The sequence below is a fragment of the Callospermophilus lateralis genome, chromosome 7, assembly GCF_048772815.1.
Source record: "Callospermophilus lateralis isolate mCalLat2 chromosome 7, mCalLat2.hap1, whole genome shotgun sequence".
In the NCBI taxonomy this organism is placed as follows: Eukaryota; Metazoa; Chordata; class Mammalia; order Rodentia; family Sciuridae; genus Callospermophilus; species Callospermophilus lateralis.
This window is the reverse complement of record NC_135311.1, coordinates 96,278,811-96,350,899: the sequence shown is the minus strand read 5'-3', so window position 1 is coordinate 96,350,899 and position 72,089 is coordinate 96,278,811. Positions and strand designations below refer to the sequence as shown.

The following is a 72,089-nucleotide window of genomic DNA, read 5'->3' as shown; positions in this document are numbered from 1 at the left end:
GATATATGACCTACTCGAACTGAATCAGGAAGACATAGAAAATTTAAACAGATTAATTCAAGCAATGAAATTGGAGATACCAACAAAAGCCTAACAATAAAGTAAAGCCCAGGACCAGATGGATCCTCAGGAAATTTCTACCAGAACTTCAAAGAAGAACTAACACCAACCCTCCTCAAATTATTCCATGAAACAGAAAAGGAGGGATCCCTTCCAATTTCATTCTATGAAGCTAATATCATCCTCATACCAAAACCAGAGACACACCAAGAAAAGAAAACTTCAGACCAATATTCCTGAAGAAACTAAATACAAACTTTTAAAATAAAATACTGGCAAATTACATACAAAAACACATTTAAAAGATAGTGCACCATGATCAAGTGGGTTTCATCCCAGGGATGCAAGCTTGGTTCAACATATGAAAAACAATAAATGTAATTTCACATAAATAAACTTAAAAACAAGAATCACATGATTCTCTCAATAGATGTTTTTTAAAAAATGGACAAAATACAGCATCCATTCATGTCTAAAACACTGGAAAATCTAGAGATAGTATGAACATACCTCAACATTGTAATGCTACATAAGTTAGACCCAAGGCCAATATTATTCTAAATGGAGAAAAACTGAAAGCATTCCCTCTAAAAACTGGAAAAAGTCAGAGATGCCCTCTTTCACCACTTCTATTCAACGTAGATCTTGAAACACTAGCCAGAGCAATTAGGCAAAAGAAATTAAAGGGATATGAATAGGAAAAGAAGAACTCAAACTATCTCTATTTGCCAATGACATGATGCTATATTTAGAAGACCCAGAAAACTTCTAAAACTCATAAATGAATTTAGCAAAGTAGCATGATGTAAAATCAACATCCATAAATCAATTGTGTTCCTATATACCAATGATGAATCAGCTGAAAGAGAAATTAGGAAAACTACCCCACTCACAATAGCTTCAAAAAAAAAAAAAAAAAAAAAAAAAACCTTGGGAATTTATCTAATAAAAAAAAAAAGAATAAAAAGAGGGAACTTTCTCTACCTGATCAAAAAACTGTAGCATACTCAGGATGACATAGTGAAGGTATTTCCCTGAATCAAAATAGGAGAGCAACCTGTATAATGAAAACTATAGAACTCTAAAGAAAGAAATTGAAAAATATCTTAGAAGATAGATAGAAAGATCTCCCATGTTCTTCAATAGGCAGAATTGATATTGTCAAAACGGTGATACTATCAAAAGTGCTATACAGATTTAATGCAATTTCTAATAAAACTCCTATGACATCCATAGAAATATAAAAAGCAGTAGTGAGATTCTTGTGGAAAAATAAGACAACCAGAATAGCCATGGCACTCCTTAGCAAGAAAAGTGAAGCAGGAGACATCGCAATTGCAGAACTTAAATTGTATTACAAAGCTATAATAACAAAAGCAGCATGGTACTGGCACAAAAACAGACATGAATACCAGTGGAACAGAATAGACAGCACAGAGACAAACCCACATAAATCAGTTATCTCATAGTAAACAAAGGCAACATAAACATACAGTGAAGAAAAGATAGAGTCTACAACAAACGGTGCTAAGAAAACTGGAAATCCTTATATAGCAGAGTGAAATTTACCCCCTATCTCTCAGCCTGCACAAAACTCAGTTCTTACGTGGGTCAAGGATCTAGGAATTAGATCAGAGACCCTGCACCTACTAGAAGAAAAAGTAGGCCCAAATCACCCTTATGTTGGCTTAGGAATTGAATTCCCCAAAAAGACTCCTAAAGCACAAGAAGTAAAATCAAGAATCAAAAAAAGGGATTGTATCAAACTAAAAAGCTTATTCTCAGCAAAGGAAAAAAATCAAGAATGTGAACATGAAAAGAGAGCCTATAGAGTGGGAGAAAACCTTTGCCACCTGCACCTCAGATAGAGCATTAATCTCCAGGATATATAAAGAACTCCAAACACTTAATACCAAAAAACCCAAATAACCCAATCAATAAATTGGCAAAGGAACTGAATAGACACTTCACAGAAGAAATACAAATGGTCAACAAATATGTGAAAAAATGTTCAATGTCTCTAGCAAATTTAATGCAAATTAAAACTACATTGATATTTCATCTCACTCCAGTCAGAATGGCAATTATCAGAATATAAGTAACAATTAAATGTTGGCAAGGATGTAGGGGAAAAGGTACACTCCTACATTGCTTGTGTGACTGCAAATTGGTGCAACCACTCTGGAAAGCAGTATGGAGATTTCTCAGTAAACTTGGAAACCACCATTTGACCTAGATATCCCACTTCTCAGTATATACCCAAAGGACTTAAAGTCAGCCTACTTGTGACACAGCCACATCAATGTTCTTAGCATCTCAATTCACAATAGCTAAGCCATGGAACCAACTTAGGTCCTCCTCACTAGATGAATGGATAAAGAAAATGTGGTACACATACACAACTCAGTTATAAAGAAGAATGAAATTAAGGTATTTGCTGGTAAATGGATGGAATTGGAGGCTGTCATGCTAAGTGAAATAAGCCAACCCCCCCCAAAAAAAAAACAAAGGTCAAATGTTCTCTCTGATACACAGATGCTGACTCACAATAGGTGAGGGGGGGTAGAAGTGGAGGTTCACCAGATCAGACAGCGGGGAATGGAGGAAATGAAGAGGGGATGGAGATGGGAAAGACAGTAGAATGAAATGGAAATAACTTTCCTGTGTTCATATATGAATACATGACCGGTGTAACTCCACGTCAATCATGTACAACCACAAGAATGGGAAGTTATACTCCAGGTATGTATGATATGTCATAATACATTCTACTGTCATGTATAACTAAAAAGAACAAATAAAAAAATCTACACCATTAAATATACAATCCATAGGCTTTTGTTATCTTCATAATATTCTACTACCTAGGCATTTATTTAACTTTCAAAAAAAATCTATAAATGGGATGGGATGGTACCAAACTAAGTACCTTCTTCACAGCAAAGGAGTCAAGAGATGAAGAGAGACCCTATAGAATGGGAGAAAAATCTTTAACACCTGCACCTCAGATTAAGCATTAATCTCCAGGATATATAAAGAACTAAAAAAATCTTAAGGCCAAAAAAAAAAAATATCTCAATCAATAAATGAGCAAAGGAACTAAACAGGTATCTCACAGAAAAAGAAATATGAGTGGTCAACAATGGATGAAAAAAATGTTCAATGTCTCTATCAATTAAAGAAATGCAAATTAAAACTACACTGAGAGTTCATCTCACCCCAGTCAGAATGGCAATAATCAAGAATACAAGCAACAATAAATGATGGTGATATTGGGGGGAAAGGTACACTCACATAGCTGGTGTGACTGCAAATTGGTGCAACCACTCAGGAAAACAATATGGAGATTTCTCAAATAACTAGGAATGGAACCACCATTTGACCCAGTTATCTCACTCCTCACTGTATCTGCAAAGGTGTTAAAATCAGCATACTGCAGTGTTGCAGCCACATCAATGCTCAGAGCAGCTCAACTCACAATAGTTAAGTTACAGATTCAACCTAGGTGCTCTTAGATGAATTGAAAAATAAAATGTGGAATATGCACAATGGAATATTACTCAGCCATAAGAAAGAATGATTTTATGACATTTGCTGGCAAATGAATGAGTATGGAGATTATCATGCTAAATGAAATAAGTCAACCCCAAAAATCAAAGATTGAATGTTCTCTCTGATATGTGGATACTAACACACAAATGGTGGGAGGAGGGGAAGAATAGATGTTCATGGATTAGACAGAGGAGAACGAAGGGAAGGGAGGAAAATAGGAATAGGAAATACAGTGGGATGAATTGGACATAACTTTTTTGTGTTCTTATACGAATATACCACAGTGAATCTTTACATCATGTTCAACCACAAGAATGGTATCATTATTAGAATAAGGCATAGTCCATGTATGTATAATATGTCAAATGCACTCTGTCATGTATATCTAAAACTAAAAACTTTAAAAATACAAAGGAAAAAAAGACCACCCTCCACAGATAACATAATGAGACCCTGTCTCAAAAAATAAGAGCTGGGGATGCAGCTCAGTTGTAAACCTCCCCTGGGTTCAAACCCCAGCACCAAAAAATAATAAAAAGAAAATATTTCTTTTATCCAGTGTTGCTGCTATATTAATTTCATTCCATTGTGTTTTTACTTCTTTCTTCCTCAGGATTTTGAAATTTTCTCCTTTTCTTTACTATTCTTTTCAAAATTACATGTCAGTTTATAAGGGTTTTGTTGTTCAGATTTTTTTTTCTTACTAGGTTATACTGCAATCTATAAATTCTTTTGATCTGAAAAGGCTTATTTTTTTCTTCATTCTGAAGAATATTCTTTTTATTTCCTCAAACATTTTATGTCCTCTATCAATTTTCTACATTTATGTTGACATAGAATTCATATGCGATAATATTCAGATATTTTAATGGATAGTTCCATGAATTGTTTACATTGTTTGTTCATCATCAACCAACAGTTTGTTTATATATTCATTAACTGAAGTCGTTTCTGATTTTTGCCATTTATAAATATAAGCTCTCTAAACATTTTCACAAAGAAAAAATTCAAATCACTTTTATAGTTATTAAAATGAAACATTAAAGATTATAATTAATAACTTTATTAGTAATTAGTAACATTTTAATGACTACTAATTTATATTTCCACCAACACTGTACAAGTGTTCCTTTTTCTCCATATTTTCACCAGCACTTGTTAACCTTAGTCTTTTTAGTAATGGCTATTCTTACTAGGGTGAGGTGATAGCTCATTGTGGATTTGTTTTTCATTTCCCTGATGAAAATTATGTCAAGTATTTTTTTTGCACGTACCTGTTGGCCATTTGTATATCATCATTTAATAAATCATTATTTAGATCTACTGCCTATTTCTTAATCAAAATATATGGGTTTTTTGCTATTGAGTTTTTGGAGTTCTTTATAAAATCTGGATATCAGCCCATGGTCAGATGTATAGTTTGCAAATATGTCTTCCATTCTGTATGCTGCTTTTACTCTGTTGTTTCCTTTGCTAAATAGAAGCTCTTTAGTTCTATGTAATCCCTTTTGTCTGTTTTTGGGTTTTATTTCCTGTGTAGAGGGGGTCTTTTTAAAAAAATCCTTGTCCATTCCAATGTCCAGAAACATTTCTCCATGTCTTCTTCCAGTAATCTCATAGTTTTAGGTTTTGCATTTAAATCTTTAATCCATTTTGTGTCAGTTGATTTTTGTAAAAAAAAAAAAAAAAAAAAAAAATTAAGAGCCCTCTTGACCTTTATGGACAATGGTAATGTTGAAATACATTTTCTGAAAATGTCACTGAATTGGGATATTAATCAGATTTTTTCAAACCTAATATTTTTACAGCAATGAAATTATTCATGGGCTTGTGTAATCATAGTAGTCATTCTGCAGCTTGCTTGAGGCCATTCAGAGAATAGCAGCCACAAGAGAACAAAAAGGATCATCTCCAACTAAAGACAAAGACTCTACAATCAGAAGATGCCCTTTAGGGACCATCAGCCACATTCTCTCCCTCACCCACCTTCCTTGGCTAAGCACTGTGCTTCTAGAGCACTCCACAAAGAGCTTACACAGGTGTGATCATAGGGTGCTGAAGTGCAGCCCCCTTTGTAACACACCTGCTCATCCACACTCCAAATGTGACAGTAGTAAAGCTAGTGTTGACAGTCATACCGCAACCCATTTAGTCTAGCCCTGAACATGCCATGGGTTCAGAATCAGAGTACAACTGGAGGCAATATTTAGGTATTCATATCAAGTTAGCAAAATGCTAAATAAAACTCATTCTATATTGCCAAATCATCAAATGCAGTTTGATAAACCAAAAATCTAAAGATATATGTGAAATAACAGTTCTAAATGAATGAATGAGCAGGACATCAAAAATAACAAAATTTAATTATGATTGTACATGCCTGACTATTTGTTAGTTGATGTTAGTAATAAGTGAAGGCATATATAATTTACAAATTGCTATAAACAAATTCCACAAAATTTACTTTTTGTTTCTTCATTTTGACCATCTTTACTTATGTTATTATAAGTAAGTTATAATACTTTTGTTTCTTTAATAGTAATGATGAATTACACAATCATTTCTGAGTCATTGTGGAATTTATATGTATTCTAATTTAAGGAAAACTCACTCTTTAGAGGCAGAAATAACTGTAATTATCAATTAAGATTATTACAGTAAGAATTATATTTAGAAAGATCTTTGTATTTTATATATAATAGTCAAACACTATAAGAGTTATATATGATAAATTAACTATCAAGAAAAATTTACAAACTTTATTTTATTGTATAAGTTATTACTTATAGTTTTCCCCATTTAAAAATAATATTCAAATATATGCAGTAAGATTAACAAGCAATATCACCCTTCATACATATTGCTTCTGCCTATATCCAAATTTAAGAGTAATATGACTAAAATAAATTAATTTCAATTAAATTCATCTGTAACTATTGTAAATACTTCATAAATTGATATATCTCTGGAATCACATTAGAAGACAGAAGCAAGAAAAGAGATGCATTGGAAAATGATTTTTTTACTGAATTACAGTAAAAAAGCCTCCTACAAATAAAGATTTGGTAATTTAACTAACTTGCCTCTTCTTTTACTTTTTTGCTTCTGCTATTCAAATATCCCCCACTTTCTGAAGTGGATACTAGGTAATATTGGTGATGACATAAATTATGAAATGTAATGCAAATATTGAGGATATATAGTAAGAGACATTTAAACATTTTTCCTTAAGGTCTAAAAGCTTTTAGTTATGAGAACAGATGCTTTTTGCAAATGTCTCAGCCCTGAACACTAGATCCTGAGAGACAGAGGTGCCCATGTGTTCTGGAACAAAGCTGTCTTTTTGTGTTTATGATATGGTTCTCCAATGCAAAGCCCAGAGCAAGAATACTCATGGCCTGGATATAACAGTGGTATAATTCACGGAACCTCAGGGTGGAACAATATTAAGAAACAAGGCACTTTGTCGGGAGGATTGCATAAAGAAGAATGTAGCCAAAGGTAAAATAAGAGGGTGGAAGGTGTGTGTCTTTGCACATACAAGTATGGAGTAAGTTTTCATTTCTCCTTACTTGGGAAATGTGGGAGAGTGAGATCAGCAAGATGACTCCACCATCCCTCATCCAACCTGACTGAAAAACAACACAGGGCAAAAAGTGTTTTTGAGAACTATAGAAATCAACTAGGGAGTTACAATATCCCAAACAATGTCAAATACAAGAATAATAGTACCTTAAAATTTGTATACTGGACACAAAGGAACATACATTTGGCTCCAGCTACTCAGGAGGCTGAGACAAAAAGATCACAAGTTCAAGGAAAACCTAGACAACATAGCAAGATGCTATCTAAGAAAGAAGGAAGGAAAGAAGGAAGAAAAGCCATTCCATCTCAACCATGCCAGTTCCTTCCCCAAGTCAGCACATCTTTGTGGGGGGAAGCCCAACTTACAGCTTCTTTCTTGGGAGATAAGAGTAGAATATATGACCAGAGTCCTGTCTTTTGAGGGGCTACCTGAGAAGCTGAGTTCTATCTCATCTAATACAAAGTGCTCTTAGGGAATCGGTCTACTGTGGATGTTTAGGGGCTGCTGAGATCAAAAGTAAGTTCAGCAGCTTTCAGCAGTGCCAGAGAATTTATAATAGCTCAGGCAGAAACCAGCACAGTCTGTCTTAATTTGGAGTAAAGGCCCAGTGGATCTGAGGAGGGCAAGAGATGAGTGGAACGTGTCAAACATCCCAGCTGTTCAGAGAGCTTCCAGAGGGACTGGTTTTCTGGCTTACCTGACTCAGAGCACTGATAAGAAACTGACACACCCAGGGCCACAGAAAATAAAAGACAGCTTAATTATTAATGGTAGCACTATAGAATTTGTAACACTGAAAAATGACACTAGAGGGAGTAAGAGGCTACAAACTCTGAAAAGTAAACCATCAAACTGCTTTAATTGGGAGATGCCATATATAAGCCCAGAGAAGAAGCATCCCCAAAAAAGTGTTTGAGAGGGCCCAGAACTTTAACTAAGATAATTGGTGAAAATCTTTTGATGGACAAATCCAGTGTGAGAAGAATAAGAGAAATGGCTTTTTTTCCAATGCACAACTCCAAACACAAAGTTGCAAGACACATAAAGAAATGGGAAAACATGGCTCAATTATAGGAACAAAATAAATACCCAGAAGCTGACTAAAAAGAAATGGATATATATGAATTACTGACAAGGAATTCAAAATAATTGTGATAAAGATCTTTAATCAGCTCAGGAAAATAATAAACCAACAGAGTGAGAATATCAAGGAAGTGGTAGAAAAGTTTTTAAATATCCACAGAAATGTTAGAGCTAAAGAGCACAATAATAGTACTAGAGATTCACTAGAAGTGTTCAATAGTAGACTTGATCAACCAAAAGAATCAGTGAACTCAAAGATAGCTCAGATGGGCAACAATAAAAATGAACAAAGCTGAGCTCAGTGGTGCATGCCTGTAATCCCAGTGGCTCAGAGGCTAAGAGAAGAAGATCACAAGTTCAAGGCAACCCTCAGCAACTTAATGAGGCCCTAAACAACTTAGTGAGAGCCTATTTCACAATAAAAAGAAATGGGAATGTATCTCAGCGGTAAAATGCCCCTGGGTTAAATCCCAAGCACAAAATGGAAAACAGTGAGAGAAGCCTAGGAAATCCCATCAAGCAGACTAACATAAGTATTTGCATGAGTTCAAGAAAGAGAAGAGAAAGAAAGAAGAAAGAAAGGTTGTCTAAATAAATGGTGGCCTAAACTTCCAAATCTCTGGAAGAAAACAGACATCCAGATTCAGGAAACCCAAAGGATCATGAATGAAATGAATATAAAGACATAAACACTGAAGGAAAGGCAAAAGAGAATTTTGAAAGCAGCCAGAGAGAAGTGACTTATCACATACAAGGGAGAACTCCTAAGACTATCAATGGATTTCTCAGCAGAACTCTTGAGAGCCAGATGGACATGGGATGATATATTCAAAGTGCTGAAGTAACAAAACTGCCAACCAAGAATACTACATCTGGAAAAAGTCTCCTTCATTATATTTACTTTTAGTAATAAAAGTGCTTTTCCAGATATACAAAAACTGAAGAGTTCATCACCAATATACTTGTTTTATAAGAAATGATAAAAAGGGTCCTGAAATTAAACCATGCTAGACAGTAACATGGAAATACATGAAAGTATAAAGCCCAAGAATAAAAGTATAGATACAAATATGGACTACTACAGTGCTGTAATGGTGGTGCATGAATCACTTTTACTTATGGCATTAGAGCTAAAAGGCAAAAGAAAAATAATTATACTCTAAAGATACACTAATGGATATACACAATATGAAAACATTATTTGTGATATTAATAACAAGATATAGGGTGAAAGTAAAAAGTAGAATTATTGTAAAAAGTAGAATTAGTATAAAGTAGAAAACTATTGGTTTTAAATCTAATTATTGAAAATAAGTTATTCTCAGCTTGTAATCAGTTGTTATGAATATAAGATGCTTTGTGTAAGAGCCATGGTAACCAAAAGAAAATACCTACAGAAAATAGACAAAGGAAAATTAGAAAGGAATAAAAACAGTCACTACAAAAGAAATCATGAAAATATAAAGAGTAAGAGAAGGGGTATTCCAAACAGCTGTAAGATATCAGATAGAAGATAATGAATAAAATGATAATCAAAAGTATTTCTCCATACTGCTTTCCATATTGGCTGCAGTATAGAGATTTCTTGGAAAATTGGGAATGGAACCATCATTTGACCCAGGTATCCTTCTCCTCAGTGTATACCCAAAGGACTTAAAAACAGCATACTACAGGGACACAGTCACATCAATGTTTATAGCAGCACAACTCACAATAACTAAATTGTGGAACCATTCTAGATGCCCTTCAATAGATGAATGGATTTTTAAAATGTGGCATATATACACAATAAAATATTACTCAGCAATAAAAGAGAATAAAATCATGGCATTTGCAGGTAAATGGATGAAGTTAGAGAAGATGATGCTAAGTGAAGTTAGCCAATCCCCAAAACCAAATACCAAATGTTTTCTCTGATATAAGGAGGCTGATTCATAATGGGGTAGGGAGAGGGAGCATGGGAGGAATAGATGAACTTTAAATAGGGCAGAGGGGTGGGAGAGGAAGGGAGGGGGAAGGAGGTCAGAAATGATGGTGGAATGTGATGAAAATTATTATCCAAATTACATGTATGAAGACATGATTGGTGTGAATATACTTTGTATACAACCAGAGATATGAAAAAATTGTGCTTTATATGTGTAATAAGAATTGTAATGCATTCTGCTGTCATATATAAATTAAAAAATTAATTTAAAAAAGTATTTCTCTATCAGTAATTATTTCAAGTGCAAATGGATTCAATCCCCAATCACAAAACACAAAATGACTGAAGAGATTTTAAAAATTAAGATACAACTATATGTTACCTATAAGAGACTCACTATAGATTTAAAAACAGGCATATCCTGAGAGTAAAATATGGGGAAAATATTTCTTGCAAATGGAAACCAAAAGAGAGCAGGGTAGCTAAACTCACATCAGAAAAAATGCACATTAAATTGCCAAAAATTGACACAAAGAGATGAAGAAAAATATTACATAATAATTAAAGGGGTCAATTTACAGGAATACATAGCAATTATAAATATGTAATTTACACACCTAACACATCAGGGTACACAAATGTCTGAAACAAACATTGAAAGAAATGAAGGTATAAATATTAAGTATCGCATTAATCATAGGAGTTTACAAATACTCCATTTTCATAAATTGGTAGAACATCCATTAAAAAAGTAATAAGAATAGTAGAGCAACACTATAGACCAGAAAATCTAAATAGACATATAAAAACTTTTCCACCCAACAGCAGCACCACTCACACATTCCCATATGTACATGGAGCTTTACATGTTAGGGCACAAAGCAAGTCTTAACTAATTTAAGGTTGAAATCATATACCAAGTGTCTTTTCAAACCACAATAAAATGAAACTAAAACTCAATATCAGAAGGAAATTCTCAAATATGTGGAATTAAACAACACAATTTTATACAACTAGTGGGCCAAAGAATAAATCAAAAGGTAAATTAGCAAATATCTTAACACTAATGAAAACAAAAACACAACATACAAGAGTTTATATGATTCAGCAAATAGATTCTAAGAAGAAACATCATAGTAAATGCCCATATTAAAAAAAAAGAAAAGAAAAAAGAAAGAAAGAGCTCAAATAAATAATCTAACTTTATACATTGAGGAACTAAAAATAAGAGTAAACTGAGTATACAGCAGAATGAATAATAAAGATTAAAGCAGAAATAAATAAAATATACAACAGGAAAATAATAGAAACAATTATTGAAACAATTGATTTTTTCATTGCATATATATGTTGTGTAATTTTTATTGTTGGTAAGAATCATTTTTTGAAAAGATCACCAAAAATAACAAAATTTTAGCTCATGCTATGGTTTAGTTTTGAATTTTACCCCCAAAGCTCTGTGTTGAAGACTTGGTTCCCAGAACAGCAATGTTCAGAGATGGGGCTTTTAGGAAATAATTGAGTCCTGAGAGCTCAGAACTCATCAGTGGATTAATCCACTAATGGATTGATAATTTGATGGCATTTTTGGAAGGTGGTAGATACTGTAGGTCCCAGTTGGAGGAAGTAGGTCACTAAGGGCATGCCTGCAGAGGTGTATCTTGTCCCTGATCTTACTCTTTCCCCACTCAAAACACGCACACCTATCTCTCTCTCTCTCTCTCTCTCTCTCTCTCTCTCTCTCTCTCTCTCTTTCCTCTACCTCTCCTTTATGATATCCTGCCTGACCTTGGGCCCTGAGGAATAGAGTCAGCCATCTATGGACAGAGATCTCAAAACTGTGAGCCTCAAAATAAACTTTTCCTCCTCTAATTGTTATTGCCAGTTCTTTTAGTTACAGTGGTGCAAAAGCTGACTAAAACATATGATCATCTCAATAGAAGCAGAAAAATCAACTGACAAGATTTAACACCCACTTATAATAAAACACTATAAAAAAAACTATGAATAAAAGGAAATTATGTCACTCCAATAAAGGCCATATATGGCAAGCCCATAGCTGACAATGATTTAAAAAAATGAAAATTTTTCCTTGAAATTCAAGAGGAAGGCAAAGACACACACTCTCAGAACTTCTATTCAACACAATACTGAAGTCCTAGCCAGAGCAATTAGTCAAGAAAAGGAAATCAGAGGCATCCAAATTAGAAAAGAAGTAACATTATCTCCATTCATAGACAACATAATCTTATATATTAAACACCATAGAGTCCACACACATACAAATAGCTGTTAGAACTAATAACTTTAGCAAATTTTCAAGATAGAGAATCAACATTTAAAAATTGGTTTCTTTTATCATAAGAACAGAAATGTGCTACTGAAACAGAACAGAAAGCCCCAGGGGAAAAATATTCAGACATACATGACCAAATAATCTTCTACAAAAGTGCTGAGAGTGCACAATGGTAAAAGAATGGTCTCTTTAATAATTGGTACTGGGAAAACTGGATATTCATATGTGAAAAGAATGAAGGAGGATCCTTATTTTACACTATATACAAAAATCAATTTAAGTTAGCTTAAAGACTTAAATGTGAGACCTGAAACTATAAAATTCCTGAAAGAAAATATAAGGGGAAATCTCCATATCATTGATCTTGGCAATGTTTTCTTGACTATAATACCAAAGGAACAGGAACTAAAAGCAAAAATAAACATGTAGTGCTACATTGAACCGTAAAGTTTCTACACAGCAAATGAAGCAATTAACAGATGAAGCCAATCATACAAATGGGAGGAAATATTTGAAAATGATATATCTGATAAAAGTTGAGTATTCAAAATGGATAAGGAAATCCTACAACTCAACAACAAAAAAATAAATAACCTGGTTGAAAAATAAGCTAAGTATTTAAACTGATGTTTCTCCAAAGAAGATACCCAAGTAACCAACAGGTAGATGAAAAAAATAGTCAACAACATTGATCATCAGGGAAATGTAAATCCAACCACAATGAGATACCACCTCACACTGGAAAACAACAAGTGCTAGAAAGGATATGGAGAAATTGCAGGTATAAATATAAAATGGTGTATGTAGCAGTTGTGGAATGTGGAAGGTTCCTCAAAAGCTTGAAAATAGACCTATCATAAGATCCAACTATCTTACCTCAAGGTATTCATCCAAAATAATTGAAATTAGGATCCCCAAGAAATACCTGTACTCCTCTGTTAATTGCAGAGGAGTCAATGTTCATTATTCATAAGTCATTATTCACAAGAATCAAGAGCTGGAAACAACCTAAATTTCCATTGATGAGTGAGTGAGTCAAGATTATATGGCATCTCCACCTTGTGGAATATTATTCAGCAATTTTAAAAAAGATGAGCCATGAAGACCCTATGGCAAGTAAAAAAAAAATCACACAAGAACGAATACTGCATAATTCTACTTACATATGCTAGTCAAACTCTGAAAAGCAACAGGTAGACTGGTTGTTGCTAGGGACTAGAGGAGGAAGAAATGGGCAGCTGCTGACCACTGGATGTGGAGTTTTAGTCACACAAAATGAAAAAGTCCTAGAGCTCTACCATATAATGATGGTTTAAAATACTGTACCATGAACTTAAAATGTTATAAGGTCAGTATCATATTTTTCAATATCACAATAAAAAATAAACTTACAAAATTTTAGAGGGATACTAATATCAACTACCCTTTAGAAGCACATGGCGAGTTAGTGGCATGGACCTGGTTAGCATCCACGTGTCCTGGTTCCCAGCTTGGTATTCATTGCAACTCATAAGGCATCTTTTGCCCAACTTGAGAAATACCCAGCTAATCACAACAGGCAGCTCAGATAAAGGTACAGGTGATGGGAGGGGAAGGGAGGGGAAGTGAAGACTTATCACCAGTCTACACACACTTCCAAGTTCAAGAGTGTTTTAGTGTCTATTTGTTTCCATTACAGAAATAATATCCATTTGTTAAAGGAACTATTGAAATTGAAATTACATAGAAACAGAAAAAGAAGAAAAGTGTATACTCCTATCCATTACATACACAACCATTAATACTTGAATGTGTTTTCTTTTTGTCTTTTAATGAGTAGGTTGTTGGGTTTTCACTGAACCATGTTAATTCTTAATGTCCAATTTTGTATCATGCTTTTTTCACAATATTACAGCATAAGCATTTCCCATCCGTAGAGAGCATTTTCTTTCATGGCTACATAATGTGCTTTGATATCATTGTGCCACACAATACAACATTTCCAATTCTTTTCCCCACTTCAAATGGCTTTAAATGAACATATATCTATTTATACAATATTTCATAGTAGCAGAGGTGGAATTATGAAATTAAATAACTTGGAGATGTTGAAGACTTTGACACATAGTATCAATTCACTGTAATATTTTATTAATGTGCAATTACAAAAAATTCTGGACGTAGAAATAGAGGTAAAATCAGAGGTCAGCCAATTCCAAAAGCCCCAAATGTGGAATGTTTTCTCTGATATAAGGATGCTGATTCATAATGGGGTTTGGGTGGGGAGAGCATGGGAGGATTAGATGAACTCTAGATAGGGCAAAGGACTGGAAGGGGAAAGGGAAGGGCATGGGGGTAGAAAAAACTGTGGAATGAGATAATAATGGTAATATTAATATTAATTTCCCTAAGTACATGTATAAAGACACAAATGGTATAACTATGTTTTGTGTACAACCAGAGATATGAAAATTGTGTTCTATATGTGTAATATGAATTGTAATACATTCTGCTGTCATATATAACAAAATAGAATACAAAATAAATTTTAAAAAATTTTTTTAAAAAGAAATAGAAGTAAAAATAACAATAATGTTTGCCATTATTTCCTTGAGACCTAGAGGCAGACAGCTACTGAATGTTCTGATACATTTACATCTTTTTAATATTTACAAAATATACATGTATATATTAGGGTTCTCTAAAGGAATAGAATCAATAAGAGGTATAATTATAAAAAGGATACTTATTAGGTTGGCTTATGTGACCAGAAGCTGGATAGTCCACAATGGCCGTTTGCAGGCTGGAGAGCTGGAAGAACCAGTAGCTGCACAGTCCAAGAGGCTGAAGCCCCAGAACAAGAGGGATCGATGGTGCAACTCTAATCCAAGACCAAAGACTTCTGGGGAATCTCTGGCAGAGTCTACTTTGGAGGAGTGAAGAAGCAAGAGTCCGATACCCTCAGATGATCACAGCAGCAATCAAGAACCCATTCAAGAAGAATCGTTGCTTCCTTGTTGTTCCAACTTTTATTCCATCCAAGCCATGGACAGTGCTGCCCATACTTAGGGAGAGTCTCCATTTCAGTTATCCCACATGCCAATCATTCCTAGACACACCCTTATCCATACACCCATATGCCTCTTAATCCTTGGCATCTCTTAATCCAATCAAGTTGAAAATTTCAAATTAACCATTAAAATGTAATTATCAAATTAATAACATCATATATGCATATGTAATAGTTTGGTTGTTGGTGGAATCATTTGTGAGCACATTCTTGCAAACCAAACAGATCTGATCAATCACAACATGCTGTCCCAGGAATGCAGACCAACATCCTCCATCTGTACACACCCAGTGCATCTCTCTAATACCCCAATCGAAAATAATGGATGACACACGAGACCACCTTTATAGGACAATGCTCAAGAAGGTATCTTAGTTGTACCTGTCATGGGGCTCTTCTGAGAAATTCACTCAGGGAGTTGCAACAGCATTTTCCTGTTTGATACCAGTGTAGAGCTTGTTTCAGACTAATATTCCAATATGCCAACTACCCAGGATCAGTGTGAACTCTGCATTGGGGATTTCTGGTTCTCCTCAGATATGTGCAAAAACAGAGTGGTTGAAACAGAAACTTTGACATCAGACTGTCCCAGCTCAAGTCATGCTCTATCTCCTACTAGCTGACGTGGGTTAAGTTACATAACCTCTCTGAGCCTCTGTACTGAATGACAATAGTAGCTACCTCTTAGGTTTGAAGTGATGATCAAATGAGACAATTCCTGCAAACTACACAGCATTGTGTCACTGCAGGCAATCAATCAAGTTCAGCTATAATTATTATTTTGAGGAGTTCTGGCAACAGCTTTCTACTCTCACTCTCACAAATATAATTTTCTTTTTACCTATTGATCTATTAACAGAAATTCCCAAAGCAGACATTATGACAATGATTACAGAAGTTCAAAATGGTATCATATTTATATTATCACTTATTAATCACACAAAGCAGTGAAATTATCATTAACTATTTTGATTAATAAATTTAGGTCAGGACTTACTATTCCCAGGAGCTTTATAGGAAATATCCTCTTCAATCTTCACAAGCCTGCAAAATACTATTATTATCATTTGCAAATAAGGAAATCAACACAGTATAAGAAATTCTCCAAAGGTCACAGAGCTCAAAGCCGATGAACCAGAGTTGCAATCAAGCTTGTTGCACTCCATGCCCTGAGCCCTGTGTTCTAGGCCAGGGCTCATAAAACCTTCTTCTATAAAGTGCTAGATGGTAAGCATTTCAGGCTCCTGAAGCCATAGGGTTCCCATCATACTTGTTTCTCTGCTGCCGTAGCACAGAAGCAGTTGTAGACAATATATAAAATGAGCACAACTATGTCACCTAAACTCCATTATGAAACCCTGAAATCTGAATTTCATATAATAGTTAAGTCTCACAATATATTATTCTTCTTTCCATTTTTTACTAACCATTTGGGAAGGTGAAAACCACTCTTAGCCCATGGGCCATGCAGAAAGAAAATGGCGGACCATACATCCATTCCCAGAGAGAAAAAATGGTGAGGAACTGTGAGGCTCTCCAGTCTCATGAAGCAGTGTTCAGGAGAACCAAGCTACTGACTCCCTTCAGGTCTTTTCCATGCTCCTCTTTTGGCCTCCAACATTCTGACAATCATTCCCCTCCCAATACCTGCCCTAACCCTTGTCATCCTTCAAGCCAAACCTCGCTATTACTTTTAGCAGAAAATGCATAACCCACCAGTAACAACATCTCTCTGCTAAGTTTGAGGGCATTTTCTGTTCTCCCTTAATGCCCCATATTTTCCCAACACAGGGACTACACAGTGAATTGGAGTGGCTTGGTTATCTGCTCCAAGGACAAGAGCCTTGAAGTTCTGATTATAATTGCACAGCTTAGTAATTAGTACAGTGTACAGAACATAAGAGGAACTCAATAAAAATGGGAAGGAAGAATAAAAGGGAGGAATGGAAGTAGGAAAGGAGAGAGAGAGAGACAAATCAAAGTTAACTGAAAGTATGTGCTCTGAATGGGATGTGGAGAGGCAGAGAGAGTCAAGGGAGAAGCTCACACCTGGCCAATAGAACAGAAATGAAAGGAAAATCACCCAAAATGGATATGGAAACCCTGTTCCTCATGAGGGGCAGTCTGCGATCCCCTGCAAAACTGATTGTGCAATGTGTTGGGACAGGGAAGAACAAACAGAAACAAATTTCCATCAAGGTTCAGGAAAAATGATTGTCTAGAGGATCTGGGTGCCTGTAGGATTCACAGCCATTCATATCATGTGCACTACCAGTGAAATGAAAAATGGACCTCAGCTCAAAACTTCAGATGGTGTTAGGGTCTGTAAACAAGTCAGGATGGAGCCTGATTCCGGGGTCACTCCCCAGGGCCATCTGGGGCTGCCTGGGATGCTACAGCCCGCAGAAGATGCTACCGGTGTCCCTGATGTTTGGTCATTTTCAATGCCAATAACTAAGCTACAATGGTTCTCCCACACCTGGAGGCTGATAAATAATGAGCACCATTAAGGCTTATTTCAAATGTAAAAAAACCTTGAGATAATGTACTAAATTGTTCAGAAGGTTGTTTTCTTAGCGCCTGCTGGAATACTACAGGATTTTCTTTAACATCAGTGCCGAAGTTCCTGCCTTCATCCCAGTGCCGGTGAGGACGAGGATGGAAGAATTTTCAGTGTTGCTGAAAACCGGACAAAACTTCGGGTAAGAAATGGATGAGACTTCGGAGCTGTTGCTGTTTCTGCTGCTACAGCTTAGGCTAGCTGCCTGCAGAACTTACCTGGACTGTGATTTAAGCTAGCTGCCTGCAGAACTTACCTGGACTGTGATTTACCTGGACTGTGAGTTAATCTATTGAGACACTGCTTTACCTGGACTGAGACAACAAACTGTAATCTACAACAAATTGTAACTTGGTATCTTTGCTAATGGTGTCATTGCTGGTATAATTTTTCCAAGGGCTTCTTGCATGGAGCCATCAATTGGCTTGGTATTGTGGCATTTTGTATCCTCCCCTTCTGCTTGTAGCAGATTGTTTGTGGTGTTTGTGTAAAAACCACTATGGTCGTTATTTACATTCAAAAAAAGGGGGAAATGTTAGGGTCTGTAAACAAGTCAGGATGGCGCCTGGCATTTTGCCAGAGGGAGTGGTTTGTGAAGTAAAGCCAGCGAGCCATTAAGTGTGGAGATTCCTTATTGGTTGACTGCTGTATCTAGTTTATGTTAATTAAGATAAGCTGTGTGGAATGTATATATACCCCTCCTGTCCTACAATAAAGGGCTCCCACTCCTGCTGTATCAATGTACACAAGTTGCTCACCACCCACCGGTTAGTTTGCCCAGCCAGCCGGGCTGCAGCAAGATGGCTTCTTTCTTCAATGTTATAGAAAGATAAAAGAATCTAATGGAGGACACAAATAAAAAGAAATTGAAGAGCTGGGGAGCAGAGGAGGAGGGAGGATACACTAAAGCCTTCTTCCAACTCCTTACCAAACACTTTCCCTTTTAAGCAATCATGGGGGGGTTGGTAAATGAATGGAACTGGAGAATATTATGCTAAGCAAAATAAGCCAGTCCCAAAGAACCAAAGGCCAAATGTTTTGTCTGATATATGGATGCTAATTTACAATAAGCAGGGGTGGGGGTGGGGAAGGGAGATACAGTGGTATTTTGGAATAAAGAGAAGGGGGTAAAAGGAGGGGAGGGGGCATAGGGTAGGAATGATAGTAGAATAAATTGGAAATGATTACCCTATGTGCACATATGATTACATGGCCTATGCAAATCTACATCATGCACAACCAGATGAATGAGAAGTTATATTCCTTTTACATATGATGTGTCAAAATGCATTCTACTGTCATGTACAACTAATTAGAACAAATAAAAAATTTAAAAAAAAAAGAAAGAAACCATGAGGACTTGAATTTACCCTCCAAAGTATATCTTTGAAGTAAAGAATTTAATCATGGCCTACCATGAATGCTTCAGAGTTGGGGGTTTCTTTTGTGTGTGTGTGTTTTTCCTTGACCAGGTGCTCTATGGTAGAGATGAAAACATCTGGAATATAAGAAACAACAATTTTCACTCACCTGCTGACTTTCCTGCCCACCCCCGCACCCACCCACTCCTGTTCTCCACAGATGCAATGTCCCAGGAATGTGCCAGCACGTGTTTCCACCAAGACTCTTTAGAGGCTCAGAGACTTGACTGCCTGTGTCTAGACCCACTCCAAATGCACCTTTCATTTATTCACTGAACTTCAGTATTTGCCATAAAAGGCACCTGTCACTGGGCAACTCGAGGAACCAGGAAATGCCCAGCATTGTCCTCAATGCCTTGTCTACCTTTTTCTGCTCCCTGTTGTTTCTGAAGAAGGAGGGATACTCCCAGATCTACCAGATATATTTTGTCAAAATGCCGTTCAAAAACATGTAGAGCCATGGACTATGTAACCCAGGGTTAAGGAACTTGTTGACTCCTCTGGATGTGAGTGGGTCCTGTGGTATCCAGATGCTCTCCCAGCTACTGGGAATCCTCTGGGTTTGGTCTCTGTTTGTTGCCTAGTGTGGCATTTTCCTTTTCCCTGGGACAGCTCTTATTCAATGGCTGCTTAGTCACTGCAGGAATACCATGTCCTGGCATCCTTCCCCCTAATTCAGGATAATTCTGCAAGGACACTCAGCTTCCAGTTCCCTGTGGGATTCATTGAGCCTGGGTTAGGACTGAACTGATTAACTCCTCCCCTGCCTAGGCCTTCCTGCATTTCCCTGTAGAAGTGGATCCAGCCACCCCAATAAACTTGCATGCCTCCATAAGCCTCACACAAGTCCCAAACTTTGCTTTCAGGAAACCTATGTGGGACACTGCTTTTCTATCTATTCAATAAAGGATCTCTGCTAATAACCTCCAGTAATGTCCATAAACACGAGCAAGCATGATAACACTGCCAGGCATATAATACCAGTAGAAGCAACAGCATTGGTAGGAGCTCATGTGCATCTGAATGCAGTTCAGGACACAGTTCTTCAAACACTATGAAACCACCAGTGCAGAGTCCAACAGAGTCACTGACAACTACCACCTCTGGATTGGAGCCCTGTACCTGACATGAACTTGCTCGATGACTCCAAGTAATTGTTTCCGCTGGGCCTCATTTTCTTAACCTGCAAAATAAGAGACTCGGTCTTTTTTCTCCCCCCTCCTCACTTGAAATGAATGGTATGTATGTGATCTCTGCTTTGAGAAAACAAGTCCATTTTTGCAAAAATCATTCTCTCATTCACCATGAACCCAAAACATTGATTAGGCACCTCATTATTCCTGACTCTATGCAGCGTCCTCAGCTGGCCTTGTCCTCGAGACACCTGAGATATAAGGCTACTGACACAAGCAGGGAGTCACAGCCTAGGCAGCCTTCCTAGATTCAGTGTACCTCTCCTCCACAAAAGAGAAACCTGTCATGATTTATAAGTCAGCAAGTATTGGGGGGAAAACTAGAAAAAACCACCATACATGGAGAGCTGCCAGGTGTCTGTGAGGGACCTTTATCCTTTTACATGCTAGGTTATAGGTTATAGAACTCTCATAACCATCCCTCACCATCCCCGTTCTGCAGAGAAGCCTACAGAGGACCTGTGACAACACAGAATCAGGCAACACATTCTTGGAAGTACAAAGGGTACCCCACTCTGGTCTGTCACTCTGCCACATATGTATTTGCTCCTGCATCCATTTCCTCAATGAGAGCTACAAGGTCCCTGAAAGTGGACCCCGTGTCTTTTTTTCTCTGAGCACCTAATAGTGATCACCTATTACTAAATACATGCTTTAGGAATATAATTAATCAAGGTCTTCTCTTGTCATTTCTATCACATTGTTTCACAATCAGCCTTGCTTCTTCACCTCCAAATTTTTCTAAAAATGATCAGTCTTGAAACAGGCAGAAGATCAACACCAAATAAAAAAGATATAGTTGAACACCGACCCCCCCCCCAACTTATACAACAGCTCCAGCCACATGGATCCTTTGACATAGAATAGCTAGCTAGCAAGCCTCCACTCTGGCCATGTCTATGAGACTGGTTCTCCTGGGCCAGCAGAGCGCAAGGGCTCCCATTGATTATTCCTAAAAATCCATGATCATTTCGAAAGTGGTTCATTTATTTAAAGGCAGTTTAAATACCTCCTTCTTATCATTTTTAACCAGGGTCACAAAAGGCATCCTAAAGATATTTGAACATTCAATTAGACTAAATGAGGCCAAAGTATATGCTGCTGCCTCAGAGGTTATCATGCTTAATAAAACATGCTTTATAAACCCCATAAAGGCTGTAACTCACTTTACAAGCAGCCTTCCCCACAACTTTAACAAAAGATGTCTGAATGTTGTGTGTGTGTGTGTGTGTATGTGTGTGTGTTTTGTGAGTGCATGTGTGTTTTAAAGTCCTGTTCCATAAGGATTATAGCTCCCCTGCTGTTTGGAAAAGATCATTTCACTTGTAACACTAATAACTTGAGCAGGGGAGAAGCTGGCCTGGTGAATGGAATGCACTCCGCTGCACATCTTGGCTCAGCTAGAAATCGGAAACAGATGGTCCTTGCGGCTGGTTTCCCACTCGAGCCCGCTCACTGCCAGCCTGTGGTCTTCAGTGGGCTGCTGCTGGCAGTCTGTGACTTGAACATAGTAGGACAGTGGCAAAAGAAATCAAATCTTTTCCAATGAGCAGCAAGTTATAATGAAATTTGACAGATCTGACATTCTATACCTAACATCTAGTTAGAATATATTAACCTTTTCGTTTTCTTAAGCGCCTCGCATAGAAGTTGTGAATATACTTATTAGAGGGTTGTGCTGTGTGTGTTTTCTTTTTTTTTTTTTTTTTTTCTTTTTTAACGAGGGGCAGAGGGTTTAGTCCAATCTCGGGTGGCAGCCGGCTAACAGAAAATGTAGAGAGAAAGTCAAAGAATTTTCAAATGGAAGCAAGGCACAAGAACCGCTACCAAGGAGAAAACTCATTCTGTGCAGGATATGGCAGGTGAGTTTCTCCTGAAAACATTATCAATATTTCTCTCAAGAAAAAAAATATATACACAATCAAGAATCTGAGCAATCTCTGGGCATCTCATTAAAATGGATGTGACTGTCTGGACCCCCCTGGCATTCGACAATTTCACCCTTTTCAGCCATAGGGTGAGGAAAGCATGCCAGGTGACTTGGTGCACCTGTTTATTTAAGTCACCACAGTCTCACCTGGTGATGATGTGTACCTGTGCAGAGGACTAGATTTCTTTCATGCAAAAAAGAATAAATATTCCACCAAAGAGCTTGACACTTCACTTGTGGACTTCCTACGATTCTTCCCCTCACCCCAGGGCTGACATGTGAGTTCACGCTCATTAGAAGGGTGAGACAGTGATGTCCTGAATGCCATTAGGATTTTCCACCTGACTACAGTTAGAGGAAGATCTAGGTGTTAACAGTAGATAATCCCTATCCAGTACAGGATTTTTTTTTTTTAATCTCAGGTACTCATTACCCTAAACTGGACTCCTCTATAGCCTCAGCAACAGGGTACATTTCTAATTTCGTCGTCACTTCTAACATTCTGATTATTCAAAGCTGTTGAGCCCAACATTGAACTATACAAAAGAAATACAAAATATCTTCTGAGAGCTAGCTGTAGCTGTGGTTGGAAGAGGAAAGGCATGGGATTTTTCTTCTCCTCCTCCTCCTCCTCCTCCTCCTCCTCCTCCTCCTCCTCCTCCTCCTTCTTCTTCTTCTTCTTCTTCTTCTTTTTTTTAATCAAGCAGATGCAGGGCTGAATCTATGCTCTTCTTGGTTGGTGTAGATCTTTAGGCTCCTGCCCTTTGAACCCTGACCTGCCAATTGAAAATAATAATCGCCACCTCCTGGAGATGTTGTGAAAGTTCCGGGGTACATCATACCTTAAATCACCTTTAAAGAAGGTGCATAGCAGGCGCTCAATCCTGTTATTGCCCTCCTTTCTTGATTTAGCAGACAACACCAGAGAAGTGAAGCTCTGGATTCATGTTTCCTAGGCATGGGCTTCCTTCCACCTCTAACTCTGGAACCCTAAACAAGTCACTTCACCTCCTGGAGTCTGTTTTCCTGTTTGTAAAATGAGGCTAATAATAGATCCTACCTCATAGGAACCTACCTGGAAAAAATTACATAAAGCTCTTGGAACAGTGCCTGCCCAAGAGGAAGCACTCAATCAATAAACATCAGCTGTTAACTGTATGCTGCATTCAAAATCAAGTTGCTCTTCTAGAGTTTCACATTTTCAAGGGTCCTGGAAACAAAACTTAAAAAGGAGGGAAAAAAATTTAATTGCCTGCACTGCAAAAATTGCTATTTAATGGATGGATGAATAAAAGACATATGTTCATCAAAGACAGGTAGTGATACAGCCAGTCTCTATGAAGCACCAGTGGATGATACAGATAAGGAGGCAGTAGGAAGTCAAAGGAGCCAGAGGTCCCTGTGGACTGGGAGCATTAAGTTGGGAAGGTAGATGATATACTAGAAGGGCAACAGCTTGAGCCAGCATTAAAGAAAAGTCTGGGAACGTGTGAGAAGAACGCAATCGAATTCACCTTGACTAAATGTTCTGTGACTGTTTACTAGCTTTCGCAAACCACTGAGGGAGCCCCCTACTACTTCCCCAACACTTGAATCTTATAGTTAATCAGATGAGTAAGACATGGCCCCTGCCCTCAAGAATCTCAAGGGCCAGAAGGGAAGACAGAGGCCTCTGTTCAAGAGGGGTCTAATAAAAACAAAACATCAATAACAATATGATATCTTTGATTAAACACTCATTACCTGTCAGGGACCAGTCACTTGATGCATATTTTTGCTTTGAACTATGATTATATATGCACAGACAGGCAAACTTAATAAATGCTATTGTCTTTATTTTCCTGATTAGTATGGGACACAGAATCAGAGAGGTCAAGTAATGTGGGAGAGGTTACACAGTAACCAGCAGAGCCAGACTATAAGACTTCAGAAACAGTGCTCTCAATGGCTTTATTCTCCAGCCTATGAAAAACACTTACATCACAATACATATTGCCTTTTAATGACATATAACAAAAAACAAAACCTCTCCTTGGTATTGTACACCTGTTGGCGGCAGAATCTCCAAAGTCTTTTCCAAATGCACTGCAGGAAAGACCCAGATGGGAATCCTCCGTCCTCTGAGCTCTCTGATATTCTTCCCATTAAACAAAAGGAGATCCTTCACTGGGGGAGCATTGGCCAGAATGACCAGAGTGAGGCTGGAAAGTGACATGCCCAGGGTGTCACATCAGAAGAAGTCAGTTTCTTTTGTCATACTCCCCATCATCCCTCTGTTCCTGGCCACTTGACTCCAAGGCTAGAGCATCTCACTTCTTACAATGCATGCTCAAAGGAAATAAGAAGCCAAATTCTGACGGGCTTATTTCTTGAGGGGAGTGCTGTTTTTGCCTTACATTCATTCACGTACACTGGGAAGAAATATTCAAATGACAAGAGTTAAATTCAAAACATGTAGCCGCTCTCTGTTATATTTTTTTTTTTCTGACTGAAGGCAAACCATTTAGATGTTTGTTTCCAAAAAGGCATCTGTCAGCAATCAAAGGGGAAAAATGCATAAAGCAAATGCAATTGTTTGGAGTAGCGTTTCCTGGATCATGTTAAATGCTTGAATTGCTCCCCATTATGCTCACCAAATAATTTTATTTCCCACAATAATTGCAATATTTAACATGTTTTATTTAATCTTGTTTTAAGGCTATTAACAACGGGCCACACTATGAAAGGACTGATTGCGGTATGGGGAAGAGAGAACAATGATAAAGTTAAATGCACCTAATTGTTCTGGATTTAAAACACTATTATCCAATCATAGTTATCATTTCTTTGTTCAAAACTACTGTGCCATCTCCTGCAACATCTTGCCTGGTATTTCATCACTCGCAAAGTGAAATCTGGACTCCAGTTTACTTTATGCCCCATTCATTCATAAATAATGGGCATACATAGGATGTTCTGGCTCAGAAACGTCTCGGCTCTCACAAGAGACGCCACCAACTTCACAGGTTGCTCTGGAACAAACTTAGAAACTGTAAATCTGTGGGCTCAGATGTCCAAGATATCCATGTGCCTATATGCCCCCAGGAGGAAGCTGAAGGGACCCTAACGCAAGGAAACTTTGGTTTTTGGCTACTTGACAGAGGCAAGTCAGAGTGGATGATATGGAATTGCAGGCTGGTTCAAAGATAGAATGTTACTTTATTTCTTCTTTTTCCTTTTCCATTTTTTTAGGGGGATGCTGTTTTACATTTTGTATAAAATTTACAACTTCTTATCTTTCTCTAGATGGAAAACTGAAGAAAGGGCAAGTCATTTTAATGACACTGCAATTGCACAAGGCAATCGATGTTCCGGCGGGCAAGCCTGGGGCAAGTGTCTGGTAGAAGGACCATGTGCCATTCTAAAGGTAACTAAAGGTAACTAAAATTTCCTGTGCTACCACAGCCACTTCTGAAAAGAGAATGGAAACCAAGGTGATAAAGAATACAAAGAGGCTTGCTAAGAGTGATAACAATATTTACTTCTGATATTAATTCTCAGTACCTACTCCTACCTTCTTACTATGAGAAGAAATCCAATTACAATGAGAGCTGAGAAAGGAAAAAAAATGCTTTATTTATTTTATTTGTGGTTTACTCCTAGATGTGCTCGGCACATCAGGCTTGAAATTAGAAAACATTTCTGGTGCAACTGGATGAAATCTGCTTTAATGAAATTATTTTTGTCAAAACAACTATCTACCATAATACCATGATGCTAAATGGGTAAAATAATACCTACTAAGGAAGAGATTAGAAATAAGAAAGCAAAAAGCCACCAAATTTAACCTCTTTGGAACTTAGAATTTATGATCTGAATTAGTTTATCAAAATATTTGCTCGTCAAAAACAGGATTGAAAAAAATTCAGTGGATACTTGGGCTGTCAGCACTTAACTGTTTTAAAATAATCACAGTTCAATCACTCTGAGAAATAGTGGTAGGTAAATTCTCCCATGCTCTGGAGTGCCCACATTGAAGGTCTTGGTGTAAGAGCTGTAGAGTTTCACTGGTAGGTTCCTGGGGATCAAAGAATTGCTTATGTTCAGAAAAAATTAGGAGATGTTTGGTAACGCAGCTCTTATGAAGCTATTTCTGCAGTTTCTCATGTCACTTGGTTTAAAGGAATAAAATATAACAAGTTCAAGTCATTCTCTTTACTTCCTTTCCCACCCCCATTCCTTGATCCTGAATAAAATGGTTGAAATTCAGCAGTTGTCTAGAGTTTTTCTCACTTAAAAAAAAAAAAAATTGTTTTTACAGCCCTTCTTATTGATAGGTTCATACTGCAGTTGGTTGATTTTTTTTTTTAATGCTTCAAAAAAAAAAATAACGTGTGGTTAAAAATCCCTATTAAAAAAAAATGGCTGAGTTACAGTAAGGAAATCAGAAGTGATTTTCCCTGATTAAGGAGGTACCCATGTCAAGTTTAGCCTGAATTGTGTTAAACTGAATGGATAATGACCGATTGTTTTCAAAGAATGGAGAAGTCCAGAATTAATTTTTTTTTAAAGGCAACAGAAAATATAGGGTGTGCCTTGCCTCTGATACAACTTGTAACATGTCAGTAAAGTATTTATTTACTCACATGAAAACACACATCCAAAAAAATAATATCAAAGGACTTTGAAGGCTGTCATCTCATATTCAGGTCCTTTCAGAACCAAATTAACTAATGATTTAATTTAAAATAATAATAATAATAATAATAAGGTAAAGAAGGAGAAATATTTCTCCCTGGAATTGTTTTTACTCCTTGGAAAACCTGTTCAGCTCTTCCCAGATTTAGTTTTAGACTTTTTCACTTTGCTTCCAACCGAGATGTGTAAGACAGCAAAACTGAACTAAACATTTTTTTTTTAAATGCACAGCTCACGTTCTTGAAAAAAGTGGCTGTGAAAAACAGATACTGAATCAGACTTAAAGTCGAGGGGGGGCGGGTAGGAAAAAAAAAAAAAAAAAGCCCAAAACATTGCATGATAGTCTCTAAGCAGTTCCATCTGTCAAGCAGAAATTTTAGGCTAATAGCCTGTGGCGATCTCCCTCCGCAGTCCACTACCTGCCTTTGTCCTATTAAATCTCTTTATTCTCCTTAAAAAAAAAAAAAAAAGAGGGGGGGGATTGGTTGTTGGAAGGAAAGGAAAAACCTTGCAGACCAAAATCATCTGAGTGATGAAGCCCTAATTTTAACCACCTCCCTTTGATGTGTAGCAGTGGGCTCTTGTTTTTTAAAAAGGAGAGAGGAGACAGTGCTAGCAGCAGAAGACTTTTCATCTCCACTTCACCTTGCCACTGGGTCTGTGAGAGATTGGTTCATTGTCAAGGAGATTTTTTTTTTACCCATGATTCCATATGGTATGGACCGGACTACATGTTGCCCCACATGCCACTGCAAATGTTTTCTCAATTAGGTGTCTTATCTCCCGTGAGTTAGCATCAGATGAAGCTTGCTGACAGCGTAATGGCAGGGAAAGCTTCCGACGGCTCCATCAAATGGCAGCTCTGCTACGACATCTCGGCCAGAACTTGGTGGATGGTGAGTTGGCAGCGGGGACTGCCTTTTTTTTTTTTTTTTTTTTTTTTTCCTTTTCTACTTTCCCTCCCTCTTTGACAAAATGTCCCAGACCTCACATTCATCAAACTCACATTTGATTTTTTTCACACTCTTCAGTGAGGCAGTCTCACACTGCTTCCTCTTGCCACCCTCCCTCTCTCTCTGCCACTCTGCAACTTGAGTTCTCAGCAATGCTTGCCCTTGTTTTCCATGGGACAGTATTTGAAGGTTGCTATTTTTTTTTTTTTTAAAGAGTATCAGAAGTTTTAAGGTGGAAGTGTGGGTATTTTTAGCCAAGTCGGTCTTGGGGTAGAAAATAAAATGTTTCTTCTGCCCCCCTCAGCTTTTGCCCCTTTCTCTAGTTTCACGGCCCCTTTAGTTTTGTTTTCAGGGACTAGCGGGTGTGTGGTTTTCCTTGGCTGTGGTATTTTCTTGGGATGCATGTTGGGAACTGGGGAGAAGCAAGCCCTGAGTGAATCCTGGTCTTGCCCCAGTAATTGGGTTGCTGGAAGTCACCTGTGAAATTGCCCTAGGTCCCCCCCACACACACACTCCCTGTCTCCCATTAGAGAACCAGTAGCTCTCATCTAACTTTTCTGCATTTATTTATGTCAGAGTTCTTAAGAACTCTAGCTCTGAGTGGAAAAGACCCACACCATCCTATCTTTTTAGTTGCTGTGGATACAAATAAAGTTTTAATAAAGTTCTATCATGCGCCCGCAGAATGAGTTAACTCACATGTCTTGGTCAACCAGGTCAGACAACCTTTGACTTCTTGGATCTATAAGAGGTAGAGTGGGTTGGGAGGATGCACAATAGCTCATTGTCACAGGAGAGGCAGGTCCTGTGAGGAAGAGAGTCCTCAAATCATTACTGCCCTCGTTAGGGTGGTGTCCGTTAAGGATTAATTCGTTAGCAGTGCATTTCTAGTTTTCCGTAATTATTATTCTTGCGGCAAGCGTGAATTCTTCCAGGGAGTGAAAAAAAAGTTTGCTGCCAGGACAATGAATGTATTATCCGTTCCTAACTGGACCGTGAACTTCAGCTCATTTCACATAGATATCAGTTTAAAAAAAAGACAGAGAGAGTAATGTTGAAGGGGGAGACTGGCGAATGGAATTACAAAACAGGGCATGGCCGCTTTCACTGTATGAGCTGCAGAAAGAGTTCTCCCTTCCCCTTCCTGGACCAATGGTGGTATCATTTTGGCAAGTTTTAGGAATTCGGAGGACTGAGAGACAATTAAAAGTGCACTACCGCAGGATTCTATTCGGCTGCTTCTTGGGATACAGTGTGTCCATTCCAAGGACTTGAGTAAAAGTGGTTGTGGGTATGTGTGTACATGTGCGTTTTAACTTGCAATTTCTTAACTAGACCTTAGAAACTTTACCAGTGATTTCAGGACAATGTTACATGCAGCTTTTGGCTAATGAGACTAGTGGTAGACTATCCACTTCGACCCTGAACTTTTATTCAGGGCATTTATTTTCCCATTAGCGCTTCTGCTAGCCAAAAAAAAAAAAAAAAAAAAAGAGTGGTTTACTTGTATGTGCTGATGTTGCCTATTGCTTTACCTTCTGCAGCTTGTTAAACACTAGAAATGAATATACTGATTGGTTTGGCTATTATTTTCCAGACTAAGTTGTAAGCTTAAAAAAAAAAAACTGTGCTGATGTCATATTCTTGGGGAAAGATTCTACTTCCTTGCATTTCAAGAGCTCCTAGATTTTATAGACTGTTACTTTTTATGGCAAATTGTGTCATCTTTTTCATTTCTTGCAAAGATCACCAAATGTTTCTTTTTTTAAAACTTGGAAAACTGTCATTTCTTTTTTGTAAAGTTTACTTGGAAGTTGCTTTTCATTTAAAATTATTTTACAGATGTTTTACCGCGGGGAATATAACATATAAAAGTGGTGGAAACATTTAGCAATGCAGTTGACTAAAAATAAACAATGCTGAAAGCTCACATGCTGCTGTTTAGGCTGCATATTGCAGGAAAGTTTCTCTCTACTTCTCTGCTTCTAGGGCTTTGCTTTGAAAAGGGTGAGAAATCAGGGCAATCTTTACAGAAGTTACCCTAGGAGATAAATTGATTTTTGTTTGTTTGTTTGTTTCCCTTAAAGTTGACCACATGCCATAGGTTTTAGATCTACCAGTTACAAATAACTTTAATGTAAATTTCCCACTATGGATGGAAAATTGAGGAAGGACTTTGATGAAGGGGGAGAGGACTAATTAAAATAATACACATTTCACATTTTCTCTTAGATCTCTTTCCTTAAATAGCACTCATGCCCTCTCCCTCCACAGCCCCATCTCATTACCCCAAATAATTTTCCTAAAATAAGTGGAAAAAAAAAAATTAAACGTCCCCCTGGCTGATAAGATTCTCTAAGCAAAGGACAGTAAAAGATCTGAGTTTCACACTAAAGGCAAATAAAGCTTTAAAATTACCTCATGTGTCATCTGGCTGCACAGACTCCGGTTCATAGTGGGAACCTCCAGCGTGGTCGTCCCAGCATACAAAGGCAACTCAGTGAATACCCCCTCCGCCCGTGGAGGCTCGGCCTCAGCTGCCAGCTCCGGGATATGCAATTTTGCTTTTTAATGAATCGTAAACAATTTGTATGGCAAATGAGTTTGTTTGTTTTAGTTTGGGGGCATATGTTGGACCAGGTTGTAGACAGTCGTTACCTACTGCAGAATTTTAGGTGAGAATGGATAGAGCCCCAGATCATTTTTATTTTTCTAAGTAATAAAGACACACTAGGATGAAAGAAACTGGTTAATAAAAGCCTGAGAATAACAACCTCTCTTTCTTTCCCTCTCTATCCCCACCCCCTCTCATAACTCCCGTTTACAGTTGGTTTTTAAGCACACTTTTTGATAACTAACTGGGAGTCGGTTGTCTAGATCAATCTTTAATTCTTTTTAAGCATAAATTTTAGCTTTTTCTTAAAGCAATGACTTTTGTTTGAGAAATACTTATTTTATAATGTGAAATACTGAGAAGGAATATCTCTGTCCTCTATCACTGTTTTTTGGCTGAACCTAATGTTGTCTTGAGGGACGTGGGATATAAGAAATGATACATCCATTTATTACATCCAAATGAAGCAAGATAGGTCTCTTGATATCCTAAAGTCAAATGAAAACTTTTATTAAAACCCCTGGAGTGGTAAACAACTTAGAAGTTAACAAGCGACCAGGGTTCGAGCATGTACATTTTAACAGTAATTACCTTTGGCGCTGCCACTTAGGAGAAATCTTTTGATATCTGAGCCACTTCTCTAATGCTTTAATCATGCAAATCAAGAAATAGATATTACGTATCAACTTAATCTAGCTATGTTGTGACATCTCTAGTTGAAACCTTCCCATAGTAAACTAAAGAAAACCCTCATGAAATTTTTCTCCATTCCAAATGAGATGGGAGCACCCCGGATGCGTGTCTATGCTTCAAAATTTAATTCTGTCCAGTGGAATTACCTCCATTCTACCCACACAGCACTAACATGAAGGCAGAACAAACACTCTCCTCTTTGTAATTGATTTAGTCTATGGAAGAATTTTGTGTGAATCCCAAAATAAACTTGTCTTTCTTCTGCCATTCAACTTAAAAACTCGTGGTGACTATGGAATGAAGGCTACTAAATCACTCTAAAACCTGCTTCCCCCCTGCCAGGTCCCCAAGCACTGATTATGGGAGCATTTCAACTTAGAAATTGACATATAATTTTCCAATCAATAATTGTTTGTCACCTGATTTATATTTTTACAATTCAAACTTTGTATACCAGGAAATTACTTGGGCAAGAGGGATATGCTATGCCTTGTGTTGTAGATGTTCATTTTTAAAGTATACATGTGAAAATTAGCAAGATACTTCTACAAAATACTGTCTTACTGTGTTCGACAATTAAAAAAATAAAAAATAAATTAAAAAACCTCAGCTTCAGCCTACTTGCCAAATGATTGGCAACCTTAACTGCTGCAGACATAAAATTCAGAACCCATATTTCATGAAAACCTTCTGTTGTTGTTCACATCTTAATTTGTATTTACCATTTTAATTTTTAAAATGTTAATTCTCAACTGAACAACTTTTGTTAAATGGCTTTTTTCAATATTCCTTTGAAGACTTTGCCTAATAAAAATTTGTCTAGAAACTTACACTCTTTCATGATAATGATGAAAATAACATGGAAATTGCTGCAATGGCTATAAATGAAAAGACTCAAAAAGAAGAGATTCAGGAAATAATAAAGCATATCATATTCTCAGCACCTGATAGATTTTTAAAAGAATCCATGGCAAATATATTTATATACCTTGCATTTCATACATTTGCACACTTTATTTTTAAGTATTTCTTGCAGAGTGCAGTGGTTCTGTCTGAGCTTATTTTAAAATGCACAATCTTTAAATTTTATCCACCATTGTAAATATGTGTAACTATATTAGTTTCTAAGAATATGCATTAACTTCAAAGGTTTCCATCCACTTTAAGCATTATTCTCTCACAGAACTAAAAATAATCAATTCTGAGTGAAATCTGAATGAGATGGAGTTTTCTTTTTTTTTCTCCCCCATACATTAAGAAGTTATCCTTATCATTTTCTTTTAGGTTGGCCCTGTACTCAATCCTTTAAAATAGCATTTACTATTCTTAGGGAGAAGCAAATACATTAAACTATGTTCCTTTTTTTTTTTCTTTAAATCTAATTATGATCCCAGAGTGAAATGTGATTGGTTACCTAAGCTAGCCTACGTATGACTACTATCTTTTTAAAATCTGGATTTCCGTTGCTCATATTTCTCCTGTGAACTTTAGACAGAGAAATAAATGCTTTGTCTTATTTTCTAGTTGATTTTCCTTCACCTGTCCTGAATATTGTCAGGAATGTTTCTAATTTAGAACCAAAAGAATCAGGGGCTGATTAGAAGACAGGAAATTGGGGGATTAAACTGTCTGGTTGCACTTCCTTTACTTATCAGCACTCAGTAACTCACTCTAGATCACAAACTCGACAGGACGATTTTTACAATACATTGTCCCTTCTTGGTGTTTGCACATATATAGTGCCTGTGAAGGTGTGTGTGTGCACATGCACAAGCATGCACGTGTATCTGTGTGTGCACTCATGAGTATTATGAGAAAAGAACCAGCAGCTGGTAGTTATAAGCGGATGCTTTTAAGTGGGATAGTTTTGAACCCAAAGGGCTTATATCATGGGCATGAAAGTTCATTTAAAGACTATAATCCCAGGATATTCATGAAACTTTCTTATTAAAGCAGTTCTGTTAAACCAAGCAAATAGTGATATACTATAAGAAGAAAAGCAAGGTGCACTATTTCAGAAATGAAAAATAGATTACAGAAGCATTTATGCAGTCCATCTCTCCTCAGGTCTGCTCAGAATTACAAATACTCATATTTTGAGTAGGTGGGGGGACCCAAAAAAGTGTGAGGGAGTTAATCTAACAAGCTCCCCAAAGCATTTTGAGATCCCTTGGCACCAATTGAGAAAGACTGGACTCTTTCTTACGGTAACAGCAGGTCTGAATGTTTCAGGTGAGCATATTTATGAAGTGGGTGCTTGGCATGCAATGAGATCAGAGATGAGAACAGAACATAAGGATTCATATTATGCCATCAGATCATTTAATATTAAAAACAAATAATAAAATAAAACACTGATCTAGATTTTTACTGTGTTGTATACATTTGCAGAGCTGTGTTCTAGAAACCAGCCTGAGAATTCTCTTTTCTGACCTCACTCTGCTCACCTGTCTTGCCATCAATAAGTATTTGCTGATTTGATTCCAGAAAGCTCTCTTGATGCACAGGTAACAGTTGTTCCTGCTCCTGATTATAAGGGTGGTCTCTACTGAGATACATAGAAGGTAGAGAGGACTAAAGTGTGATATGGCAAAATGAGTTGATTGGTTAAACTGGTAAAGCTAGGGGTTAAAATATAAAGGCTAATTATGGCAGTCCTTCATTCCTTCGTTTACTAACCAAAGGCATATTGGTGAGTAAGGGCCAGTGGGTACAGAATCAGGGCAGCTTCTGCCACCTGCCATTATGCAGGCTTTAAAGGTACTAAGGAATCTTGGTACCTAGCTAAATATTTCACCCTAATAGAAAACATTGATTGATAACTATCTGCTAGAATCGGTGTTAGGTGCTTCATATATGTTTTTCATGGAATTCTTATAACAAGGCTACTTTACTTATAAGAGAACCAAGATTTAGAAAAGGTTGCCCAAGATCATGCCTATGCTGAGGAGGGCTGCTCAGACTGTGGAGTACACTTGCTTACCCGTTGGCCCAGTTTGTCTTAAATTAATGGATAACTAGGATGCAGTGCTATTCAGAACTTTACAAGATTAGGATTACCCATTAATATGGATGCCACGTTGGGCACAAGTCTGTTTGCTAAGATCATACAGGCCAAAAAAGTATAATGTGTTGAAAGAAAGAATAGGACGCGAGTCTAGTGATGCCCAGCTCATTTTCCAAAAGAGTTGTCCATATCCTGATATGCAACAGAAAAATCTAGTGTCATCACCTTCTAAAGAAACTCAAGATAGACCTGAGAGAATCTGCAAAGAACTCATCTAGTCATACGAAAATACACTGTTTCATCAGAAATTGCATGGTTCAGGGAAACTCAGTGTGTTTAAGTTCTTGCTAATATTAGGGACATTTTTCTGCAAGTAATGTAATCTTTATTTAGCAAATTTCACTTACAGTTTTAAGTGGGACATACTTTCTTTTTTAAGGCCATCTTTCCACAGAAAGTTTCCCGACTTGGTGTCCCCCGTCCCTTCTCTTTAATAAGCAGAAATGCCAACAAAGAACAGTTTTGGTGTTCGATATTTTTCCTTGCCACTAGAATTGCTAATTAAGGGTTTGTACCAATGCAGTTTTCTGTAAGAGAAGACAAAATGCAGGATATATATTGCCTAATGGCAAAGATCTTAATACTTACTATAAGTAAACATCTATTTTCCAGACAACTGCTGACTATAAACAACGTGTCTTAGCCAGAGTTCCTTAATGATGCCACATGTTGGACATATTTTTTTTATTCCTTATAATCCAAGTTCCTTTTGTGATCCTTGATGTGCGCATGCTAAAACCCTGCTGACTATTTCAGATGGATGATAATTGGGAATAATGACCAGGTCAGAGGTGGGGATGTGTGATCCTGAGCAGAGAAGCCCTCTACAAAATCAGAGTGTTGGGGGCGGGGGGTGCTCAAAGGAGGAGGCCAGCACTGGTAAGCTGAATCAGACACTCAATTCATGCTGCCGACCACATTACCCATCCATCTCCCTATACAGCCAAGGTGTAGACACAAATCTACACCCATCTAAGGAGTGGGAATGCTTCCATTCCTAGGATAGTCCCATCTGCCCTTCCCCATCCCCCTCCACAGATACATGCCTTTTTAGTCCTGCTGATGTGATATCTTAGCAGCTGAGTTTAATAATCCCCCCTTCAAATGTCAGAAAGGTAAACATTGTCAGCTAAATAACTGATTGCATCCATTCATGTAAGAATCAATTAAAATCATCATAGATTGTTTGGTTGCGTCTTATTTTAAGAAAACAGTAACCTTTGTCCACATTTTATAAGCATGTGATAAATAACATGTTAATAGGTGTTATGCTCTGACCTCCTCCCTAGTAAATAAGAAATCCTTGAACACTTGTAGTATGTTGTTCAATACGAAGGTCCAAGTCTGTACAGTGTTATTGGTAGGATTGTATGAGAAATTTTTAAAATGCAAAGAATTGAGAAGGAAATAATGATAGAAGTGGCTGCCATAATTTCTCAATTGAATTGTTAAGAAAGAATAAAATCTAAAAGAGAGGGTCACAAATGCAAATATCTTCAGACCAGAAAGGTCTGCTAAGTAGAAGAGATAATAAGGCTACAAAAGTCTGGCGGGGAGTGGGGAGTCTGTGACCGCCTGGGAAATAAACCTGGTACCACTACACCACAACAGTTAGTATAACACTGCACTAGCCAAATAGCATGCTTCCATCTCTGGGGGTCAAAAGCTATTAAGTATACAACCAGGGGTCGGAAGATTGAATGAGATGCTAGAATTAAAGAGGTTCATTCAAAAAGAAGGAAAAAAAAAAGCAGGTAAGAGACTTAAAGCAACTGCCCCTGAGAAAGGAATTACAGCAACTTAAACAGCACAAACTGTACCATAGGGCAAACCATTCGTCTCTGATCCCTTCCTCCTGGCAAGTTGGTATAGGTGGGAGAAGAGAGGCAGGGTACCATGGGAGTATGTTAAGTAGGAAAGGAGACCTCGAGGAGGGAAGGCACTTAGCAGACTGGGGAGCTGCCAGCTATTGGGGGATGCACATGGGATGCAGAAAAGGAAGCCTAAGGACTACCCAGACTGCTAAACTCAACCCAGGTTCTTCCACTCCAGCCTCAGATTTCCAAAGTAGCCATAGCATCCTCAGGGTTTTGTGGGCTATCCATTATAAAACCAAAAAAAAAAAAAAAAAATTCTTCCCTAGCACACAGGCCACAGGTTGAGGATCATGCCCATTTCTCCACCTAGCAAATTCCACCCAGCCTGCCAGGCCTGATACAAATGAAGGCTTCTGTGAAGTCTTCCCAGGACTGCTCCAGGGCAAATCAAATCACTCCCCTACTTCTCCCTCCTCTAAGAACCCCACAACCCTTGGCTCATTGTATTCCCACTCTGGTTAAATTGTGTTGGAATTCTCTGATTAGTGTCCCCCGCACTGTACTGTTTGTTCCTTTAGAGTCTAAGTTAGGCTTCTTCATATAGCAAGTGCCCAGAAAAATGTAGCTCAGCAGGTGGAGAAACACAGGCCAGAAGGGCTAGTGGGCTCTCCATGATCGCTTCCCCCAGAGCATGAGCATGCAGCAAAGTGTTGCCCTGCCCTGTGCTTTTAGAGATTTTTTTCCCTGCTACTCGTGTGTGGATACTAGGCCCCACCAGTGCTCCACACACCAGTGAGCTCATCCTCCATAGGCTCTGTGAGATCATGCTCATTCCTCCCGCTGCACCAATGGGGAACCTGAGTCCATTAAAGATGAAGAGGCCAGTAATTCTATTGACAAACAGTAGCTGTGATTTCTACTCCTACACCATGCTGATGATAATGTACCTAGCACTGTCATACGCTGACTTAGGCTCAAAAAGACTGTGGTCATTAAACAGGGCCCAAGTTTCATCCCATTTTATAGAAAAGAGACTAGAACCCTAGAGGCTAATGTTCCCTACAGTCAAAATCATCACCTAATCCAGGTCTAGAATGGGATGTCTAGTAATCTTTCTAATAAGTAGTGATGGTTAGTCACAGAGTATGGCATCATTTCATTAAAATCAAGCAAACATTTTCATTTTCCCCAAAGTGGTCAGTTAACAGGAGATTTTCTTTCTTTTTTTTTTTTTCTTTATTCTGTGTGCCTTTTCATTTTTCTAAAATGAACATGTGTTATTTATCTATAAAAATGATATTAAACCAAATCATACTGCAGACAAATCCTCTTCTCATTGATCTCACAAGAACAGCAATAGCACCAGCTGCAAACACACATGGACATCCTGAGAGTGTGGATTTGAGGATTGCATATTTTCAAAGTCCAGTGATGCCCATTTCCTCCATTATATTTTGCACTTAACTGCTGCTTTTAAGACTCCTGTCATTGGTCATGTAGCTCTTCCCATTCCCCAGTGAGGCAGCCGTCGAGAACTTAGACTCAGGCCGACCTGGTTGAATTCTAGCCCTACTGTGGATGAGCTGAATGACCATGAATGGAGTGACCAGAAGCATTCTGAATCTGTTTCTTGACCTTCGCATTGGAAATATAATAGCCATAGTATATTGATTAAATGAAACGATGCATATTATACAAGCAAGAAACCGGGAGGCATTCTGACATCTTCCTCTTGATTAATCCATGTGTGTAATTCAAAATAAGTCCTATCAAATTTGGCTCCTAAATAATTTCTTAAATCCATCCACTTTCTCCATCTCCACCACTGTCCCCCATCCAAGGTGCCATCTTGTGTAGCCCACATTACCACAATAGCTTCCCGATTGGTTTCCCTGCCTCTGTCTTTGCCCCCTGCCATTAGTCTTCTCACTGAACGCTAAGGGATCTTTTCAGATACAAGTTATCTGTCATTTCAATGGATTACCCCTGCACTTAGATAAAGAGCAAAATCCTTCATAAGGCCTGCATTGTTTTGCCTCTCCAAGCTTGTCTTGAGACATTCTTTTTCTCCCTGAATATATTCCAACCAGTTACTCTTCTGTCAGTTCCTCAAAACCCTCAAAATCTCAGATGCTGTGCACATTCTCCTTTCTCTAGAAAATGTTTCTCTCTGTAGTTACCATTCCATACTGACCATTCCCAATACCAACATGAATTCCCCAGGAAGCCTTCCTCGGTCCTCCAGAGATGTCAGAGAACTCTAGGTCTGTTGTGCACTCTCAGAGCACTCCAGACATTTCTTTATATATAAACAAATAGAGCACTGTTTGTATTCATAAATGTATGATTATGTTATTGCTTTCTGTTTTTCCCAAAACACTGTAAGCTTCATGAAAGGCAATGTTTATCTCATATGTCTTTCCTTGTACACAGGACAGTACCTGGCATGCAGTAGGTGGTAAATATTTATTAATTCAATGAGCAAATGAATAGTAGAGTGTTTCCATAGTGTATACTGACATATTGTTAATTATTATCATAATTAATATTTTCCACCTAAAGGTACTTAAAAGTGGATAAAGTCTCCCTTATATGTCTTTAAAGAAAATTCACTTTTTTGCAAGTAAAATAGAAATTAGACTCAATTTGAAACTCTGGGTTTGAGACCCTGGCTTTGTCACTTTAGCCACGTGGTTTCACATCTAGGCAGGTTAAATGAACTGATAAGTTGGTATGATTAGCATGGTACTTGGCACATGGTAAATATTAAGTAAATGTTTCAGTCTTTCTATCAACATTATAAACAGTCCCAAAGTTTCCTCCAATGATCTATGTGGCCTTTAAAACACTCTGTAACCTCTTTGATTGTCAGTTTCATCATCTTTAAAATAACAGTCCCATTCTCCTCACATGGCTCTTTTAAAGATCAAATGAATTAGCAGAGAGAAAATCCGCTTTGAAATTATAAAGCAAGCTATAAATGTGGAACCCACTATTTCCAACCCTAAAAACACAGGCATGAAGTAGACATATTCAGCCAAAATCCCAATGGCCTTTTCTTTATTTTCTCTTCCTGATAGACTTGGTGGGGGTGGGGAGGGGACCAGTAATGAGAAGTGGTTCCACACACCTGGACAACAGTGATTTCACATAGTTGATAACTGAAACTATATGCATGAGAATATAAGTGGGGGAGGTGAGAAATTAATAGAGAGAAATATAGTTTAAGAACCCAGGGTCTAGCATGATAATGCCTAGATCGAATCTCTTCTCCACAGCTTTCTAGCAATACCGTCTTAGGCAATTTGCTTAATCTGCTCATCCATAAAAGTGAACCAATCATAGCACCTGCCTCATAGATTGCCATGAATATTAAATTATGACTATAAATCATTGAGAAAATGCCTGGCCCGCGTTGTAGACTTAGTAAGGGTCAGCCATCACTGAGGTTGTAATTATTTTCATTGTTGTTCTCATTATCATTATTTTGTTAACTATCAATAATTGGGATATCATTATTCAAGGGTTTAAGAAAATAGGCAGTTAAAACACATCTACCAAACTAATTCTTTCAAGGTGGCATATTTGAATTTGTAGGCAAAGAAATTGTTTTCCTAATGTGTTACATTAACCAGTCCTATCAACTCAGTTTGAGTAACACAAGTGCCAGGTGGCTAAGATACTTTCTTTGAAACAGAGAATTTATGGGAAAATGTCCAATTAACAATAGCTTCATCCTGCATTGCAGAAATCACACGTTTTGTGATAAAACTTCATCTAAGCAAGCATGCTCCCTTCTCAAGATAAAGATTCCATGTCCCTAGATAATTGTATGAAGGACTTGGAAGAATTCTTGTGTAACTGAAAGTCCTGCTGAGTTACAAGCATGCTTTCTCTACTTAGAGTTGTCACCTGTCCAGTTCAGCTCAATGACCTTTACTCGATGGTTTTTGAAATAGTGGGTTCCAACCCTAAAAACACAGGGGAAAATCAGTGACCTCTTGTTCTCTTGGGAGTTAGATCCTGGCCTGCATACAATTAACTCTTAAGTTTAACTGCTTATAGTAGGTATCCATTTAAAAAAATATCAAGGGCTAGGGATGTGGCTCAAGTGGTAGCGTGCTCGCCTGGCATGCGTGGGGCGCTGGGTTCGATCCTCAGCACCACATAAAAATAAAATAAAGATATTATGTCCACCGAAAACTAAAAAATAAATATAAAAAATCAAAACAATATCTCCTTATCAAGAAAACTACATTAGGAAACTCTGAGAATGTTTTCTATAATATTAAAAATAATAATAACAGATGACAAATATTCGAGCACCTGTGAGCCAGGCCCTTGGCTGATGACTTCACTTGCTTCCCATCCTCTGGCTCCCACAATAGCCCTATGAAGTAATTTAATTGTACAGATTAAAAGCTGAACTGTTAAGTAACTTACCTGATATTGTTTCATAAAGCTATTAAAGTGACAGATCTGGGTTCATACCTTGGTCCAAAATATATGTTCTAAACCACCTAGCTATACTATCCAATTTAATATGTTGTTGTGTTAATCTTTGCTATTTAGGATATGTATTAGTTATTGATCATATTGTTAATATTTTCCCACATGAAGTATTAATACCCACAAATCTCACTTGGATCTAGGATCAAAGGCTAAAGACCTAAAATACTAAAGTGTATTAACTAGTTCCTCTAGAGGCCATGTCAATTAAAAGCATGGCAGACCTCCAAATCCAAGGCCTCCACCTAGGAGTCTCTGATGAGCCCCTTTCCAATATTCCCCTCCTTAAGACACAAAAGAAGATAAAAATGTCTTATAAGTACTGACAACTGATGCCAAGAATCAATCACGAACAACTCTGATAGGAAGTTCCACTAAGCACGTCTGTGGTATTGAACAGAAGCATGTGATTAAGTGGCCCATGACTGCTATAGACCAAACATAATAAAATGAAAGGCCCTCATGTTTATGGCAAGAGGGAGGAAAATGTCACTTCTACACTATCTTTCTACTAATTAAAAAATCCCTAACACATGGAAATATCCATTTGTCTTTTGCCACTGTTTCTATGCTCATTCAGATAACATAACTACCACAAAACAACTATGTAGTGATGTTTCATTGTATCAGCTATTAAAACCAGCCCAAATAGTAAAACCAAAAAGACAAGAAAAGAAATGAAGAAAGTTCTAGTGTCCAAGCAAGCTGATGATTTTTTTGTGTGTTCCATCTGCTCTGAATATTAGGCTGTCAGGCACTGGGGTAAGAAAAATTCTTATCACAGACCAGCAGAATAGCAGAAAGATCAATATGATATGTCAAGAGAAAACTGCAAACAGGGGGTAGGGGGACAAATTAAACAGAACAGAAATGAGCAAAATGTTCTGTGTGACAATAAATATAAGTGATTTAAATTCCCTTATTGGGACACAAAGATTCTCAAATGGGAGTAAAAAATTAAATCCAAATATCTGCCACCTAAATGAATAAACTATGTCATGACTGAGATTTTAATAAACATATCTCTAGTGTGGGGATATAGCACACTACATCCTAAACACTGCAGTAACAGTTTTACCTCAAATTAAAATATAGTTTCAATGCTTTTCATCAAAATCCTAAAGTACTGGGATCATTTGTTTTTACTGATGTTTATCAAAATTTACACAGTAGAAAATAAATTTTTAAGTTCAAGATTCTATATAGTTCTAAGAAACAAAGAGTACTATCCTCTTCACTTGAATAAGTATTATCTACCAAGTTCCCAGGATAATTTTAGCTCCAAATAAAACATACTAGGTTTCTTATATGGAATGATCACTGAGAGTAGGACCCTTAGGGTTACAAGAGAAGACCAAGACCTCAGTGGGAACCCAAGTACATCAAGGAGGCAGATTCAGCTAACCATGCAAGAGCCTATCATGTTCTCTGCTATTTTGATCATGGCAGGTTCATTGAAAAACTGTGACAAAATTAATTTTTCTTTCATTTTACAGATGACATTATTGAGACAGAGATTTAGTGATTTATCCAATGTAAGTACACAGATAACAAGTAAGAGGTCTGGGTAGATTTCTCTCAAACTGGCCAACCTGCAGCCTCTGATAATCGCAGTGCAGCTGCTTACTGAGGATGGCCTCCTGGCAGCAGCCCAGGGCTGGAGTGCTGGACTTCATCCCCAACATGTCACTGAGAGCCATGTGTGTCCTCAGCTAGCTGATGTAGTCAAGGATTGGGGTTGGGGCTAAGGTTGTGCTGGTCTCAGAGTGAGGCCCAGGTTTCAGCTGAAGACAGAGTTAGCAAGGCAGTGAGAACTGGATTGAGTTAAGATTGGGGTCAGGGCTAAAGTTTGAGTTCCACTTAGTTTTAGACCTAAGTCTGGGAGGAAGTGTAAGGTTAGGGGAGGGTTGATTAAAAACAGAACAGGTGATAATTATTGCTGAATTTTGAAGGTTGGTGGGATTATATGAAAATTTGCATGGGGGTAGAGGCCACTACTAGAGAGAAACAATGCACAAAATTCCAGATGAAGGAAAAAAGTCCAGGTATTGAAAGAGTAATCGATTCAGTAGGGCTGACAGGAAGCAGCAACATAGACTTCTTCCCGGTCATATCTTCTAAACCTAGAAAAGTGCATGGCACTTAGTAGGTACTTAATAAATATTTGTAGGCTAAATGAATCTCACAAATACAGATTGAACAAATAACAGCTAGTAGGAGATACCAACAGGGGAAAGAAATAAATTGTAGCACAACATGATAATTGGCATGATAGAGGTTTGTATGGGATGCTAAAAAAGAAGCCAAAATCCCAGTCTGGGGACTTTCAGAGAACACTTCAAGAAGAGAGTGATCTAAGATGAATCTTGAAAAACAATTAGAAATTCACCAGGAAGAAGTGGGGACTGCTCAGAGAAGTAGACAGCACCTTCAGAAGCATCCAGATGAAAGAAGAGCCCCAATGGATTCCATCCAAAGTAATCGAAGCCAGAGTTCAAAGACTTGGCAAGACGTGAGCTGGTGGGGCAGGTAGAGGATAGACCGTGGTAAGGAAATGCTCTTCGTTTTCAATTGGCATTTAATTAGCAATAGTGATATTCTAAGTTTCTGTGCTTCATCCACTTGTACTACTCAAAGTCTTTAAGTTTGACTAGTTAATTATTGGCTCTCTAGGGATATTGCTGTGAAAAGAAATGAAGGGTTGAATGGGTTTCCCAGCCCCCAGTGGGCATCTTCTCCACCCTCCCCTCCTTTACATTTGCTTTATGGTTCAACTCTTAAAATGCTGATTTTTCTAAAAAGAAGCATACACTGGTGGAAAGGGTTAATTCTGGAGAACTTTAATGTTATGCACAGACCTTTAGCCTTTCCTGACTCAATCTGTTGCCTTAGGTGGTTCTTCTGGGTGCTTGTCAATATCTGTAAAAATACATCAATCAGTATTTTTGGAGAGTCTACTTGATTGCACTTTCTAGTGGAGTGAGAGTTAACCCAGAGACCCTTTTAGTTTTCACTCTCCGGGGTAAAATTCTTTATAAAATACAATAGCGTATTTTTCTGCCACAACAAGGGGTTATGCGGAATCATTTTTTAATGTCTGAGGATTTGCTGAGTTCACAGATCATTGTCCAGAGCACTGGTTTATGACTATCTATGACTTTAAATTTAGAAGCAGGGGGAAATTAACATTTATTGAGCACTGTACCATGTGCCAGGCACTTGCCTGACATTTCCAAACACATTCATCTACAGCCTTCCAAGTACAGGTGTTGTTAACCTCGTTTTCCAGGACCTCCTAAAGAAAAAATTTTTTTTAAAGGAAGAAAAAGAAAAGAAAGAAACTGAGACTCAAAGAGTTTACAAATTTTCTCATGTTGTAAAACTACTCCAAGGTGGCTCCAAATCCCATGATCTTTTGTTTGAACCCAAATTAGAGAGAAGTCCCCTACAAGACAGGGGATCATCAGCATACCTGGTAACTAAGGACTTCCCTAAATCCATCCATGACCCCCACATTCTGACACGATTTCCAGGATGGGGCAGGAAGGGGGAAAAAAACAAATGCTTTGAGAACTTGTCCCAGTTTATTTTGAAATATCAAGTAACACTTCTGAGAAAAACTGATTTCAATTCATATCTTTACAGTTACCAATTACCCTATTAAAATAACTGGCAAGCAAGAAACAATGCACATTTGGACTTAGTGCCATTTAAAATGATAAAGGTGTTTTGTTTGCTTGTTTTAGAATGAATTATCTTGTTACTTCGGGTTCTGTGGATTAAATGAGGACAATGAGCTAAACTTGAACAAAATTTACAAAATATGAACTTAAACTTATGATATCACTATAAACTTATTAGAAGATCAATAATCTCTCATGCACACAGATGGTTTGTCACACTCTGCTCTACCCCTACCATGCTGTACTTTATGTGCTAGAATACAGTAGTAGATTAAGGGATCATTCATTTATCCCTCTCTCCCTGTGTTCCCTCCTTCATTTATTCATGTATTGAACACCTGAATGGGCTTTGGTACTACAGAAGACTGCAGAGCTGGTTACCTTTGCTCCCCTTTCATTTTAAATACTCTCTGTTCCTCTCCCTTGCTCATGAAGGTACATGAGCACTATGCCATATCTATACTGTGGATCAGGCCTCTGAGGAGTTGCAGTTGAACTAACTTCATTCCTGAATATGGGGATAGTTGCTCTCTTTGATTTATTTCTTGCCTGACTCTTTTATTTGAGTCTATGGTGGTAAAAAATAAAGACTTTACTTGTTTACATTATTTCCTCAATCATCACACATAAGTGGGCTAGGCAGTCACCTACACACAATAGATGAGATACAGTCTCTAAATACTTTCTATAACAAGCTATCACATGACTAAAGTGCCACCTGTGGGCACAGCATGTCCCTTACGTTATTAGTGAATTAGTTTACTGGATCGTCAATCTTCTTTATTGAAGAAGTGAAGTTCCAAGGTAGTCTGAGAAAATGTGAGTGTTTGAGTTGTAAGGCAGCATTTATTTGGGTACTCCACAATAAATAATAGTTGTTTTCCCCCTTTGAAGACGAAATCAACGAAGGTCACATAAATCTTGAACCTAATTTGAGTGCTTCCTGTCTCCAACAACCATCTCCAAAGAATGTAGAAAGGCAGTATAGTCGTTTGCTATAAACTCCCTGAAATTAGTTTAAGAATATCTCCAGGCTGGGCATAGAGGCACATCCCAGAATTTCATGAGGCTGAGGCAGGAGGGTCATAAGTTTGAGGTCAGCCTCAACAACTTAGCAAGACCCTGTCTCAAATACAAAAATGAAAAGAGCTGGGGATGTATCTCAGTGGTTAAGCACCCCTGGGTTCAATCCCCAGTAGCAAAATATATATATATATTTTTTCTCCAGGTATTTTTAAAGCATCTTTATTTGGGTATAAATATACCCTTTAAATATCTTTAAGTGACTAGAGGTCATGCCTGTCTTTTTCATATTCAGTCAGGTTTTATGAAAACATATTCTGAAAAACATTAATTCCTAAATATCTGGAGAAAATGAATTTGTATGGCTAAGCAGGACAGGAATCTGCTGTACTAACCAGAGTTCCACCTATTGTCTGCCAACATCTCTAGTATGCTGTCATCCTTGTGATCCTCCAAGAACTGCTTCAGAGTAAGCAACACTTCCCAGTCTTGCTGGGGAACCTCGAGCCAGTTACTTTATTTCTGATGAACTTTGGTCTCAGTCTCATCACCTCCAAAATTAAGAGGTTAAATGAGATTCTTTCAGCATTTCCTTTCATTTTCCATCTCTAATAGTCTATGACACTTCTTCATTGAAACAGATGTTTCTCTGAGAGATTCATCTTAGCATCTCTAATCAGGAAATTCAAAATCCGAAATTTTCCGAGACCCCAAAAACTCTTTGAGAACCAACATAATTCCACACTATGAAACTTTATTTCATGCACAATGTTTTTTTAAAAAAATAATTTAAAATATCGTACAAACCAACCTTCAGGCTATAAGAAACATAAATGAATTTCACGTTTAGACTTGGACCCCATCTCTAAGATATCTCATTGTGCATATGCAAATATTCCAAAATCCAAAAATAGCCAAACTCTGAAATTCTTCTGGTCCCAAGCACTTCAGATAAGAGATATTCAATCTGCTTTACCTGTCACATTTCTCCATTAACTAGTAAAACACCCCTTCCCCTCCACATTACTGTGGCATGTCAGGATGGAATGAAGACTGTCTATCAGGGAAGCTTCAGAAAGTTTATAATCATTTCCAACCGGATGAGGGAAAAGGGGAGGAGGACTGCCTGAGACTGTTATTAATTATGATAACAGCAATAAAAACTGCAGCTCCTTTTTGTTCCTTTCCATCCTTACCACTTTTAGCATTGATCTTTATCTGAAATGACAAACATTTTCTATGACAATTTGCTTCCACCCAGAACATCTGGTATCTGGCCAGCAACTGTAAATTGATGCTCCCCGCTCTAGTGTCTGACTCAGGGAAGGGGCTGGGGGGATGGTGGGAGCAGAGGCACTGTGGCCACGGAGACAGACGCTGCCGAGACATTTAAAATGCACGCTCCCCTAATAGGAAACAGAGCAGACTGCGATAGAGAGAAGGGGAATGAGAGAAGCTGTGTGAATGGGAGCTGGGCAGGGGGGAGGGGCAGCCAGCTACCAAGGGATCAGCCTGGACCTGCCCAGAGGCCTGAAAGGATGGAACAGGAGTGGGGTTGTCTGATAAGATAGTGATAGCAAGCCATGTGATAAAAGAAGTCTGGCCTGCTGCAGCAAGTCTAGAAGGCGAGTATGGAATCCCCTATTCCGGACAGCAAAGGGTGACAGAAGAGTACAGAGGGCTAGGTAGAGAAGGAGGGGTTGTGAGAGGCCACGTGGTCTGGAGCAGACAGCTAGGAGCATCCTTACCTCGCCAGCTTCCTATGGAGATGAGCTCCTTTTACTTATGGGGTACCCATTGAGGCATTCAGCCCACCAAACTAAAGGCTGATTGGTTAAGACATATTTAACCTCACAGGTGGACAGATTCGCCAGAAGGAATTTGGCAGGAAACACTGTTGTTTATATCAAGGTATTGTTATAAAAAAAATAATAAAAATAAAAAAAAACAGAACTCAAAAGGAGTCCCAGACCCCATTCATTCCTACTGGACCTCAAGCACTTAACTAGAAGTTTTCTGGACATTCCCTGAGCCATTCAGCAAGAGCTTATGGAAAACCTATCATGTTCTAAGCTGGGGTGGGAAAACCAGGTCCTGAGGGTACTGTGGGCCTAAGGAACTAACGCATTAGCAATTTCCTCATGTGTGGACTAGACAAAACCTCCGCCTTGCCTGCCTCACAGGTTTATGGTGAGGATCTCAGGGACAAGAGTAGATGTGCAAGCAAAGCTGTTCAACATGGAAAAATGATACAAACAGGAAAAGATTAATGTTATTACCCATGTAATTCTGAGTCATAATACTTTAGGTCTGAAGTTAACCCAAATTCAGTTCTGCACCTTGACTCTTCTTCTTTATAAGTTTTTTAGATTACTAGGCAATCCTATCAAGTGCCACTTAGCATAAAAGGACCTAGTCTCCATCTTTAAAAAATCACTGGGCATCTGATTTGGATGGCCTTTATTAATCCCCTTGTAACTAGGAAGAATGTGCCTAAAATGATGTCTGTTGAGTTGGCCTAAGACAAAAAGCATTGCCTTGTCCAGCCCAGAAACCATGTTAAACGCCAAATGCAATGATGAAAGGGAACAATTTTAGCCCAGAGATTTTATGCTTAGCATCCCTAGGATTGCTCAAATTCAAAAGGTGTTCAGCAGAGATTGGGAACCCTGAGCACTGTGTGCCAGATGGTGGACCCCACCAACAGGCTCAGGAAACACCACGCCCTTGGGGCTCTGCAGCTGCCACACACTTCCCAACCCTGGGAGCTTGCCAAGGGCCATCAGCACCCTCACCCAACATGTTCCTGCTATGAAGGTAGGCACTGGGAATCTGTTAAAGGATTGTGAGAGATTAGACCTGGCCCAAGCTTACCATCATTTTCAAGCTGGATCCTGTTGCCCACTGCCTGTGAGAATAGGGGTTTTTTTGTTTTTTAATTGTGTAAAGATTAAATACAAAATTACCATTTTTACACAAAACACAAAATTACCATTTTAACCTTTTATGAGGGCACAATTCAATGTTGCTAAGTGCACTCACATTGCTTTCCGACCATTACCACCATTCATTTCTAAAACTTTTTCATGTGAACCTCTGTACCCATTAAACAGTAACTCCTCATTCTCCCACCCCCAGGGTCTAGGAATCTCCCTCCATTCTACTTTCCGCCACTATGCATTAGACTAGTCTAGCTGCCTTATGTAAGCAGAATCACAAGGTTCATCCACATTGCAGTATATGTCAGAATTCCCATTCTCATTGAGAATAAGTAATATTCCATTCAGGGATATACCATGTTTTGTCAATCTGTCCACCATTAATGGATATTTAAGTTGTTTGCACCTTTTAGATATTTCAAAAAAATGTTGCTATAAACATAAATGTGTAAATATCTGTTCAAGTCCCTGTTTTTGATACCGTGGGGTCTATAACTGGAAATAAAATTGCTGGATCACATGGTAATTCTGTATTTAGTCTTTTGACAAACCACCATCCTGCCTTTCCTGGAAGTTATACACCACTGAACATGCCCACCAGCAATGCAGTGTCTCCACATCCCGGCCAAAGCCTCTTATTCTTATGTGTGTATGTGCATAGGCACACATATGAATAGCCATCCCTAGTGGGTGTGAAGTGGTATCTCATCGTGGTTTGGATTTTCATTTCCCTAATGATTATTGATTGATCATCATTTCATGTACTTATAGAGGATAAGCTTTGAACCAGGACTTTGCCTCTTTTCTAAACTTCCCCTCACTTGTGGCTACCTCTTCTAAATGGGCACACTTCTCTCTTGAATTCCTCCTCTAACTGCTATAACAGCATACTTTTCCAAGTGTCACCTATCAGAGGCCCCATTGTCCTGGGATCAAATCATGTTTTTTTCAGTCTGTTTCGCAGTGAGTTTGCAGGCTGTGAGCACACACAAACTAGAAGGAAGGGGAAGTTGGCTATGCCTGGGGCAGCCAACCACAGTTCTAAAAATTGTCACCAAAAAAATCCAATGACGGGTCAGTGTGTTTTCAGAGAACCAAGAGTTATGTCATTTATCCATTCATTAAGAGAACTTTGAGTGTATGCTTGTGAGGAGCACTGGTCTAGCTGCCTGAAGAGGAAGGCAATGGCAATATCATCTCTTGGTGTTTGGAGGGCTTGGTCAATGGGGGTCAGATGAGCTCAGTCCAGAAGACCAAAGACCTGACTTTATATGTAACTCTTTATTTGTTACCTCATTCTATTCTTATTATAATTAAGCCATAGTGATCCACATAAATAGTAATGTCCTAGGGCAATATAAATAGTGACTAAGAGTATGAGCTCTAAAGATGAATAGCCCAAGATCCAAAAGCACTTTCTGTGTGACTAGACAAAGTTACTCAAACTCTCTTAGGCTCAAGTTTTGCCTTGTTTTTGTTTGGGGTGCAAGGGACAGAGCACAGAGGCACTTAACCTCTGAACCACATCCCCATCCCTTTTATTTTTTATTTTGAGAAGGGTCTCACTAAGTTGCTTAGGGTCTTGCTAAGTCGCTGAGGCTGGTTTGTTTTGTTTTGTTATTTTTTGTTGTTTTGTTTTGTTTTTTACAGTAATTAAAGAGAGCATTTATTTAATTACAGATACTTTCCCTTACTATTATTTTAGAAGAAATACTATGCTATTACATAAACATTAAATATAATATCTTTATAATTTGCATGATGTGTGGTTGAACCTATACTCTAAAATAAACCAGAGCCATAATTACATATACTTTCATAGTTAATAACTAATATTTTCACCAAATACAACCATCTATTATTTTATCTGTAAATATGTTATTATATCAACACTTTTTAGTCTCTAATATATAGTGAATTCTTTTTTGTTTATTCTAATCAGTTATACATGACAGTAGGAAGCTCTTCAATTCATTGTACACAAATGGAGCAGAATTTTTTGCTTCTCTGGTGGTACATGAAATAGAGTCACACCATTTGTGCAACCATACATGTACCTAGGGCAATGATATCCCTCTCATTCCACCAACTTTCCTATCCCTTTGCCCCCTCCCCTTTGCTGCATTCAAAGTTCCTGAGGCTCAAAAAAAAAAAAAAAATTGAACTTGCAATCCTCCTGCCTCAGTCTTCTTAAACACTGGGATTGCAAGTATGTGCCACTGAGTCTGGCTTCTTATAACTGTTAAAGGGTGTGAACTTATAAAGTACTTAGCATAGTGCCTGATACATAGTAAAGACTCATATGTGTTAGCTATCATCACCGTTACTATTAAATTAATACATCTTTTCTTCATTTATTTGTTTGGAGTTTTTTCATTTTTTGGTTTTGGTTTGGTTTCTGATCAGGAAAGAAGAAAAGACTCATGTTGGATTGTTTGTTTGTTTAATTCCCCTTGAGGTCCCTCTAAAATTAAAATGTCAAGGACTCCCACACCTCCCCTGGAGAGCATCTGTAAACACTGTATTGGGCATCACCTGAATATGAGAATAATATGTCCCATAGTCAAAATTTTTAAAATAGAATTTTAGCAAAATCATTGCTTCTCCATTACACATGAACCTGAAGAGCAACGTGGCTTTCATTAATTTTTAAAAACTTTTTCCCTCCAAGAATTTAATTTATCAAACTGAGAAAGAGTGTCAATAAAGACTACTTCTTACAAATAGTCTTGAGTGACTGTAGTCAAAACCCAATTTGAAAGGACATGGAATCCCCAGAAGTCAGTAAAAAGAAAAGCCTCAAGCCAGAAGGAGCTCTCAGACTTCAGAGGTCTGTTTTCCTTGGGGAACCTGTATGTCTGAGTGACATCAGGTTCCTAAGCACTTGTGCTTGAGTACAAACTTAGCATCTGAGACCTCAACTGAAATTGGTCCTGGGCAGCACAGCAGTGAAACATACCTCTCCTTGCAGACAGGTGAGGACTTGCCAACCACCACTAAGGAGTCTGGATCACAGAGGATGAGATTTTGGTTTCAATTCTAAGCTGTCCACACTTTACTTTTGGTTATAAAAGCATGCATTTCAGGAACTCAGTTCCCCCAGATGGTGACTTTTTTTTTCCTGGTGTTCCAAGCTCTATCCAAAAGACACACATAAAGAAGAAAGTTTGCTCCTAGAGTCTGCAATTATATTTGGCAGTTCTGGGGCAAATGAAGTTAAATAAAAAGGAAGCAAACCTTTTCACAGTGTTTTCTTTGAGTAAGGCCACCTTGAAGTACTCCATTTCACTTGCATTGTCAGTGAGATTCTGAAGAGAGACAACATTCTCTTGCCTCCCAAATGAAGAGTGGCAGTACCTTGAGTTCAATCAACTAGAAGTCAGGAACACCAAGTGTCTCCACCTGTGAAACCGTCACATCCATCCTCACCACCTGCTCCCAGGGCTGGCACTCCTTCCTGAGAAGAGCTTGGGATCCAGGAGCAAAAGGTGTGATGCTCAGGATTAGGTTCCTACCACAGGGTAACATATGGAGAGGGAAGGAAAGTGTATAGATACGTATGTTTCTGTTTAAAAACTCTGTGTGCAAGGCTGACTTTTATCTTATTTTGCCTTTAAGCTAAACTGCATGGGTCACATTTAGAGCATATGTTGTTATCACTCGCCTTTTTTAGCTTAAGAAAATTGAGTGAATAACGGGTATTGTTTTCCTGTTGGCCGGGCTCAGGATGGTTGTGTGCATTTAGAAATCCCTTACTCAACACGCAAAGTAGTACATTCTCTCATGATTATGTGGAAGGTGAGAGTCTTTAGTATGCGACTCCCCATTCTCTCATCCACGAATATTAGGGATCCAGCTTGGGGTATTTTGAAATTGGCAGAGTATTACTTTACAAGTGAAAAATTCATTTCACTCTCCTTGATAAAAAAGAACAGACAATGCAAACATCGCTCTCTTGGATAGCCATATGCCTCTCACTAACAGCCCCTTAATTGGTCTACTGTGCTTTTCACTTCTTGCTTCTTCCCTATAATGAGCTTTCGAATTCATGGTTGTAACGTTGTAGACTCTGGCCAAGGACACCAGCCTGTAAGAGTGCTAGGGAAGAATCTGCACTTCTGCAGAAGGTTCCTTTCTTAATTTGATTTTAATTAGAAACCAGGTGGTGCCCACCAAAAGGTTGGTGGTGTTCCTTGGGTGTAAGATGTGAAATGGGTTTAAGTAACACTGTATTAGTCATGAGGCAGAAATGGAGTAATGTTGACATGACTTGAAAGTAGCATTGTTGAGTAAATGAATATGTGAGAAGCACTTGCTAAACTAAATGAGTTTTGCAGTTGTATGCACATTTGTATAATCCTGTTTATTGATGCCTGAAACAATTTGCAAAATAGAAACAAATCCACGAAGAAGAAATATGTTTGGAATTATTTGTTTATATGACAATTTTAAAAAAACACACAGGAATCCAACTGCCACATTTCATGCACTAAATATACCATATGTGGAAGCTTCCCCTCAGAAAATTCGACAGCAACCTTTACTGTCTGAGGCAGAACAATACAGAACAACCCTATGGCTTTAACTTGCTTATACCCCTGCTTTAACATGAGAGTTGGTTTTGTAAATTTTTTTAGTCTAGCAAAATATCAAGATACCTATATTATTGTTGTCTTTTAGGTTTATAAGCTGATAAAAAGATACCTAACTTCTCTTAATGCAATATGAGTAAAATTAATGACTCTAATAGAAAAATACATATTTACATATTTCCTAAAAATAAGTTCATGGATTTTTAAGGAAAAAATTTTAAGGAGATACACACAAAAAAATATATATTCAAAAAAAATACAGGCTATTATTTACACACACACATACACACACACACTGACCAAGTATAATTCTTAAGCCCTTTATAAATATCAATCCATTTAGCTCTCATTACAATTCCTCAATGACTACCATTATTCCCAGTTGATAGATGAGGAGAGGGAGGCACAGAGAAAGAAGTTCAGTAATTTGTTCAGTCACACAGCTGGTAGGTAAGGGAGCCCGGGTTCAAAGTCAGACAGTCTAGCCCAACATTCATGCTTTAACCACATTTGCCTCTCCACAGAGCTGAGACTCCACACAGAAGGATGTTTTTCTTCTTATGCACTCTCAGGTTCTTGCTTTAATTTGTCATCTAGACAGCAGCATTTTATTTTTGGAGCTCAGATGCTAGCCACGGTCTGCCTCTGCTCCTACTGGCTGTCCCTGAACCCCTGGGATGCTCCCTCTCAAACCCATGTCTCTGGGCCTCTGCTTCTGGGGAGCAACACTTGTTGCTGTCTGACTCAGTTAGGGAGGACAAGGAGCCTTAGCACTGCCAGCTGCAGTTCCAGACTGGATCACTTCTCCAGATTTGAGGTTAATCAACTGCAAATTCCATTAGCTTCATACAGAGTGAAAATAAAGAACAGACGGCTTCGTGTGGGAGTCTGAAGTCAGGTGCAGCTCCTCCAGGCTGGTGGGCAGGTACCTGTTTTTCTTTTCCCTGCCTCCAAGGAACAGGGTCTTTGATAGGGAAGTAGATCAAAGAAGAATTATTCCAGAAAGGCCTCTGCTGCTAGAAAAGCTCTTAGAGTACACCCCCACCTACACCATAGACTCTCTCTCTCTCTCTCTCTCTCTCTCTCTCTCTCTCTCTCTCTCTCTCTCTCTCTCTCTCTTTTCCTGGAAGATGTAGAATTGGAAACCACTGTTCCTTATGTTTTGGCCACTGTGAGAGTGTTTCCTAGGTGCACAGTGGTATGCAGCTGTGTTTGTGTAAAGTGCTAACAACTAGTTTCTCTGCCCACTGGATGACGGCGAAGACTGGGGTTCAAAAAGGCTGCTCTGGCTTTCAGGTGGTCCTTACTTGAGCCTGTGGGCTTCTTTTCATAGGTCCTGGTGTAGAATGGCTTTAAAATACAAAATAAAAGCCACTTTCCAAAGATCGCTGATGTTTTTCAAAGAAGAACAAAAGTGAACTTGCTAAGACATATTCAAATACAAGCTGTTAGTTTCTCATTAATCTAAGTTGCCCAAACAAAAGCTCTGCTGCTAGAAAGAAAGACGTATTATATAGCAGTGTCGAGGATGCTAGCAATTTTCTTAAAAATACACAGTTCCATTGGTCTCCTTATGGGAAGCTTCCCCCTGATCAGGTGAGAGTTCAATTTCCGGTTGACTTTTAAATGCCATATGGTCATTATCTAAACCCTTTTCACTTTCCTTGAATCCCTGCCCCATACCACTGGCTGGGTTACTGTTTTGCTTTTCTTATTTCCCCTTGTTTAATTGCTTATCTCTTCTTACCCCCAGATAAAGAAAATTATTGTCACTGTTAAAAATGGAAGGAAAATGCAATAACTCCATTGGTGGGAACTTATAAGCTAACCAACCCCAATCACAAACAGTCCCTTTCTAATCATAGTTTGTGGTGGAATGAAAGATGCAATTGTCTGGAAGGGATGAATATGGGATCCATGCTGGCTCAGGGGTCAGAGGTCATTGCATGCAAAGGTCCCTTTCTCTCTGGCACGGCTCCCTTTGTATAGCATAGTTTGGCAGCTATCTCCTTGCACTTCGGCTACCTGCCAGTGCAGCTGGTACTGTGTCTGGTGCAGACAACAAAGCGTCACTCAGCAACCAGCAGCTCTGCATGGGGCCGCTTTTCTCAGATGACAAAGAAAGATGGGCTATACATTCTACCATCGCTGCCCATTAAAAGGACTCTTAAATTGCATTGCTACAAGTTATTGTTAATTATGTAGTAGTCACTGGAGCTGTAGGAGCTTTCCGGGGAGGACAGTGCTGCTATATGCCGGGAGAGGCAAGTGGGGGAGGGTGAGATGTTGAGAGAAGGGGTCGGGTATGAAGCAGGGACTGGTGGTGGAGGGGAAGCTCATCTGCAACGTAAATCCCAAGTGGCATGAATAGGGTGAACCCTTGCTTCTGAGGATGGGCTCTGAAGGTTGGTAATGTGACTGAGGAAGAAGGAATCAGTCGGCTGAAAGAATCTGATATTTGCAGTTTGGAAATTGTCCTGCCCACCCTCCATTCAAAAAGCAGCGCCAGAGGTTTCCAGCATTTTCATTTTTTTAAGAATAATTTTAAGCAATTTATCACTTGGCTGTAATGCATTCGCTCTGGGCTGAAATCAATAAGTCCTGCAATGTGGAGATAAGGACTGTTTGAAGGTTGAGGAAAGAGGACCAGAGGTTGCCTATTGTCAAATAGCCAGAAAATTAAAATTAAGGAGATGTGTTTACCCCATGCGGCCAGCTGGGGTAGGAATACAGCTCAATGGGTGTTACTCAAGTGTTTCAAAGGGAGCACTCTTTGAGATGTTTTTACTGCAAGGGTCCAGGTCCATCTACTGACATTAGAAAAAAAAAATTAGTATATCCACGTGCCCCCACAACAGGGGAAGCCTCTGCACTACTTCTGTCCAATTCCCTTGTGCTGTTTTGAGTCGCTATTTGTTTTCTCCTTCACTGTCCCTCTAATGACTCCTAAGGCAGTGACTCAGGTTTTCAGGTCTGGTAATTCATTTGCGTGTCCCTCAACAAAGAATAAAAACACACACGGTTTCCAAAAAAGGGGTTGGTTGTGGGGCTTTATCAGTCTTCTTTGGCTGATTTTGAGGTTTTTTTGGCCATTGAAAGGAGATGACGCTGCTCGCGAAATGTCTGGCAAGTTTTTCGTGATATGTACCAAACTCCAGCAGGGAGAGGATCCCAATTCGGTGTTATTTCATCGCAAAGACACAGCAGCGCTACGTTTTGCTCCTCCCCATCCCCCATGCTCCCCCCCCCATGCTGCACCCCCTCCGTCCCACACCCCAACCCCTCCTGCCAATCCTCTCCAGATTAAAAGAAAATCCAAGGGGACAGGGTCCAAGGGGGGCAGATGAAAGTCCACAGTCTTTAGTTTCTATCTTTCCTTCCCGTGTCTAATTTTCTGATTCTTGGTTGCTCTGATCTCAACTATTTGCAATAGTTATATATAATTTAACATTATACAAAAGTATTGTCATATCAAACATAGTGAAATGGATTCCAAAAACACCATCTGGTATTTGGGGATGCACTGTGAGTTGGGAACGTGAGAAGAGATATTCTTTGCCACTTTGCTTGGGACCCAGCCATTAGCAGTGTAATTGCCAAGAAAAGGTGACAGGCTCCAGGCTTAAAACAAGTGGGTTCCTCCCCCTGTGCCTATTAACTCTTGTGAGTCCTAAACCACATTTAAAAAGACTCTGAGGACAGAGCAATTTAGAACAAAAAGGTGGTGGGGGGAGAGAAGGAAACGAAAGAAAAAGGGTTGCGGAATGTAATGAAAAATAGCAAAAAATAAATAAATAAATAAATATATATATATATATATATATATATATATATATATATATATATATATATATCTCCACCATGCCACTGTTGTGGTTTGATTAAGAAAAACAGAATAAGAGGAAATAAAGTGAGTCAGAGACAGGAGGGGGAAGACAAGGGATCAGGTTAATTGTGCTTTAAAGTTATGGGGGTTTTCAGTGGATTTGCATGATGAGAGTTTTAGTCCAAAGCCTGTTTCAAAATCCTCATTAGTTTCCTCTAATCCACCTAAAATTATGAAGGCCTAGATCGTGAAGGTCAACTGGGACGCTCGAACCTACTTAATTTCACAGAGGTTGTAACCATTTCTCTATACAGAAAGAGGGTTAATAACTTCGAATTGTCTTCTGAATCTGCAGGTTGGGGACCGCAGTATGGGAGAAACAAAGAGATGTGGACTACATTCTTTTATAGAACTGTTCCTTGCATAACCATTTTGAGATGAGAACAGTTGGGGTGTGTTTTTGTTGTTGTTTTTTGGTTTTGGGTTTTTCTTCTTCTTTTTTTTTTTTTTTTTAATGTAAAAGTAAAATAAATAAATAAATAAATGAGAACCCCCTCCTCTGTATCAAGGAAAGGGAGTCATCCTACTGGCCAAAATCTGAGACAGGACTTCTTAGCAGGAGATAAAAATAAGGAAACAGCCGGAGGAGAAAAAAAAAAAAAAAATAGAGCAAAGCCGTCACAGCTCTGTTCGATCTGGCATTCACAACCAGGGTCCGTGTCTGTTTCAAACTACAAAAATAGTTTACGAGGGTCACAGTCTTTTTTTTTTTTTTTCCTTCCACTCAGCGTGTCAGAAGTTGGGATGTGCGACCCAGAACTGCCATTCCATTACACGGAATAAAATGATATCTGGTGGGAGGATCGCGCCTGCCAAAGAAGACACCGTGAAAGCGAACCCTCTCAGTCTAGCTCCTGTTTTTAAATATTTATATCTCTGGCAGACTTTTTTGGGGTAGAGGAAACTGAAAGCTCTTTTGCTATCTGTCATTTCACCCAGGCAGGGGAGAATCACGACTTGATTTTCCTCGAGTTTGGCACTGGGAGCAGGCAATGGCGTTTCTTTGGGGGGCGGTGAATTTTTCTTTGTGGAAAAATGGCCTGGACCAAGGATTTTTTTTTTCACAAGAGCCAACAGCCTCTTTCCTTACCGGCTTGGGGCAGGGCCAAGTTCCCATTAGCACTGCTGTTACACCTCGGGTCTGCCTTGCAGCCTGCCCAGGCCGGCTGTGGTTGGCCTGTTAGGAAACCTGCCTGGGGAAACTGCCACCAACCTGGGGTGCTGGGAAGTGGATAGTGCTAGAAGCTGGGCTATCAGGCTTGCCAGCGGGCCTCCAGCACAAATTCTTTTGGTGATCCTCGGTTTTCTTCTTCCCACCCCAACCCGGATTTCCTTACCAAAGTCAACTGACAGCTGCTGCCTCTTCAGCCTCACCACTTCAACCTCACCTGTGCCCGCTTCTTAGTTCAGGGCCCAGAACCCTGCATGAACCTTCTAACACTGTGGGGACACACCTAGCAGTGGTTGAGAGCTTGGGTTTTAGAATTAGATAGTCCTGCATTCTTCAGTCTTAGACTCCTAGTTCGGTGACCCAGGGTGAGTTATGCAGCCTCTACAACAAAATAACAAAATAGAACAGCCGTTCATTATTTTTTTTTCTTTTATTTATTTGGTACTGGAGATGGAGTCCAGGGGCCCTTTACCACTGAGCTACATCTTCAGCCCTTTTTATTTATTTGTTTATTTATTTTTGAGACAAGGTCTCGCTACGTTGCTGAGGCTGGCCTTAAACTTGCGTCCTCCTGCCTCAGCCTCCTGAGTCCCTGGGATAACAGGCATGGAAACCCAGAGGAGAGTAGCTCATTTCTAACAGAAATGTGGTGTAGTCTAAGTGAGATGGTTTGTAAAGAGTCTAAGACTACTCATCTTGTAATCACTCAGTATACTAGGGTTATTGTTATCACAATCAACAAATGCATATGGTTGCATCCAAAAGGCTTTTAAAGCATCCTTTTCTGTACCAAGTACTGAACTAAGAGCTAAGGAAGCAGAGATCTGACACAGAACTGGCCCTCAGGGAGTTCTCCATTGGCAGATACTGATTCAACAACCACAAAATAGCTGCAACGTTCTTCCTCCGCTCACATGCCTTTTAATTTCCAATTTTTATAAGATTTTCTACAGCATCATTTGGCAATCATAGTAACAACAACAATTGTAAAGGAATGACAGTTTATTCAACCTTTCCATGAGCTAGGCCCTGTAATAATGCCTTCACAACTATTATCTCATTTTATTCTTCAAGTATGCTTTTAAGCATGATTACAAAACTAATCTGGAAAGGCTGTTGGAGATGCTAAGTAGCCTGCACAGGAATACGCAGCTAGGAGTATGTCCGAATCATTGAAAGACAGGAATCCCTTCCTTTTGTTCTCTCGATCCAAGACTCTAGGATTTTACTCCAATTCTGACAGTAACTAAGAGTCACTATAAGCTATTTCAGAAGAGACAGAATGAGCTATAACATTACAAAAATTAGTCTTTCACCTAATTTTTTTTTCAAAACTGACTATGTGGTTTGGATGCTCTGATAGACATAAAATTCAACACAAATTCTTCCTTCAATGAGAAAATCTACAAGAATAAAGAAAGCCTGTTTATAAGTAGCCACGGCGGGAAGTGGGGGGGAGTAACATATCACATTAGGGAGTATCAGGAGATGGTATTTCTGACCTCCATTCCCCCCCACCCCTGCCCCACTAGAACGGTGCCAGAAGAGACCATCAGGAAGGGCTTGAAGTGCAAATGATAATGAGTGTGCAGAAATGATGAGGTGGAGAGAAACATATGAGCAGAGGCTTACAGGTAGGAGTGGGTCAGGTGTGTGCTGATCAGAGTTCAAAGTTCTTGCAACAGACCCAAAAAAAGCTAATGAGCACACAAACTTGGAGATCGGAAGGACTGAAAGAAGACGGATGTTAGAGGCAGTGGTACCTTGCCAAATTTTATGCACAAATTTGTTGCTTAATAAATATTCCTTGATGAGGACAACATATGCTGTTACTTAATAAATATTACTGATGAGGAAGGCATGTGCTGAGCTGATGAAAAAAAAAATTACCCAATGCTCAGTCTTTTTATGGGCTCCCAAGGAATCCAACACTTATTAAGCAAATACCCTGCACCTCTGCACTAGACTCGGCACTGAAAATACAAAAATGAGCAAGACATAGTCTGTTCTGTCAATCTAAAAAACAAGCAATTAGAGATTCTCCAAAGAATAACGATATTTATTTTGGATCAGCAGAGCATTACAGCACGAATACACACATCAGAGTAAACTATGGGTATATTTAAAGAGGTTGGGGCCAGGGGAAGTTTTTAAAGGCCAAAATAAGGAGGATTACATCAGCTATTTTGAAACAATAATCCTCAGCCACAATGATTAATTACAATAGTGGCGTCAATCGAGGTTGAACAGACAGTTGCTGGGCAGATGTCCTTGTAGAAGTACTTTTTATATAAGGTTGCGGTGGCCTCACTGCAAGCTTGTGGTTTGGCAGTCTTTTGTGATAGTTACTATCAGGCAATCATGTGTGAGAACCTTTCCTTCATAATCTCCTGGCTTAATTTACTTTTTGTGTGTGAGGGTTGACATAAGCGACTCCATTTTGATTCTGTCTACTTTCACATTTCTTTCACAGTTCCTTTGAGAAGTTCACAATCCAGGGGCAGAGGCAATCATGTGAAGTAATAATTGTAAAATAGAGTAGTAGGACAGTTCAAAATTATGATTCAAAGGGCCCGTGAGCCTAGGCAGTGAAGTTCATAACACTGAGAGAAAACGGCACAGAAAGCTCCAGGTTAGAGTTGAGGACTGAAATTCATACTCCTCCCTTACGTCAAAGCCCTTCGTGAATCTACAAAGCTCTGTGAAAATGTTACTTGTCACTTCCCTGTTATTTTTCACAGCCACAACTTTAAGGCTGTCAGCCCAAAGGGGAAACAAGGGCTTTATTTTTTAGAGTGGGATGAACATTTTAAATAGGATCTGATCCGCTTGTTTTCAGATATTGTGGGATAATATGTGTGCTCCTAATTTATTGATAATTTTTAAAAGAAATTTCTTAATATTTATTTAGTTGTAGATAAACACACAGTATCTTTATTTATTTTTATGTGGTGCTGAGGATTGAACCCAGGGCCTCACATATGCAAGGCAAGCGCTTTACCACTGAGCATTTTTTTTTTTTTTTAGAATTTTAAATTGATAATGTTTAGTTTTTCAAGTTCAACCATAAAGAGAAATTAGTTCATTTTGATTAACTCCAGCACTGGGTGTTGGAATTGTGGATAATATTTGCCAACAGGTCAGCCTCAGTATTGTCTTTATTTCAGCACTTTGTTTTGAATGCCCTGCCTCATGCAAATTGATTGCACTGATAAGTAGTGAAAGTGGTAACATCTGTAGGCTTTTTGTTTGTTTGTTTTTTGTTAACAGCTTGACTTATAATCTCAAGATACTCTTAATTTATTGGGGCCAGAAGCTCAGAGGCAAGGGAGTAAGACATTTCCATTTCAAAGTTGAACCTGTAATGATACTTATGATGGCTCTACTTCTTGTTATATATTATACTCGGACATTAGGAGCCCCAAACTTGCACTAATTTGTCTATAGGAACAATTTGTGGGGATCAGACTTCATGAGTTGCAGGAAAATGAATTCGATTATTAAAGTGTCACAGAAGAACTGGTCAAGCAACCTATGGGCTATTTGCCTGATGTTTACTGGGGTATCTGTAACTCACTCATAAAATTTTAGGTTAAATGTTGGAATTCTAGAATGACCACACTGCAGGACTACAATCTTCCTAATCAATGACATATTGCAGGAACTTAGAAGATATATGCAGACATATTGTTATTTTTTTAACATCAAAGGGATTTTATGGGGCATAGGATTGTTGGCCCTTTCTTCTTTTCTCTATTAAAAATATGATGAAAATTATTTTTAATTAAAAGTATTGACAGAGATTGTTGAAGTTATTTTCTGAGCTCATACAAAATTTATTAGCTTAACCGTTTGAACAATTAATTATGTTGATGGTCTCTAATATAAACATTATATATATGTATACTGTACATATATATGTGTATATTATATATATATATATATATGTTATGTATACACATATATCTACACACACATAAACTTAAGAATATTCTATAAGGGAAATGTGAAAATCAGACATAAGAAACCCAAAGCTTACACTAACATTAAAATATGGATTTTTATTTCAATTTACAAAACAGTTAAAATATGTTATAAAGTGAAATTCACATCTACATCTTCTACAACAACAACAACAAAAAAAAGCACTGATCTACTCCTAGACTTTTGAAATTGATCATGTTTAAGCTTCTTTTAAGTGGTCCACAAACACTTTTTATTAATGAAATATTTCTTGAAATGTGTGTTAAATATTGGTTTTCCCATTTGCTGTCATGATCCACATTTTATCTTACTACTAAATGGTTTCTAAAACTAAAAAAAAAAAAAAAGGGAATTGACTTAAAGTAAAATATTAACACAGGTGAATATTGAAAAAAAAAAAAAAAAAAACTATGGATAATAGATGCAAGACAGAAGTTCAGCAAACTTTTTAACACATTGCGCTTGTCAATCCCAGCGAGAAACTGGATAGCCCAAAAGTATTATTTGATGGTGAGTGAAGCCTTGCCTGCATAGACCCTCATTCCCAGGCCAGGGATGCTCTTTTTCTCATGCTGTAAAGGCAAGACAACCCTGTCTGCTCCAAGCTCTAATGGCCTTGTCACCTACCACCTGTGGCAAGCCAAAAAAGACTGAGTCTTTATTGACAGTTGGAGATAAGTCAAGGCCAAATATCTGTAAGTACAACTTTTTAGGACTTTCTGGAGCATCTTTGGATGCTTTTAATGGCTAAGTATGGAAAACATGATATAGAGGCTTAACATGTACTATAAAAGCCTACTTCAGCTCTCCCTACAAAGACGACACTTGGTGTTAAGGCCACCCACAGACCTCTTGTGGTGAAGCTCAAGATTGTCAAAAAGAGGACCAAAAAGTTCGTCCAGCACCCATCAGTCTGATATGTCAAATCTCAGCATATCTAGCCGAAACTCAGAGCTATTGGCAATAGGGTGCAGACAGGATTCCAGGGCCAGATCTTGATGCCCAACATTGGTTATGGGAGCAACAAGAAAAGGAAACATATGCTGCCCAGTGGCTTCCGGAAGTTTCTGGCCTACAACATCAAGGAGCTGGAACTCCTGTTGTTGTGTAACAAATCTTACTGTGCTCATATTGCTTATGATCTTCCCTACAATAACTGCCAAGCCATCATTGAAAGAGCAGCTCAGCTGGCCCGTCAGTCACCAATCCCAATGTCAGGCTGCTCAGCAAAGAATCATTTTCTTTGTAGAAGAAATTCTACAAATTCTCATCGTAGAAGGCCCATGTTCACATTTCATTTGTGTTCAAATAAAACCATAGAAATTGTCAAAAAGGCAGAGGAGGCCATATTGACTTTTATTTATTAATTCAACTATAGCATTGTCGTGGCTTGACCCAGCAACTCAACCAGTTCCTACATTCTGCCTTCCTTGGAATCTTAAAGCAAGAGACTTCCTGCATTACTTCCCTATTGATCTCCAGCAAAAAGTTTTAGCATTTCCAGCAGAAAACCTAAGAGTTTTTCAGTTTGGGTCCATGTAGTTCCTATGTTGCATTCTTTTTTTTTTTTTTTTTTTTTTTTTTTGAGAGAGAGAAAGAGAGAGAGAGAATTTCAATATTTATTTTTTAGTTATCGGCGGACACAATATCTTTGTTTGTACATGGTGCTGAGAATCGAACCCGGGCCGCACGCATGCCAGGCGAGCGCACTACCACTTGAGCCACATCCCCAGCCCCCTAAGTTGCATTCTTAAACCAAAACTGTGACCACAGGATGGAAGACACTTCTTGAAGTCATCCACTCATGTGTTCCATATGTGATCTAGAACCACTGAGGCTCCAAAAGGCAAGCAGAGGCTGTTGGGATCAGAGATCCGTGGGAATGAAGACTGATGTGAAGAGAGGGCAGTAATGCCACTGTAATGGAAAGTCTTTGGATTTCATTTGGAAAAGATTTTAAATGCTTTCAAAGATATGTCATGATCTTCAGTGATATTTATGAAATAGTCATATGCTAGGTGTAAAAGTGGTATACCTCCAGTTACCTCAAGTATGCAGGGCCAGTGTCCACAAGGATATCTGCATCAATTTCCTGCCTTCCAGGCTGGACCTATGCCTCACAGAAGGACTCGCTGATTGGTGGTTTCATAAAATGGGAAGCTTGTAGTACAAAGATAATCCTGTAGCTGGAAGCCAAAACAAGAAAGAAATTAAACCCTAGTTTTGCTATTTGGAGTTGAGGTAGGAAGTACAGGGAAGTTAAATGGCTCTAAGAGGCAACTGGGCTGTTTTCTAAGCAAGTCCTGGCTCCTCTTCTAGTCCTGCCCCTCCCCCACCGGCCCCACCTTTTATAGGTCTCCCAGATAAGTACACAGTGTAACTCCTGGCCATCTCTAAAAAAGAAATCTGCCACAAGGGCAAACTCTCCATTGTGCAAAGTTTTGACCTTGGAAGTGAGGATACATTTTCTTTTAATTTTTTTAGTTGCAGATGGAGACACAATACCTTTATTTTGTTTATTTATTTTTTATATGGTGCTGAGGATCGAACCCAGTGCCTCATACATGCTAGGCAAGCGCTCTATCACTGAACCAGAACCCCAGCCCAAGGATACATTTTAATAGCAATCAGGAAGGGGTACAGTTCCCATGCAGGTGAATTTCATCCAGTCCTCAGTAGACAGGATTAGGGAAATCACTGCATCTTTTCCTGACAATGTAAATCTTAAAGGATGCTTTCTTCTTTTGTAATCGGAAGATTAGGATATTTAACTAAAATGTATGAAACTGGAGGCAGTCACCCGAATTATTTTATCCACCCTCATATCAAACCCATAAGGTATATATTTTACCCCATTCCACAGTTAAATAAATAGAGGCTCAAAGAAATAGGAGCAACATTCCCAATCATGTGGACAACTTGCTGTCTCATGACCCCCAACCTCTGCCTTTTTTCTCAGAGTTCAGTCTCTGTCAAATGAGGCCCCGGGTTCCAGAAATGACTCCCAGGTCCCTGCAGCCTCCCGGGCCTCAGCATGCTTCTGTTGAGCCCTCCTCTTCCGTCTGTGAGGTCCAAATTCTGGGCAGATGTCTCTCACCATATGCTGGGGGTGATTTAACAAGGCCAAATGGGCAGCCCCGTGGTTAGAGGCACTCTCTGTTACATCTACAGCACAGTTGCTGCCGCCTGCCCGGCCTGTCCCAGCGCTAGCCCGCTCCTTCTTGGAGACAGCAGCCTGCAATTGCAGATGCCAAGCAGCCGAAGATATTTTTAAAGCTACAGCATCTGGCTCCTTGGCAGCCTCCACCCGCTGGTGGGCCGGGTGTTTCAGAGTTGCCTCTGGGCACTTCACATGGTTTGGCATCTGATCCATTGTCTAGGCTGCCTTTTAGAGCTAAGCTGTTTTTGTTGGGGGTGGGGTAGGGGGGTGCTCCTTGAAACCCACTTTTGATTATGACCTGGGTCTCCCCTTTCGGTGACATCAATATGTCTCTGGATCTTTTGTGGGTTTTTTTTTTTTTTTTTAAACTTCCCTTAAAAAAAAAAAAAAAAAAAGAGTGTTGAAAGAATGAATGAAAGAAAGAACATTTCCCCTCTGCCAGAGTGGGTTTGAATAGAAATTGCTCGGTAGCTGTGCAGCTGCCCAAATCTTGCCCACCCTGTCCACATTCTGACTAGCTCAGAATGCAGTTTTCTTGGCATCCAAACTTCCCTCCGGCTTGACTATTCCTCAAATGTCTCCCTGGGGAGGCGAGGGATTTCTTTTTTCTTCCCTTCTTTTCTTTTTCTTTCTTTCCTTTTTTTTTTCCTGTTTTCACAAAAGATTCTGAGCCTTCCTGTCTACATCCAAATAGCCATTTAAAAAAATTGAAGAAGAAAGAAAAAGACAATGACAATTAATTCCCCTTGGCAAACTGTATTAAGTTTTTTCTTTTTCTTAGAAAGGTGCAGTTTAGGGAACACTCGCTCACCAGCCCGGAAACTCAGGCTTGGGGACTTGGCCCTGTTTCAGAACACCAGTTTGAAGATGACTTCCAGCTAGGATTTCAGTTCTGGTGACAAGAAAATTATCTTAGTTGGGGCAACAGGCTCCTGTGCTGCAAGGCTGGGTGAGGCACCCATGCCTTGGCACAAACACAGGTTGGTCTTTTCTCTGGCCAACCTAGGCACTGGCTACCAGAGCATGCTAGAGGGCAGGAGTGATCCCCACACCTGCCGATCTGGCCAGAGGGTTGTATTTTTAAGTAACAAGCATCATTGGACATGGTTGTTTCCTTGTTTAGTTTAGTTATACTGAAACAAAACCCAAAACATTATTACTGTTACCCCCCTGTTCAGAACAAGGATCTGGAGCAGATGTGGATAACTGGAGACACTTATAGTCAGTGGGGAGACAATGGGGTTCTCACCAGAGGAGTAAGAAGGGAAATTGCTAACGCTGAACACTTACTCTAGGCACCTCTAAGCTTGTCATGCATACTAGCCCAGCTAATTCTCCCTACAGCCCTACAAATGGATATTACTATTCTCTCTTTGCTGATGAGGGCACCAAGAGGTGAAATAACTTACCCAAGGTCACCCAGCTAATATGTGATGGAACAAGAATTTAAACCCAAATGCTCTTGCCCCAGAACCTGCCTTCTTGACCAAAAAATAAAAACTGATATAAGTGAAAGTTGACTAATTAAAAGCATTTTCACTTTGGTTGAGAAGGTCCCTCTTTCTTCTAACTTCAAACTAACTCATAGGAAGGAGCTTGATACATAGGAAAGGTATTTGAGCAAAGACACCACCTAAGTACAGACGCTTCAGAATTTTGAGTGGCTGCAAAAAAATACTGTTAAAGCAGAAGCTACTTAAATGTCTGAATTCAATCAAAATAATTACTGAGCACCTTTTCCATGTCATTGTTTTGAGTGCTAAGAATAGAGTAATAAGGAAGGGGATAGGGTGTGGCAGGTAAGGGAAAGCTCTCGGTTTTAGGGTGGTCAGGTGAGTTGAGTCTGAAAAGATGGCATTTGGGTAGGATGCTGAGGGAGGTAAGTGATGAGCCATGTGAGCATCTGGGGAGAGGTTAGGGAACAGGAAGTGCAAAGGCCTGAGCTGAAGCACACCTGAGTACTTGAGGAATATCAGGGAAGCCTGAGATACTAAAACAATGAGCGGGGAAAGAGTTAGTAAGAGATGCAGTCATCGTGGCAAGGGAGGTGGGAGAGATTTTACCACGATCTGTTCATGTAAGTGTCATTTAATGAGACATTCCCAGCATGCTCAGATAAAGGAACAAAATACAAATGATGGCATTCTCTAAGAGCCAAGGACCTTACAAGCCCAGAGGTCATGACTTTGACCCCTTACCTTGACTTGCTTGGCTCTCCAAGCTTCAGGATTTGCTTTTGCAAAATAATACTAGGACTACAGGACTTGAGTCTTGAGTGGAAAGATAAATGGGGCAACTCCACAGAAATAGCAAGGGCTATGCTCCTAAGAAGGAAGCAGGAGGGTCCTTTAGCATTTAACAGCCAGAAGGATGGCTCCGTTGCCTGGTGTAGTACCCAGAATTTCACCGTTAAATGCCTAGCAGCCCCTCAGGTTCTGAAGATGCAAATGAAGATGACAAACTGTACCTATTTCAAAATTTCCTATATCAGAATATGCCTCATCCTCTGTCAACTCTGTCTCAGTTCTAAGGCCTCCTTTCCAGTACCTCGGAAACTCGCACTGTTGGAAATGCCCGGTGAGGATTATTACACTTGGCTTTGCAGAGTGGTCAGAGCTACTGAGCCCAAAATTCTCACAGCCAATGTTTTTAGGAAGGAACCAAGGTTCTTCCTCTATGCTTTATGGTTATTGCCTCCGGCAACAGTCCAACAAACCCAAGTTTCACTGGGTTTTGCTTTTATGCCAGGGTGATAAGTTTTGGTCTATCACTCAGCAGTTATGTGATCTCTCTGGGTTTTAGTTTTCTGATCCATATGATAAGAATCCTAACCCTTGCCTGTGAGGATCTTGTGATGTTAGACTTAAAGTCTATAAAGTCTCTGAAATTAAACAAAGAGGCTGAGAAGTCCCTGGGCCAGTAATGACTGTGTCCTCCTCTTCTATGAAACGAAGGTATTGGCTGGGTTGTTCATTCAGCTCCTTCTCTGGGGTAGTTGCTGCACTGATACCACAAGCCTCAACATTTGTTTCCTTGTTGGAAAAAAAACGTAAAGGATAGAAGTTTGGGGGACTTCAGGAGACGACTAAGTGTGCCGGCTTGGCCTCTCTCCAGCACTGGGACAAAGGTGAATTCCAAAACCTCTCTGGGGCCAGGTTGGACCTGATTTTTTCTTCCTAGCTTTTATTTATTGTTTCATTGCTATGATTCTAGCAAGTAATTCAAATTGGTCATAAATAACTGCATTACTTTATAAACTACAAGTCTACCCTTTTTCATTGTGGTGGCCACTGAATGATAGACAAATACTCACTGTTCTATTAAACTCTCCCTTTAATGTCCAAAAAGCCCCTCCCCTGAACTCTGCATGAGCTATGGAGCCCCAGAGCCCATCAAAGGAACACAAAGTATGCACATTATTAGTGTGACTTATCATTTATATAAAATGTCAGGTATGCAGAGTGTTCTCTGATGATCTTTTTTATAACTGCCTGATCTTAAGCACAGATATTTTATTTACAACTTTATTGGTAGAATAAATTTGTGCTTTGGTATAGATTTGTCACATCAGCTCTAACCAGTCATTCCAATGTTGTTCCTGGGGGGGGGGGGCGGAGGGGACATTTGTTTTTATTTACTTGTGTATTTGGTATCAAAAGCAACATTTTCCAAAATACATTACAAGGAGCAAAAGTTAAACTGGAGTTGGTCCAAAAAGGTATTTCATGGTGAAATAAGTGTAACAGTGAAATAGGTAACTTGTAAATAATAGAGTTTGAGTTTGAAGCATTTTCTAAAAATTATAAAACTGATCAGTTGAATTAGAAAGAAAGACCTCATAGAGGGTAATCCTGAAAGCAGTTATGGGTGTTTCATCTCCCATGATTTCTATAAATCTGCCTGGTGGGAATAGTAATCATTCCTTGACCCTGGACAAAATTTCAGGCAAACCTATGATTTTCTGACCTATCACAGGTAATTACTCAACTTAGACACTGGAATTTATCAATGGATATTTCAATCTCTGGCTGCTGCAGGCAGGGGACCTGTCTTGGCACTTGGGGTGTCTGGCTTTATGTACCTGGCTTTCCCTGGGCTTGCACATACTAATTTCTGGCCCCTCAGTGGTTGGGGCTCACCATGTATTTCCTCACCATGTACTTTCTTGATGGCTTTGAGACCTCTGGGTCTGGAAGGAATTGAGAACTGCCTTTTTATGGGGACTCAGAGGGGTTCCCTGCTGAGGTCCTCTAGCACCTCTCCCTTGATTTCATGCCCCACCCTCAATTGGCTGCTTCTGACCCCCTTCAGCCATAGTGACTAATATGTACCACTGTATGTCCTGGCTTTGGGGACTTCTCCATAGCAGGCCCTTTGGAGCAGAGGCCCTTTTGTAAAGAACCTGCCTGCAGGAGAAGATGGAAAACAGAGGGAGTTACCGAAGGGAGTTTAGTGATGAACTGGCTAAAGAGGAGTGGACAGGGAATAGCAGACCAACAAGAGAATGGCCTGAACCTGACCAGAGCAGAGAATTGTCACCACCCTAAGCCTGAAGGGACAGGCAAAGAGAAACCTATAGCGAGTGATGACCCCACAGAAGCCGAAGCCTCAGGCAGTACTACACCCTACCAACCCACAAACCCATCAGGAGGCACCATGATGGGAGACCCCACATTCTCCAGTCTCCCATGGGGCTCCTACTGAGTAGACCCAAGAGAAGTCAAGGGCAGGAGAGACCCATCAAGAAGGCTTACAGAGCTCAGCCTCCCAGGGCATACCAGAGTGCAAAAGGGTGGGGCCTGGGAGGAGAGGGGCTAACATGTGTCCTTGTGGCCTCAAGCAGAAATTCTTTAGAAGCCTTCTGGCTTTGTGGACCAGCCCCCACCTGCTTCTTCACCTTCTTCAACAGCGTTCTCTGCCCACTCCAACTGTTCTGAAATCTCTCCTTTGCTCCAAGCGCATGCTCCATCCCTCACCTGGAATGTTCTCCACTCTTCTCCTAGTGAAATATTTTTCATTCTTTGTGACTCATTTTTAGCATCACTTAATCAAGGAATCTTCTGTTTGTTTAAAAAAAAAACTATACTTCATTTACACATTGATTTCCACACTACAATTCATTAATTATTTTCAATGATAGTTATTTCTGTCTTCTCTGTCTACAAGCTCCTTGAGGACAGGAGCATTGTCCCATTTGTCCACTCCTTCCTACCAGAAGCTCAAGAAGAGTGTGCCCAGTGATCAGCTGCCCCTTTTGGGACCTCAGTTTCTTCAGTTAGAAAATGAGGGACTTAAAGCTGACAACATGAAAGGTCCCTTTGAGCTCTCAAATTCCTGAAATGTAAATGCTAGTCCCACAGGTGAGACCCTCTTGACTTCTCAGTCCAGAAACTTCTTCCAAGTTTATACATTAGCCACAGAATACAGTAGGGGGAGAAGGCTAGGAAATCTCAGATTACTTGTGCGAGGCGAAAAATAGCATTACAGGGGACGTATACGGTTTCGCAAGGAAATGAGCAATCTCTTCTTTGATGGAATACGTGAAAGCTAAACTGGAAGGAATAATTAGATTAAATGGTGATGTAAACTGGAAAGGAAGCATTACTTCCTGCACTGCACCAAATGTCTTACAGGTGTCAGGGTGACCCACCAGCTCGGTAATTAGGCTGCTTTTACTGTCTCCACTTAACTATGTGCAAGTGATTGAAAACGGGAGTCTCATTGGGACCCCTAGTACCAGAACATTTTGTTGAAATGAGCTTTGTTCTCACTCAGAGTAAAATTTTTTAAATAGGACTCGGGGTAAGTAGAGGTTGATAGCTTCTTTTTTGCCCCATATGACCCAGGATTCTGGAGAATTTTGTGACCCCAATGAATGCATACCTGGAAAGTACCCCAGGATGTGAAGCTGGAGAGCAGAGCTCTGATTTGAGATTGAGCAAAGTTTTTGTCCAAGACCTGGTTCTCACCCTGGTCCAGTGCACAATCTTGCAAAAGCCAAACCTGAGATAGTTGAGGTGCAAAGAGCACCTCATGACATTCTGACACACAGAGGTGACTGATAGACAGTGGAGCCATTGTTAAATAATAATTCAAAAATTCAGCTGGGAACTCACCAAACTTGCATTCGAGCCTAGGCACTTACAGTCTGGATGACCTTAGGCAAGTACTTGTCCTCTCTGAGCCTCAGTTGCCTTACGTGGAAACTTGAGTATACTAATACCCACATCACAGACCCACCTGAGCAGAGAGCTAGTAGGTTCTCTATAACATGGGAAGAATTACAAAATAGAACAGATGGAAAGGTTGGCATGATCATATTTAAAAACCCAGTCATTTATTTTGCAATTATAGATTGAATGCCTACTATGTGCCAGGCTCATATTATACAGCAGTCGGCAAGGTAGACATGGTTCCTGTTCTCATGAACTTTACAGTATAGGTGAGGCAGGGAAGCAGCAGATTTCAAACAAATGGACAATTTCATGAAAGTAAATGCATAGTCCTACAAATGCAATTAGCAGTGTTGTTATTTATATGGCAAAGCTCAAGGAAAGCTGCTTTAAGGAAGTGACATCTAAGCTAAGACTCAGAGAGTAAGTTGACATTATCCAGGTGACTGGAAGTATGAGCCAGAGATTGTTCAGCTTGTGAGAACAGCATG

The 72,089-nt window shown here is 39.0% G+C and overlaps 1 pseudogene; it reads left to right on the top strand.

The window, feature by feature from the left end:
- Positions 1 to 28,155: 28,155 nt before the first annotated feature.
- On the top strand, positions 28,156 to 63,514 carry LOC143404457 (large ribosomal subunit protein eL32 pseudogene; annotated as a pseudogene).
- Positions 63,515 to 72,089: the final 8,575 nt, after the last annotated feature.